General features: G+C 42.5%; 2 protein-coding genes across 5 annotated transcripts in view; both read right to left on the bottom strand.

Annotated features, from left to right (window-relative positions):
- Positions 1 to 26,658: 26,658 nt before the first annotated feature.
- On the bottom strand, positions 26,659 to 42,763 carry OGFRL1 (opioid growth factor receptor like 1). Of its 2 annotated transcripts, none has more exons than XM_083832463.1 (7): positions 42,069 to 42,763; positions 40,325 to 40,411; positions 39,642 to 39,720; positions 36,395 to 36,473; positions 36,234 to 36,300; positions 35,946 to 36,091; positions 26,659 to 34,302 (listed from the first exon to the last, which is right to left on the bottom strand). In XM_083832463.1, the coding sequence occupies exons 1-7, from the start codon at positions 42,606 to 42,608 to the stop codon at positions 33,543 to 33,545; spliced, it is 1,758 nt and encodes a 585-aa protein (XP_083688589.1). In that variant the 5' UTR covers positions 42,609 to 42,763; the 3' UTR covers positions 26,659 to 33,542. The 2 variants fall into 2 exon arrangements, with proteins under 2 accessions (XP_083688589.1, XP_083688588.1); XM_083832462.1 differs by having other exon boundaries at positions 39,642 to 39,723.
- A 27,618-nt stretch (positions 42,764 to 70,381) lies between these two features.
- The window catches only part of LOC310897580 (uncharacterized protein), a 10,636-nt gene continuing 8,928 nt past the window's right edge, over positions 70,382 to 72,089 (bottom strand). For all 3 annotated transcript variants that reach the window (XR_014582397.1, XR_014582398.1, XM_083831363.1), the window contains exon 5: positions 70,382 to 72,089. This exon is cut by the window's right edge and continues 316 nt beyond it. The gene's annotated coding sequence lies outside the window, so the exon portion shown is untranslated.

The following is a 72,089-nucleotide window of genomic DNA, read 5'->3' on the forward strand; positions in this document are numbered from 1 at the left end:
CATCTTAATAGCCAAATGTCCACAGAACACAATTATTTAGGGTAGCTAAAATTATGTTTTGAAGGTGGTTCAGAGTATAGTCTTAGTGGGATCTTCTTTATGAAAAAATTTTTGTCTTGGTGTGTTCTGTTCAGAAATGTGAGAGTTGTTCAACCATGTCCTGTCACTTGTTATCAAGTGAGATATTTCATAGAAGTGACAATTGTAAAAAGACAGGGAAATTATCAGCTTACCATAACTTTCTAGGGACAATAATATTTCCTTTTTCCCAAAGACACCCCATTGCTCCTTGTGCCAGGGGCTGTTTCACCGGGGCCGTGGGAGGATGACAGGCCCAGCTGGGCACAGAAGCCTCTCCCACACCCCCAGGCCCCTAGGAGAGCCTTGCAGCACCAGCAGCAGGCTGTGAGGGCACCACAGGAGCTGCCCACAGGTCTCCTTCCAGACAGGAAGATGTCTCTTCAGAGATACCTTTGTCCCAGCATTAATTATTTAGCTGTGTGCTGTCAATCCGGCTAGTGATGCCTCAGCCAAACCCCCACTGAACGAGAAAGAAAGATGACACTTTCTCTTCTGTGTCCCTGGTGGACAATACCATGTTGTGATGTATCAGCCCAGCATTTGCCTCTGCTATGTTTTCTTGTAGCCAAATGGTGCAGATAAACTCTGCAACTTGTGATGTGTGGAGTTACCCTGAGAGGAATAAGGAGGGTGCCAGTCTTGGTCGAGACTTTTTGCTTTCCCCCACACAATCCCTCCTTGGGGAAATTAGCTGAAGCTGATGAAGAGACACGTGTGGTTTTGGATCTCTCTGCATCACCTGTGTATAGAGGGAAGAGGAGTACAACCCTGCCTGAACACATCCTGCCCGTGGCAGTGGGTACATCTCTCAGCCACGTCCCTCCCAGTTCCTGCTTTATCACCTCTTTGGGACTGGGCGTGTTTCTGGCCCTGTGCTTGTTTTACTCCGGTCATTGATGTACCTATGCTGTTAAAGCAGCTAAAAAGTGCTTAAAGGCTTGGCAACATAATGGTGAGCAAGGTTCAGTTGTTAATGGGACCCAAATCCATTAACAGGCCCAGACCTAAATGCAGGACTATGTTTATTTGTAAAAAGGGTGTTTGGCCTTGCCCTCCTAGTGAAATCACATTTTATGTTTACCATGCAGATCTAAGTAATGACACAGATCTCAAGGCAGGGGTGAAATAGTGCATGTTTGATTTTCAGAAAGAAGTGCTCTACCTTCTGATGCTATTTGTTGCCATACTGGACAATGTTTTGGGGCTTCCATTAGCCATTACAGATCAGGGCAAAAACCACAGGGACACATTCAAGGAAGCTGCAGGAATGAAAGAGGAGTCACAGCATCAACATTTTAGTCCAAATTTCGTCTTTATTCTCCTCCTCTGCAAAATCTGTGTGTCAAATGCAGCGGATTGGTGTTCAGTCATCTTTGCTCAAAAGTGCCCAAACACTTTCAGATTTGAAAAATTACTTGCTTTTAATTTCTGAAAATATTTGGATAAGCTGTGATAGATCTGAAGTGATTTCAAATTATAAAGATGATTCAAACTTTGAAAGTATTCTAAAGCACACTTTAATAAATCTTTCCATTTCCTCTCCCGACTCCCTAAGCCCCCGGGGCCAGTGCGATAACCATTCCTTTCTCCAGCCTCCTTCACCCTTCAATGAAGCAGATTAATTTAATAACCTCGACATAGGGAATCTCGTATCTCTGTAATCCCTGAAAGTTGGAGCCCTCCACACATGCACCCAGGACACTGGCAGATTGCACGTTCCTTCAGAAGTGGAGCAAGAGAAAGGCCACGGGAGGTCGCCACACACCCCGCTCGCTCCTGTGGGGTCTCTGCTGCTGCTGGCACTCAGCCGTGTGGATGGGGACTCAGATCCAAAGGTGCAGCACTCCCAGATGGACTGAAATGTGCAGGGGAGCTGAAGACGTTCAAGCACTGTGAGCATGTCCTTTGGACTTCATACTGCAATGGGAAAATAATTGAATTAGTCTGAGGCTTGGCTGATGCTGACATTTTCAGTGAGAGGACTCAGCTTGTAAGCCTCTGCAACCTTCAGTCCTCACTGACATGAAGTAATAGTTTGTTGCCTGCAATATCTTATTCACTTAAAATTTCAGATACACTGTCTGAAGTATCTTGGGATCAAAAACACTCCCTAGATAAGCATAAGCTGCTAATATAGAAGGATGCTATTTGCTTTTTTGTGATGCCCTTTTCTCCACTCTCACTTTAAAATGAGTTTTGTGCTGGTGAAAAGCACCAGACTGACAGCTTTATAGGCTGCAGCTCTTATCCACATAACAAGTGGATTGCAAACAACGGGACTCTTGCCGTGCTTCTTCCCAAGCTAACCAAGCAAGGGCTTACCAGGCAGGGGCTGCTTTGCTGGACCAAAGTGAGTTTAATGCAACGCTCATTCAATTTATGATCAGTTTGCAGAGGGTGTTAATTGGTATTGTAAAGTAAGCAGTAAGTTACCTGGAGACTGGAGTTAGAGCATATTAATGCTGAGGAGGGAAGCACCAGCGCAATATTAGTCTCACCCAATTGTAAATATCCTCAGTATACAGATGAACTACTTATCCAGAATTCCTGCATAGATCACAGGAAAACAAACAAACAAACAAACAAACTGACAAAACAACAACAACAACAACAAGAGCAAAACAAGAACATTCAGAATGCCTTTTCTCAGGTAAATTGGATAATACAGGCCTCATTTCCTCATTTCTATGTAGATACCTACTTTGCAAGCACCTGAATTTGGATGGATGAATTCCATCCCAAATGATTTTCAGAAGGCCAGAAAACTAGCTGTGCCAGTCTAGACCAAATTCAAAGCTATGATTTAAATGGAAAAAAGAAAAAAAGAAAAAAAGAAAAAAAGAAAAAAAGAAAAAAAGAAAAAAAGAAAAAAAGAAAAAAAGAAAAAAGAAAAAAAGAAAAAAAGAAAAAAGAAAAAAAGAAAAAAGAAAAAAAGAAAAAAGAAAAAAAGAAAAAAGAAAAAAAGAAAAAAAGAAAAAAGAAAAAAAGAAAAAAAAATGCACGCTCTGATTAAACTCTAATTTTGAAAGTTGTTCATAGTCCACTTGACATGCTAAACTGCCACTTCAGAATGGTTAATAATAATAATAATAAGCAAAAAGAAATATATTTTTCAGATGGAGTGCCATGTTTTGCGAATCTTAAAATGTCCCAAAACAGTTGCTATTAGTATTATTTCTTATTTTAGTAATAAAACACTGCAGAGTGCCAGAAACATTCATGCAACTTCACTGAGAGATAAAATTGACAGGCCCTGACTCAAGAGCTTAAAATATTAATGAGACTGAACATAGGAATCAATTGCAATAAATGAGTGGATAAAGTAGGGCATGGAATAAAGTTCACAGCAGAATAATGGCACGAGAGAAGCATTTTGTGGTGGTTATACTTCTTTTGTTCCTCTTTGGCTCCTCCAGCTACTATTTCCAGCACAACTACTCCAGCACAAAGGGAGAAGGTAATAGAAAAAAGTCAAAGGACTTGCCCAGGAAGAAGTACCAGAATTGGGACTAGAAACCACAGTTCACCAGACCTACCTCAAATCACTGTACTGAATTACTCTCTGTGGAGTTCACAATAGTGGAACAAATAGAAGTCTGAAAGCACAGTAAGGTAAACTGTTCATCGCTCCTCTCTCTGTTCAAAGAGGTTAAAGCAACTTCAATAGAATTTCACTTAAATATTTGCATCCTGGTGGACAAATTTCAGTCCAGTGTAATTGGAAATGGCAGTTGAAAAACCTTGACAAAAAGGTTTCAGATGAGAAGGCTAACAGAAATCAGTAAAAACTGGCAAGGCTAATGCAAGACTGTTTTACCTCCCGTCCCCACAGTAATTTTCCAACCCAACTATTGAATTTCTCAACATATTCATTAGGTATCTCCTGAGGGATGCTGTGAAAGCTGGCATTCAGCTGCTCCAAAGGAGTTCTTATTGTTTGAACCAAGGAGAAACATGCAGCTCATGAACCCAAACCAAGCTTTTTTATTATTTTTTTTTCCTTCTGAAATCTTTTTGAGATCTTTTGGACAATGTTTTTCTCATTTCAGAATTATGGATCAAATTCGCCTCAGGCTGCAATAGACAGTGGTTTCAATAGGTTCTGTGAGAAGATGATTGATGAGGTGTCTGGGAGACCACACACTGAATTATGCAAGATCATCCAACCCTTCCCCAGTTAATTAAGACATCTTCTGGGCTGACCGGTCAATAAAACCCTTCACACACCGTGACAACCCTCTCCTCAGGTCTTTAAGAAAAACATCAGCGTTTGTGACCCTTTTATACTGGTAGCCTTTGAAGTGACCTAAAGTCATTATTAAAGAAATAACCACATGCCCTTCAGTCAGGGGTGACATGTAGGGTTATGTGTATGGCTTCAATCAAAAGGTGCACAAGAGACTGTGTGATAAGCCAGAGCAATTTTTTATAACTTTATTAGCAAGACATGCACAGCAAGTGGCAAAGAGGGTAGTAGTTGTGGCTGAAGAGACAATATGCAAACTGGGGATATTAAATGAACGAAACCATATACCTTAAACGGATGGTGCAACCACCAAAATTCTTACAGGTAGGTCTACAACTTAAGGTTTGTCCTGACAGACTTATCTAGGGCAATTGCTCCTTTATTAAGGGCATGGAGGGAAGGACCTTGTGACACTTTATTTTGTGCTTTAGATTGATGTTTCTGAGTGTCATCAAGTGCTGCAGGAGAACCAGAGTATATCTAGCAGAACATTCAGGAGGAAAAGACACTCTGTGCTAGTGAGAAATTGTGTTTTGGGGGAGTCTAACTAAGGCCACAGTGCAATGAATGTGGAGGGAATTGATGTGTGAAGACGAGTGACAGGATGAACAGAGATGATGTGACTAAGGTATAGAGCACATATATATACTTTGCTTCTATATATCACATAGAAAACTGATTGTTTCTATGAAGCAGCAGAAATAGTTGTGCCTACATCTCTCAAAGAGCAAGTGAACTGGAATAATACATTGCTCTGCAGAATGAATTCTTCCAGCATGTTACAGAGAAGTTGTGAATAATGTTTTACCATCTGGAATCATATTTCTCCATATCTTAAATGTTAAAATGAAATTAATCAGTGAAATCTGAAATCAAAGCAGTCCACATTGTACAGCGTTTCCTGTTGCTAGGCATCACTTGGTCATACTGCAACGGGAGGTGTTGTTTTGTTTCCAGCATCAGAAAAACGTGGTGAGATTTTCCCACCTTGTAAACATTTAATAAGGCAGTAGAACAAGCAAGCAGATGATGAAAAGAAGGCTGGCTGGATCCATCATCCTTTTAAACCCCCAAAGAAAGCAATAACCCAAGCTGGGGAAACAGACTGTTTTCCATGATCATGTTTGTGCCTTTGTGCTACTGGTTTTGTTCTCAGGCTGGCAGGTTGGCTCCTATCTGCTTAAACTGGGCTTGAGCCCAGTAGCCTGGATTTCACTGTAGTATGTACTGCAGGAAATCATCGAGTTCCAACCTCAAAGCTACAGGAAATGTGGAAGCCACCTTTTTCTTGAAAACTCAAAAATCATTCACCCTGACGGCTTTCAAACTGAAAATGGCTGGCTCTAGGTGCCAGCTACCAATTCCTTCTCTCTTATTCTCATCAGTAAAGGATGTTTTAGTACCATCTTTTCTCTTAGCTAATAACACTGTAATTGAGTCTTCTGTCAAGTGTCTGTTGGATAAACCAAATTCTTTCAGCTCTGTATGACTATCACTAAAAGTCTTTTTCTGTGGCTTCAAAATAGTCAAAATATCATCTCCAGCATTTTAACGTCCTTGAAAAAAAAAAAAGGGCATTGAAAGTAGGACTCAGATAATCTAAATGCAATTGACTAAAACCAAGGTGTCGAGTCTAAAATGATAGTTGGGGCTCTACCTCCAGTCAATGAAGAGAGACAGACAGTGCCAGGAGGCAGCTTATCCCAGCTCACTTAGGCACCTAGGATGGGGTGGTTGCCCCACGAAGGTGTCTAACTGAATACATAGGACATCTGAACAGCTATACGCCTGTCTTTTAAATGGTGAGTGCTAGGTGAGATGGGTGACACCACAAATTCACGTAGCAGTCAGAGAAGATGTCACCTCCCACTCATTCTTTACTTCCACTAATAATACACCCATCAGCTGAAGTAGCTTTTTCCACTTGGAATTTATATTCAGTTTCTCCTCTGCTGTGAGCCCTAAATCCATTTTTAGAGGCACATTTACAGCGTGAGTTCTCACATTTTGTAAATAGGCCCATGCACTCCCAGTTTATGGATTTTTTTTTATTTTTTTTTCATTCAGTTGCTACAGATATGCACGCTGTGTGAAGACCAGTTTGTCAGACAGGTCTGTCCTTACAGCTCTCACCAGCATGCCCCTGTGATGTTACATATGTATGTGTAGCAACACTTGATGCTGGGGTGAGCTCTGGAAATGCATCGTATAGTAGGACTTAGGGTGTTGTTAACAAAATTCACGGTGATGTATCCTGCTTTGGAGCGATCACAGAGTAAAACAAATTGGCTGTTGATCACTCCTTACAAATATTACAGCTTCCCATGTTGCTTCAGTTCTGAGGAGAAGGAGGCAAAGGAGCACACCTCAGGGAATGAGTTTGAAACTTGTGTTACACCAGTGCAGTGCTTTGAAAACAGACCACTGTCACAGGCATGTGGGAGAGGATTTGAAGGAGAAAGGAACAGAGTACTCTCAGATCTGTTTGAACAATGACTACAGTAGGATGGCTTTTCTTAATCCTAGGCTTTGTACAGCAAGATTGCAGATGTTACAGTCTTGTCCGGACAAAGCAGCTGGAGAAATGACTCCAGCTGCTTTCACATAATCCTAGCAGTTTAAGCAGAAAATACCAAACGTTTCTGATGTTAAAAATACACTCTGTGTACAAATAAGTCGGCTTGCAGAACTGTGGCTCTTTCTAAATGCTAGCAAGGACTAATGTTAATCAGACCGCAGCTCTTCACAGACAATGCTGAAAAATCTCCTGCATTACCACACCAAAGTGAAGCTCATTTTGGTGGAAGAAATTTAACTAAAAATGTGTAAAAATGCTGCTTCTTAAATCCACATTCTCAGATCTCTTTATCAGACATCATCACACTCGACAGTGATAATGTCAAAGCTAGAAAGAACACTGCTGAAAAATTTTCATGATTTGCAAGAGCAGTTCCCTCCTCCCTGGAAGGACTAAAGCTAGTCAGATGAACCTGAATCTACTGGAGCAACAGAAAGGTCAATTTGTACCTGACTTTTATCTTCCAGGAAGAGCATAGTTTTGTAGTGGGACTTCATGACAGTAGCTCTTTTGAGCATGTTACACTTTCAAAAAAACTGCCTGTGTTTTGAAATCAGATTTGCCACTGGGGAAGTGTTTTGCTGTTAATTGGAAAGATGTTGTTGTAGAATTGAAGCAAAACTGAATTTAACTGAAAAGAAATCAATTTTGAATCATTAATTCCTGTGTGTTCTTCAATGGGATCGGAAACACTGTTGTTTACATAAATGGCCAAATTGAGAAGCTAGAAATCTGAGCTATAATAATTTAATCCACCGTTTAATATTGCATTTAGCTCTAGATTGTTGCTAGTCTTCATGGCTCTGTTGGTGCTTAATAATATTAGTGATAATAATAATAATAATAACAACAATGATAATATGGACAAAGGACTGTTCTCTAAAAAAAAGGTTCTTTCTGCCCAAAAGAGGGTGAACTTGCCCAGGGGGCCCATTGGGAACCTGTCTGGGAACCTGCTGCCTGACATGGGCCAAAACAGTTCATAGAATCATAGAATCACAAAACGGTTTGGTTTGGAAGGGACCTTAAAGATCATCTAATTCCACCCCCCCTGCCATGGGCAGGGATGCCACCCACTAGATCAGGTTGCCCAAAGCCCCATCCAGCCTGGCCTTGAACACCTCCAGGGTTGGGGCATCCACAGCTTCTCTGGGCAGCCTGTGCCAGGGCCTCACCTCCCTCTGAGTAAAAATTTCTTCCTTATATCTAATCTAAATCTACCCTCCTTAAGTTTAAAACCGTTACTCCATGTCCTATCACTACACTTCCTGACAAAGAGCCCCTCTCCAGCTTTCTTGTAGGCCCCCTTTAGGTGCTGGGAAGATGCTATAAGGTCTTCCTGGAGCCTTCTCTTCTCCAGTCTGAACAGCCCCCGGTCTCTCAGCATGTCCTCATAGGAGAGGTGCTCCAGCCCTTTGGTCATTCTCATGGCCCTCGTCTGGACTTGTTCTAATACTTCCATGTCCTTCTTGTGCTGGGGGCCCCAGAGCTGAACACAGCACTCCAGCTGGGGTCTCACGAGAGCAGAGCAGAGGGGGACAATCACCTCCCCCAACCTACTGGACAGGCTTCTTCTGATGCTTCTCTCCACCCAGCCTGTATTTGTGCTTGGGATTGCCCTGACCCAGATGCAGAACTTTGCAATTGGCCTTGTTGAACCTCATGAGGTTCATATGGGCCCACCTCTCAAGCCTGCCTAGGTCCCTCTGGATGGCATCCCTTCCCTCCAGCGTGTTGACCACATCTCACAGCTTGGTGTCATCGTCAAACTTGCTGAGGGGACACTCAATCCCACTGTCCATGTCACTGACAAAGATGTTAACTTGTGCCAGTCCCAGTACAGACACCTGAGGAACACCACTCGTCACTAACCTATGCTTGGACATCGAGTCATTGACCACAACTCTTTGAGTGTGGCCATCCAGCCAATTCTTTACCCACTGAGTGGTCCATCCATCAAATTCACTTCTATCCAATTTAGAGACAGGAATGTTGTGAGGGACAGTGTCAAAAGCTTTGCACAAATCCAGGTAGATAGCATCAGTTGTTTTTCCCCTATCCACTGTGGCTGTAATTCAGTTATAGAAGGCCACCAAATTTTGTTGTGTGAAGTGTGCTAATAAGTATGCAACAGAGATGGTCCCCTGGAGGGTGTCAAAGTCCCTTGTGTGCCTGGTCTGGTTTGATCTGGTAATGTATGTGCAGTCTGGAGGAGCTGAGAAGAAAGATTGTTCCCTTCTGAGCAAAACTGGATGAAAGACCAGATACAAAACTTGCTCACTGAGGAAATTTGGGTTCTACTTCTACTTCTATTGGCATCTGTTCAGACTTGCAGGATACAAATCTTCAATTAAGCCTGTCATTAATGAGCTAGTGATATGGAAATTCTTAGTTATTTGTAACAGAGAACTATACACAGAAACTTTGTAGTTAGAATATAGAGATGTTAAGGTTTATGTAAGTGGAGCTTTGGGGATGCTGAATAATGTTATCAGACAGTATCCTATCCCTCTTGTTCTATATTCTAGTTGTGGAGCACAGGAGAGTTATATTTAGTTTTGATAAGGTGCTATTTAAAAGACTGTTTTAGTGGCTCCATCGTTTGTTTCTTAAAAATTAAGTTCTGTTTCTATTTTAACAAAAAAAATAGCAAAATAGCAGGGACAAAGCAAATATCCCTAGGGAAGCATCTGATTGAAATTCCAGATGGAACCGAGATAGGAAAAATGCAGCTGTCCAAGTCTTAGACAAAGGGCCCTGATATGCAGAGATATTCTCATCTTTGCAAATATTTTCAGATTTCACATTTTTCACATATTCTCTGTTCACCTATACAGTTTAATTTGTGCCAGAAAGCCCAGGCACAGAGCAGAGCAGCTATTGTACCAGCACATAACAAAAAGATGATGCTTGTCCCAAGAGGCTGAGGATAAGAACTAAAATGTATGCATCTCAGCAGAACTTAATGAGATAAACCACAGATGCATACTTTCCCTTGCAAACACTTCCTTAGGGATGTAAAGTTGGCCAACACAAACACCTAACTGTAAGGTTCTCCTGTAAAGGTTCACAAACCGGCTGTCTTCTTACCTAAAGGGAATAGTTTGCAAGACATACTTCTGGCTCCAACAATGCTTCCACAAACATCACAGAGTTTGGCCCCTTTCCACTTCAAAACCCTTGCTGTGACAGAAATATGGTCCTCGTGATCTACATCAACTGGCTATTAAGCATATGCCAATACCTCATATGAAGAGCCCAAAGATACTATGAAAGAAATACTCATCAGGATTGAGGAAGTACTCTTAGTACACTTGCCAGTTAACAACTGCTGGTTTATTTCTCCTTCTTCCCAGGAAACGGAGCTCTAGGGTGGCATTTGGCGTTACTCATCCTCTGATAAGTGAGTGCTTGCAGCAGCAGCAAGCCCATCCGGGCTGGGCAACCCTCCTGCTGTTAATTCAGGGGACAGGGTGTTGCCTTGCTGAAAAGCCTAAAAAATTTCCTTCACCAACTGCTTTTCCTTGAAAAACTCCCATCCAACTCATCAGCTCATGGCTTTGGAGCAGCCCACAGTCCAGAGGGTTGTTGTGTTCAAGGGCTCATGAAACTGGTGGAAAACAATTGTATTTTGCAATACTTTTCTGCTTGCCTTTGGAAGAGTTGCACATGATGAATGCCTTTTGTGTAAAACAAAGGAGTGGCACCACTAAATTGCTGAAGGAAAAGGGTTTTGGGTACTGACACAGAATTATACCCCTGCCAGAAACAAGTGATATGCCATTTCAAACAGTTTGATAGACATCATCTATAAACACTTCAGCACCTATAGAATCAGAGAATCACTTCTTGCTAGAGCTCCACACCAGGATCAGCCTTTTTCTGCTGGTAGCCAGCAAATATATACTTATGTATTTCTTTTCTCTAAATTTGTTTTTACCCAATTAGTTACTTCTTATATGATAGGCTAAGGATTATATATATTTTTTTCTTATTAAATCTATGCATTCACTTGTCAGGTGGATCAACAACAAAAAAGGTTATGTGTGTACAGTAATTGGTCTACACATGTGGGTCATGCCCCTGATTTGCTTCTGAATCTAGATTTTACTTCAAATATTTTGCTCAAGTTCTTTTGTGCTTTTTTCTGCTACCTGCTGTAAGAGTTAAACACTCAAATATCCTGCGATTTAGTCTGTGAACAGACGGGTTAGAATAAAGGAAAGCATTGAGAGAGACCAAATGAGCCAGCTTTCTGTCACTCTTTTCAGGCTGATTACAAGTCTCACACTGTGCTGTGCCCCCTCGGAGTATTTTACAAAAGATTTAAAATCTGTTGAAAAGGTAAATGAAATTCATCTAGGAAAAAAAAATAAAAAAGATTTTTCCGACAGTCTTTGTTCTATTCAGATAAGGGGCTGCTGCTGTATCATTTACAGTCCTGGCGCACAGCAAAGCTTGTTGACATTCAGGATGGCATTAATATGGTGTCACTGCACTTGGGAGACATCCCAACCCACTCTACGCTCTTGTCATGTCCGAGTTGCCCTCCTATCCAAATGCCTGCTACTGTTTTATGGGAAAAAAAAAAAAAAAAAAGAGTTTTTCCAGCCCTTCCACAAACTAGGTAGGTTATTCTCTGGGAAGTCTCGTTAAGAATAAGAATTTAACCATCCTTCACTTGCTAGAGTTTATGACTAGGAAATAGGAGTGATAAAAACTGTGTTAATATTATTTCAATCACTCATTTCTTTTAATCTTCTGCACATCAGAGATAGAATAGCTTTTCTTAAAGAACAAAGCATTCAAATATGTATTTTCTATTTCCCCCCACTGTGTTAATGAAACCGGGCAGGTTTTAGGGAAATCAAATTAGTCTCCTCTTTAAATATTCATTAATTTAAACAGGATGAGTGGAAAATTGGTCACTATCTATTCAGTAAATAACACTCTCAAATTGGCTATATCCTTATGATTGCTATGACCTTTTTAAAATAACATCAATTTCGTTATGTAGTGAAACATCGCATTGATACAATCACACTCGGGGCCATTAGTACAATTATTCTTCAGCTGTTTTCAGTAGGGCTCCTGCTCGAAAACTGATACCTTGATATGACCTTGTGCATACTTTGCAAAAGCATTGAGTGATATTTCCCTGACTGTCAAACCAATAGCAGTTCTCAGGGAGCCTGCAACCATAAATACTGCAAAACTCAAAACAAAAAAAAAATGTAAATGTTTTGAGAAAATGTACTCTAAATCCTGTTTTTGATGAAACAGACACCTGGATGTGCAAGTGAGGGTCTTTGCTGTTATGTGGTTGCTTTTGAAAATGCCACTTACATGGCGTATACCTATGTTACGGACCTGCCATATTTCTATTCCAGATTTCCTAGACAGAAGTTCATGAGGAAGCCCATGGAGTTGGCCGTGGCCAGGGTGTACCTGCCCTGACGCACATCTGCTCGAGTGACAAGTAAAGTAAGCTTGAGGTCTCCTCCATAATGTGGGCTTGCTTAGGAGGTACCAATCATCTGTCCAACACATGAGCTGTACGTCTGATGTCTTTCAAGTGCATCCACCAAAGAGTTGAGCTTTGTATGTATAAGGGACATTGATCAGGACTTTACGTAGGTTCTGAGAGGCTCCTGTCCTTAACTGACCACTGGAAATCTAGAAATCCAGGTGTCTTGAGTCTTCTTTTCCCACCCACATGAAATTTTCTGGTTGGAAAAAGGAAATATCATGGAGAACCTTGAGAACAGCACTCTTACATACTATATGTAAAGTCAAGGAGACATTTGTGATAAGAATGAAAGATAAGCACACACGAACACCAAAATGTCCTACAGCTGTCGTGCAGGATAATATCTTTGGAGTAATTTATAAACTAGTTCTCTGCAGTGACGCATATACTGCATGGCGTAGCTTACTGTGGTCTCCTCAGAAGTAAGAGTGAATGGGAGTCAAGGGGCAAGGCAGGAACAAGAATCAGGGGAGGCAGGAACTGCCAAAAAAAATAAACAAAACAAACAAAAAAAAACACCCAACAACTTCCCCACAAACAAACAAACAAAAAAACCTGTATTGAGTAATCAGGAAAGGTTTCCCAGAGCATGATGTGATCATGTAGGGCTTCTCTAAATATGATCATGTAGGGCTTCTCTGAATGTTTGACAGTTGACTGTTCATCAACAGTCCTTTAAAAAGAGTTGCCATGAGGTTTGACACTGATCTAGGAGTTTCAGTGTGGCTGTGGGTTCCCCCATCACCTATAAATTCCAATGCTATCTGTACTGGCAATGCTGCTCCCTCCTGCCACCTCATTTCTCAGAATCACAGAATCACAATCAGAACGGTTGAGGTGGAAAGAGACCTCTGGTGGTCAGCTGGTCCAACCCTTCTGATCAAGCAGGGACACCTAGAGGACATTGCTCAGGACCATGTTTTCCCTTAACATGTGTATAGAGATTTCATGAATTATCTTATTCACCACTTTGTCCCAGAAATGAGTTTAAATTAGCTTTTATTTGATCCTAATGTACCTTTCAAATTTGCAGCTGTCCCAAATACAGCTCCCTCTCCCTTTCACTGCTGCAGAAATAATCTGTTTTCATCTTCACATCACATAGTGCCTGGTCAGGGAAGTTTCCGAACAATAGCATGAATCCCACTCTCAATTTGCAATTATTCTGTGGAATTTATCTTAGCCGTTTATTTATTGGTCACTGGCTGCTTTTGTGTGATGATGAAGGCAACTGCCCAGTATGTTAAAATGAAAGTTCAGAAGACAAGTGAGAAACACATATATAAATCACAAAAATAATCCTACTTCCTAATCTTTACAGGAATACACTTCTTCAGTTGTAAAAAGAAAGAAGACAGGAATGCATCAGCTGAATTATTACAAAGTTTCCTATTCTATTTGTTGTACATATGATGGCCAACTACATGCATACATTATAGCAAATTGTACATAGCCAATGTACAATTACATATATGTACATCTGCTTCTTTGAGCTACTGTGTATGAATGTGAACCTTCTTCAACAACTTTGAACAACTCCCACGTTCCTAAAAGTAAAAAATATCAATAAAATAATAAAACTAAGCTTCCATAAGTTGAGTCTGTTTTGCTCATGACTGTAATTGGTGAGCAATTTCCCCATCCTTATCTCAGCCCACAAGGTTTTTTTTTCATTTTCTCCCCCCTGTCCTGTTGAGAAAGGAGAGTGAGAGAGCATCTGACAGTCAGCCAAGGTCAACCCACCACAGCGGAATATAGAAAAAATACATCATCTTTCACTCCCCTAGGTATTCACCCCAGAGAAAAAATTAAAAATACACTTTTTTTTTTTTTTTTTGCACATAACATTACTAATCCTTTGCTTCATTTTCCCTACCTGCTTTCCTAGAGAGGCAGTGGATCTACGCATATTTGGTTCCTCCCTCATTAATGTTATCTGTGCTTACTGTTTTGTTGATGAAGATCAGGAGCCTGGCAAACCTCTAAGCCTTGACCTTCTGTCCCAAGGAGGGAGCGCTGTGGCGAAATGATGGGGAACTTGAAAGCAAATGAAGGTTTCCCAGGGATTGTTGGTAAACCAGGGGGACACTTCCTTGCCACAAGCAAAAAGCAATTGTCCAGTCTGGAACTCAGGTGAATGTAGCAGCATTTTTGTTTGTTTTGCTTTACTGGGTCAAAACACATAACAAAAACTCTTTTCTTGTCACTAGAGGTTTTCCATGTAATAGGCTGTCCACATAATTGTAGATAATATGTTGATGCTTTAGGAGTTTGTGGCAATTTAGGATACTGTATTGCTGCCATACGCAGCACAAACATGATCTAGGTGACTTTTCTCTGTTCAATATTTCTTCGCAGGTCATATTTTTAGCCATCTCAGCATTCTTGTTGCTCCACACATTCCTCAAAGTGTGAGTGAGGTACATTGATCGTATGTCATCATCTCTTTCTCCCATCACTCCTAGTTCCAAACGTCTCCTCACTGGGTTGGCCAGCATGTTGGGAAAGATGTTTTTGCCCCACTTGATGAGGGGGATGCTATTTCTTCCAAAGAGTCCTTGACCTTCAGAAAGACTCCCAAGGTCTTGAAGTTGAGTCCTTGCTGTTGACACCAGTTGTGTAATCCATCGTCAACCTGCAGGATCCAGCCACTCTGCCTCAAGCCTTTCCCCTCACTGACAGGGCTGAGCAGATAGGCCCCTGAGCCCTTGGCAACGACTTCTGGAGCCACGAAGTCACACTTTGTATGTTCCATGTTTCCCCTGGCATCACTGGTGCCCCCAGGGATGAGCAGCAGGGTGTAACAGCCCCAGAGCCAACAGGCCCTGACAGCCTCTCCACAGCACCCCATATCCAGGCCCCTAGCAAGCAGCCAGCCTCCCAGCAAGCCTCCCCAGCAAACCTCCTCAAATGAACTTGTCTGCAACTTTACCTCCAAATAGCTCCCAGGAGCCCCCAAAGACCCCAGAAGTTCTCAGATCTTGAAGCTGAGCCCAGGCCCTGCTGTTGGCGGCCTCTGTTAGCTGTGTACAGCTCCTGCTTTGGCTCCCTGGCAATACTGTACACAGGCATGAGGGCAAGGGATTTGCACCTCTGTGGTCCATGGAGCAGTAGGAGCTCTCTCCAACCCCCGTCCATCCCACCAGATGGCATGGGCAGTGCTGTGAGGACCTGCAACCTCACGGAGTGACCCAGGCTTGGCTGGCCAGCCCAGCTCTGGCCTACAACAGAGGAAGAGCCAGGTTGCATATGAAAAGAGAAGAGATATTTTTTTATTACCCTTTTCTTTCTTTTTTTTTTTTTTTCTTTTCATGACTTTTCTTTGAATATAACACCCACACACCCCAGTAACGTTTTATTTTGAAAGGTTGGCAGGCTTTGCTGGTACTTGGCTAAAGGGAAAAGATACACAGGGGGTGGGGAAGTTGGGGGAGAGAAGATGAAGGGCTTCAGCAACAAGCTCAAGTGCCATCATGTCCATCATGGCTCTTCATCTTGTCCAAACGTAGGTGAGAAGCTGCCGCCTTTGAGGCCTGATTGAAATCAGACAAGAAAACCAAAAAACTGTGAAGACCGTGACCTTTCTGCTTGACAGAATTGAAAGGACAGTAGAATAAAAATAAAATAAATAAATAAATAAAATCCACACAACATAGTTCAGAGTTCTGAAAAGAAGAAACAAACTGGAAAAAGGTGGAGGGGAAAGTTTTGGACTCACAGCACTTAAGTACAGGCTCAATTTTGGGTATGTCAGTATCCCGCTGGTCTCAGATGGTCTTATTTGTGAACTGAAACACATGCGCTCAAGTGCTCAGCATAGCCTGTGTGCTTCTCATAACACCTGGAGACATCTCAAGCAAACAAAAATGCAATCAGTGGCATTCTTACAGCCCACACCAAGGCTTTTAAAAGGTAATGATTTTGAAAAGCTGGATGCAGAAGGCCCCAGGCTGGCTGGGGAGAGTGAGCTGCTGTTTTGTGAATGAGGTACAGTAGTGGCTCATGATTCAGACACAAGCAGCTGAAGAGATGACCTTATTTTTACGTTGAAAAAAACTTTATCAGATGTGACTAATTGGAGGCTGGTGGCAGGGGAGAGCTTCGAGGCACAATAATTGTTTTTGTCTGATCAGAAGGATCAAAAGAGAATTCCTTAGAGAGCTAAATTCAAAAATGAGATTCCTGCGGTATGTAGATCATAAGATTGATTTTTTCTGGACATGCCTGGACAAGGAGAAAAGAGCTGAATATGATTAAATGCAATCTTGCTGCCAAGGAGCTGAAGAATTTGTTCTTTTTATTACATGCTTTGTTCTATATAATGGTCACATTTCCATTTGCCTGCTCAACAGTTACACTTTAAAAAAAGATACATCTCTTTTGTTCCTTCAGGAACACAGACCATGCTATCTGGCTGTGAAGTGTCTCTGAGTATAGGAAGTTCAGGGTTTCAAGACCATGTTGACCCTTTGCCTTACGGCTGAGGACACATAAAGACCTAGACACGGAGCCTCTCCAGTGGCGCTGTGGCATGCATGCAGTAGGCCCGCAGTACTGAAGCTGAGGAGCAGGAGACCTTCGGGAAGCTCAGCACAGCCAGCTGCCACCACCAGCCTACACGGCTTGTCCTCTGAAGCCTGTCACCTCAGGACTTGGGCCAGGGCATGGCTGAGCAGTCAGTGCCCTGGCTGAGCACTTCTGACTGGGGAAAAAGAGAAGATGCTGCTCTTGCCTTTATGTCCACCCCTGACTGCACATGCTGGCATTTCCAAAATAGGTCTTCTCTCTTTTCTTTTTTTTTCTTTTTCCTGAATATTTCAAATCGTAATGCCACCAAATGCAATATGAAGGGAATGAATTTGCAGTGATGCAGCATTGTACAAAACGCCCTTGAGAAACACATCCTAAGGAAACTTTTTGAGTATTATCTAGCCTCACAGGGGAAAAGCCCCAAGAAGGGGCAGATCCTGGTGCACACACCTGGGGCCTTCAGAGCAGGATGTGTCCCCTGCCCAGCAAGCACAGCTGGGATTCACTTCTTTAGGTTGTGCTTCAAAGTCTCCTGTGTTTGTCAGCTATGATGAGGTCCCACCAGGCAGGGACATAAAAACTGGTAAAGAGGGTGAAGCCAGTGATGCACCAAGAAATTCCTGGTCCTTTCTCTTGAAGACCAATACGACTTGATGCAGGAAGAAGAGAGATTTGAAAGGGCATTACTTCTACAAGGTTTCCTTCCCAGCACTCCTACTCTAGTAGCGCTCTTCCACCACCTTGAGAAAGGGGTTCAGAATATGTACCTGCATGAAGCACGTACTTCAACAGTGTTTCTTTCTGAAAACTGTTCTCAAATCTTCTAGCATGAAGGCAGTTGCTTTGAGTGGCTGAACCTGCAAACCTCACTCAGGATCCACTTTTCACAGGTGCCCAGATCCCGTGCAGCCCTTCTCACCTGCTTTGCTCTGGGGCTATTCAGAGAAACAAGCATACTTCTCATAGGCTGTTTCTTTCATCCCTCTGTTGTTTCTGTCTCCGAACTCCTCCTTCTCAATGGATGAACAGCCTGCTCACACTGTATGGCTGAAAGGAACTGCTGAGATTCCTTCCTTACGTCTTACTTATCTCCCCCACAAAACATGATACAGATCTACGAAAGCTGGTCTCCTTCTCAGTGTCCTCTTGGCATGCTAGTTACAAAGTAGTCTTCAGTGCTGAAGATATTTCCATTGTCATTGCAGGCTTTTCTAGAGGAATATCATATTAATGCCAGTGCTGGATTTTTGCATTCTTCTCTACTGCTGGTCTTATTACCTATTTCTGCCAGCTAAGAGCAGAAGAGCCAGCACCACTCTCTGTGGCTGCCCTTCCTCTTTTGAGACATTGCGCTCTGCGCGAGCCTTACATAAGGTGCATTTTTGTGTGCTGCTTAGCCAGGCACTCTATCTTCTTTGGCATTCAGTACCTTGGTACATTTTTCTTCAGCTGAACTAACAGGTTTTGTAAATTGATGAACTACAAATACCAGTGTTTTCAGCTGTGGAGTGAATCCCAGAATAGAGAACCAGTATTTTTCCATTAAAAAAAAAATAAATAAAATCTGATTTTCAAAGATGAAGAAAAGATTTGGAAAATATAGTAATTTATTAGAATAAAATGCTCTTTTTTTTGTTCCACATGTTATGGCATGCAATTCTCTGTTGTTTTATTACTGCAATCAATGACCAAAAATAGGTCAGTTCCCAAACTACATAAGACTGAAATGTTAAAAAATCAGAATAAAAGGGAGAAGAGGGAGGGAGGGAGGGAGGAAGGAAGATACCACTATTTGCCTTCCTTTCTAGCTCTGGTTTCACTAAATTCAGACTAAAAGATTTAAGTTTTCCTAATGCCCCACAAGAAGTAAAAGTATTCTAAAATAAGAGTTGTACAGGTTGGGCTTTCACATAGTTACTAGGTCACAGGAGTCACGGTGTCAGAAAACAAGGAATTTATCCTTTGGCTGATCTGCAGGAAGGAGAAAAACGTTATCCCATTTCACAGATGAAGAACAGAAACATAACAGCCTAAACTCTGTGTTGCCTCACTGCAAGCTTCTAATGCAGATAGCTGTGTTAGGAGCAGTACTGTTCCCTTTAGCATCATAGAAAGAAACCGGCACCTCCAGAGAACAGTTTCGTGAGGCAGTAGTCACGCTACCTACAGGAATATGCTCAGCATTGACAACTCCAGTTCTCCCACAGTCACACATGAGAATCCCAAAACCACAAACTGGCTTAAATCAGAAGATTTAAGAAAATGCTCTCTGGGGCTGTTCTATTTTCTGTGGCTGTTAGGTAGAGGTGCTTCACAGCTTTTTCTTAACCATAAGGTCCAAAAAGTCTGCTTTTAGTATAATTTTAAGACTCTTCAGTAATCTCACATCTCTTGATGTTTTTTTAAGGAAGAAATGATGCAGCTCTCACAAGATTCATACTAAAGATGGTGAGCTGGCAACCGTAGATGGAGATCTGGCAACTTTATATCTCCGCTCTCCACATGATAGATTTGAAATACCACTTTCTTCAGCAGGGCTTTCCTTGCCTGACTGGAAAATTTTCTGTTGTTGTTTCGTGTACACAGCCTGACCAACAAAGTGGTAATTCATGGCTGGCCGGCTGGTATCAGATGCTCGCCCCGCTACATGTCCCTGCCAAGGCTCCTCGCACAATTCAGTCTATTGAAAAGCCAGCTCATTTCCACTTGCAGCCAGCTCTATTCATATTCCTCTCAGAGTTGGTGACAATAAATATTATAAAATCACACAAATCCAGATGGTGTGGGTTGGAGTTGCCAGCTGTTCTGCCACTTGTGAATTGCCTCTCTTGTCCTGTAGCTTGGCTTTCACAGAAAGCATATCATCAGTTTCCTGTGGTCTCATTGCATTTCTTTACAAGCCATCCATCACCCACTCTTCCTGAGATATTTTCAACTTTCACTGTAGATATATGAGACGGAGATGAAAAGCAAATTGGGGCAAAAAATCAGCCACAGAAACTAAGGATTATTTTAATAGAGATCTTAACCTCCCATTAGCCAAGAGCATCCCAGTTTTCACCTGTGAAAAGAGACCACCTGAGGGGTTCAACTGATTTTTAATAATTCTGTATTGCAGAAGACACACCTAAAAGAGAAACAAAGCTTCTCTAATCTTTCTGGTACTTATCACTGCAAAATCAAGAAGAAACTAGTGTTGAATGCAAACAGAAACTGAAATACTGCCATGACCTGTGTGAAGAGAGTTGCGTAAATGCTAGCCATTCAGATAATTATATTGTTTTAGCGTTGAGATTTCGCTCTGTTATTATGCTTTGAGCCTGGGGTGGTGCCTTTAGGCTGGAGGCAGTCTCCAGCCCAGTGAGGTTACCCTCCAAATGGCCTCCAGATTTAGGAGAAAGGCTACAGCATAGCCATGGCTGGCAGTGCTGTCATTAGCATAGATGTGAACACAGATATGTGACTGCCATTGGTCTTGGTCCTCATATTGGCTGTCTTCTGAGTTTTCTTATAAAGCGATGTGTGGATGCTCAGAGCTGCTGCTGTGGCTGGTGCCATGGTTTGGGGCCATGGTGGTGGGACAAAGGTGTTTGAGGAGGGAAGCAGACCCTTCGGAGTCCTCCAGAAGGGTGTCTGAGGCCTGAAGTGTCTTACCAGCAGTCTGTCTCATTACATTTGCACATTACATATTTTAAGCTACTGTTTCCCTTGTCGAGCCACAAAATCAAAAAATAACGACATTTTTTGTTATTGCAGGTCCAGTCAAGCGATGAGCCCGATCACCCATCTCAGCGAAGAGCAAGGCCAGGTGCAGGCACGGCTGCAGCGTAGCTCAGGCAACGAGCAGGGCCTGAGTTAACCACAGCTCCTGAGCGAAGCTGGGGAGGCCCCAGGCAGGCACCTCACAGCTTTTCTCTCCCACTGCTCACAACAGTCTGATCCCTGACTACAGGGCTGTGGCAGATCGGAGCTGCCCTTAGCACAGGCACCCAGACCCCTGGTGGGATACTGCAGAGCCTGTTGGGGCACCCAGGACCCTGAACTCAAGTTGGACCCAAAAAAAATCAAGAGTTGCAAGTAGAGGTGGTTGCTCCACTAGGGCCTACATGAGTGATAGCTGGCCCTTGAGGAAATCCTGCTCGAGATGGGCTCAGGACTTTTTAATAAAGCTTTTAGTTCACATTACAGGAAGGTGAAATTAGATTCACAGAACCATAAATGCATCAGGCCTCTGAATGCAACATAAGCCTTTTCAGAAACATTCATCATTTCTACTTATCTCCAAGTCAGTGACATTTAGTCAGTTCTGGCTGAGTAAAACGAGTAGGAGAGGAGGGGAGCGCCCCCCTCCAGTCTGTACATAGCCCATCTCACAATGGCATGAAAGCTCCTCTTCTCATCCCTAAGTCATTATTTGAACAGCATCCTCAGGTCAGAAAACCTCCAATACAACAGGCTCCTTTCTGTGCCTTTTCTCTCAGCATCCCTCCGCACAGATCACTGTAACATTTCACTAATTCCCATCTGCCTCCTGACACTGGAATTTTACCACTGGAGCCTGCACAGAATTGGGACATCAGGCTTGCAGAAAATGTTTGACTTAACAGGTAAGACAATTTAGAGTTGGACAGACACGGAACTGGAGCTGGCATGACATTTTTTAATTTCGTGTTTTTATTTCATACCGAAGCAGTCAGGTAGCATTCATTCACTAAAATCCTACTTTCCCCTTTGCTCTTAGGCTACTCATGTTGAACGACTGCGGTTTATATAATCTCCCGAATTATTTCTGACAAGGTGGATTTACTCAGTGCAAATGGAAAAGTCGCTGGCACAACATTCACTCCTCCTCTGATTTTAGTAGACAATTTCCACTGCAATCACAGAATGGTTTGGGTTGGAAGGGACCTTAAAGACCATCTAGTTCCAACCCCCCTGCCATGGGCAGGGACACCTCCCACCAGACCAGGTTGCCCAAAGCCCCATCCAGCCTGGCCTTGGACACTTCCAGGGACGGGGCATCCACAGCTTCTCTGGGCAACCTGATCCAGGGCCTCACCACCCTCTGAGTGAAGAATTTCTTCCCAACATCCAATCTAAATCTCCCCTCTTTTAGTTTAAAACCATTCCCCCTTGTCCTGTCATTATCTGATTGAACAAAAAGTCACTCTCCATCTTTTTTATAAGTCCCCTTTAAGGGGGACTTTAAGGCTGCAATAAGGTCACCCCACAGCCTTCTCTCCTCCAGGCTGAACATCCCCAGCTCTCTCAGCCTTTCTTCATAGGAAGTGCTCCAGCCCTCTGATAGTCTTTGTGGCCCTCCTCTGGACCAGCTCTAACAGCCCCACGTCCTTCTTGTGCTGGGGGCCCCAGGCCTGCACGCAGCTCTCCATGTGGGGCCTCACAAGGGCAGAGCAGAGGGGCACAATCCCCTCCCTCCCCTGCTGGCCACCCCTCTGTTAGTGCAGCCCAGGACGCAGTTGGCCTTCTGGGCTGCAAGCACACACGGCTGGCTCATGTCAGGCTTTTTGTCCACCAGAACCCCCAAGTCCTTCTCTACAGGGCTGCTCTCAATGAGTTCTTCTCCCATCCAGTCCTCATGTCTGGGATTGCCCTGTTCCAGGTGCAGCACCTCGCACTTGGACTTGCTGAACCTCATGCGGTTCACATGGGCCCACTTCTCAAGCTCATCCAGGTCCCACTGGATGGCATCGCTTCCTTCCATTGTATCAAACAGAGGACTCAGCCTCTCTCCAGCAAAAATCCTTGAACTACAATGTGACTTTTGTTATATAAATTTATCATCATTCTGAGTCTATATAAAAAGCTCTTCGTAAAGTCCTGGCCAAACTCTGCCTTGAATTTTCTTGGTAGGACGCTTGTTATCTCAGTAGCAGTGCAGCAAATGAGTCAGCAGACAATGTGCCACTGGGCATGTTACTTAATCACTCGCATCTGCTGCCTTTGGGGACACATCCGAAAGAGGCATCGGTGTTCTCAGTCATGCCCCAGGGAGGCACTTACCCTCTGTGAGTGTGACTCAGCAACATTTCTTAATTATCTGCGAGTTGCAGGAGATTTCAAGATTGAATTTTTATCAGCAGCATTTTATCCAAAGTGGCGAAAAGCTTCTAAAAAAACACTACTGGGATGTATTCTTACTAGCTTTATGGCACTTTGCCTTCATTATCATAAACAAACTCTGATACCTGTGTAGTCTTTCGGAGAATTTCATGTAAAGCCACAGCAAGGCTCACTGCCATCACCTACACACACATCCTTAAAAGCAATGGCACTCCCCACCTAGGTTTGACCTGAGCTGGGCTCTTTATTTCCCGAGGGATGGTGGCCTTCCCTCACTGCTCCTCACTGTCAGCAAGGCTGAGCTGCATTGGCACAGGGGTCGCAGGTTTGTTGTCAGCTCGCTGGGGGAACACAGCTTGGTGCCAGGTGTCTGCACATTTAGGGTTGGGATAATAGCAATGGACTTGTAAATATTGGCACCTGTTGAGGATGGAGGCCCCAGAAACAGCTGGCAATGCATCTATGGGCCATTACCCGTCATTGGAAAAGTGCAACCTGGAGAACTGGGAAGAGACTGCTTTTGCTTTAGGAAATGCAGTAGCATCTGAACAAGGAAAGAAACAATGAAAAACAGGGAGAGGCTCCTGATGCGACCTGGAAAATTAGTGTCCCTGTTTGCCTCTCTCCACCTCTAGGCCAAGGTGGAGGGCTGAAAAATGCCTCAAAAGTCAATCACCTCATAAAAACCTTGAGGGTGGGGAAAAGAAAGGAGATGACCACCTCAGATTCAGCTGAGCCCATGAAGGACCATGGCCATCAGTGCCATTACATGTGCCAGCACCACGGTGTTGGGCACCCACATGGGGCACGATCGCTGAGCGGTGACAGCTGTGAGCACCTGGTGACAGTGTCAGGACGAGCAAGAACCAACCACCAGCATGGGGGATGCTCTTGATGCATGTCAGCACAACAAAGGTTTGTTTTCCAGTTTAAATTGTTAAGAACTCCATTATCACTGTGTCCTTACAATAAAAGTAAAAAACTTCACAGCATCTTACCTTTAAAATTAAGTGGTGAAAAGCAGGGTTCGTGATAACGTTTTCAAAACTGACTGGAGAACGAGGCTGCTCCTGAGTGAGGTTCCTCTAGATGCAGACAAACCCTTCATAGGCTTCCTGGGGGCACTCGTTAACTTAGTACCAGCATTAGGTGGCTTGCAGCTTTGGAAAGATCCTGCTATATTTCTGCATTTTCAGTTAACTAAATAATACAGGTTTGCCTCAGAGTAACTGAGGGCCACATGCAGGGCTGAAGGTCCCCAGTCCTAGTTCTAAGGAGCAATCTAAGGCCCTAATTTCAGCTGCCAGTTTTGGAGTTGAAAATTTGAAGCTTCCTTGTTTAAGCTTTCAAAGGAAATTGGAAAAGTAAGAATGTGAGGTTTTTTTTTTCCCTATTTCTATTCTGAAATTTGAAACAGCTGCCACAAAATGTTTATAACCATACATAGTGTTCAATAAATGTCTAAACCTGGAAGGAACTACGCATGAATTATGTCTGATTTATACATTAAATAAAAATAGAAAGAACCAGTTGAATTTTAAATGTTCTTCCTACACTCGGTAAGTCTTGAAATTATGATGTCTATAGAATATTGCCTGCAAAAATGTCTAGTGGTGTGCATATACTATATGAAAACATTTTAAAAGCATTCCAAGAGTTGATCGGATAGGGCAAATGCTTGGGCATAATTAAACCTTCATAAATCAGCTTTTTATGGGGAGAATTCTTGGAAAATAATTTTATTTTTAAGCTCACCCCATAATATGCAGACCAACATTAACCACAAAGAAAGGTCTGAGCTGCAAGTAATTGCTGTTGGGCAGGTACCCGCGCTCCGTAAAGGCTCAGAGAGCATAGCCGAGCCCGCAGGAGTTGAGCCCCAGCGGTGAGGCTCAACAGCCCCTGCCCAGCCCCTGACCCCGGCCACGGCTCACAGATCCCAGCTCATCTCCTTATGAGGAAATGAAGGGACTTTGATCACAGCTACTTTGGAGCGGTGGGAGCAGAGACCACGACCCCAGGCTGCGGTTGAGTGGCTCTCTGTGCCAGCCGGGTGCGACAGCACAGGAACAAAACTGGGGACTATGACAGCTGTAAACCCCCCTTACTGGAGCTGAAGTACAACTTCCACACAGGGTACAAATGAGCCAACAAAGTCATGCTGGAGCTCTGACTACTACCACTGATCCACCACAGAAGATAATGCAAAGCTGGTGTTTAAAAAGCTGCATCATTATAGATCATTATAGTCCGAAAATACTTTCCTAAATACTTCTGCTGCTTCTCTGGAGGATTAGTTTTAAACTGCAGCTACCCTCCAATCACACTTACTGGTTCCACTTTGAAGCAGTAATACTTGGCCTCTTTGACCTCAGGGAGTGAAGACATTTAATATCTTGTCTTCCAGTTTACTGCTCAGCCCAGACAAACGTAGCAGAATAAATTCATTAAAATGCAATTTTAAAAAGATAATTCCCTGGTTTTGTTAGCTAAATCACATTTTTGCAATTAACGTGATCATTATAAGCATTTTAGGCCTTGCTCAAGATCATCTGCATATACCAAAATAAAATATCCTCATTTTCCGTTTATGCCACAGCTCCATTAGAAAAATATTCCAACAAAACAACAAAATGAAAAGTTTTGTAACACAAGAAAGGGAGACAGTTGGTCCAAAGGCACGGACAGACGTGGCTTTGGTGCATGCCCCTTTGGCTCAGGGAGGCACTGGGGAAGGTGTGGGGTGTAGGCCCATACCCCCCTTGTGTCACTCGCTCCAGAGCTGGTTTGTATTAATTTACCTAAAGGCAGCTAGCTTTGGGACATCACTTTATGCTCTTACCTTTGTACTGCCCCCCAGGGAAACTTTTCAGAAGTAGCTCTGATGTCCATGAGGGCCAGTGGTCAGTCACACGGGACTGATCTTTTTATTGCAGACATGCTCAAAAGCCCAAGTTGCTGGTAAAACAAGCAGCAGCATAACAACCTGGTGTCTATACACAGGCCATAAGCCTTCGGTTGTAAAGTTTATGTTTCAAGGGTACAGAGGGTAACTGCCTGCCCGTCTTTACAAACGAGCAGATCAACCATCCCAGCTGCCTCGGCGTTTCAGTCCGCTTTCAGGGAGCTGTGACTGAATTCCGGGGGGAAATCAAGAGGTAAACAACACACTGGCAGCGGGTAGCATTGGTTACCTACCCCTTTGGTGGGTGATACGTCAACATGGGAGTTAATATACCCGTGTTAACTCCAGGCCTCATTAGAGTCGGACCTTGCATGAAGCTCTCCTTCCACAGATGGAGCACCTGCCTTCTCTTTGTGTTAGCGTGTTCCTGGCATGAAAAGCTTATAGTCTCTGACACGCGGAGGTTCAGAGCATCCACCGATCCCCCTTCTAGGAGGAAACAGATACAGGGCTGTGGAAGCGTGATGCAGGCTGTGAGCTGGCCCCCACACGCGCCCTTCGTCCCACACAGGGGTTTACAGTGCCTAAAGGAAGCTGCCACACAGGAAGACAGCAACGTGGAGAATAAGGTGGAAAGCTCCCTGCTCTGGAGGGCTGCTGGATGTTTTACCTTTTAATCTTGCAAAAATGCTCTCAGAACAATGTTGCCTTATTATGTCTGTTTCTTTAATTAGAAAGAAAAAAAAAAAATCCCCCAATTTTTAGTAAAGCACACTCGGGGCCTTTCCTTGTTCCTCTGTGGTTCCATGGTGGTTTTGCCACTGACAACAAAAAAGGAGGATCAGAGCCTTTAATGCCCTACTTTTAAGTGCTAGTACATTTACAGAAGACTATACAAACAAGCGCTGCACAGCAATTACACATATTAGATGTACACAGTATTTGTACATGTTGCTAAAACAATGCTGCTAAGTGAAGAAGCTTTATTAGTTTAGAGATTTTTGGCTGCTGTTATTAAAAATATATTTACCTGAAAGGAAATCCAAGTATTTCATCTTACAAACAAATGACCAAAAATATAGCAGTAAGCAACATAAACTATTGCTTTTTATGTTTATACAATTTTTTTTTTGGCATAACACTGCCATACAGTTACAGAATTATAAAATATATCTTTATAGTGCATTACAAACCCAGAAACTGGTTACCACTCCTACCACATACATATGGTATTGGTACTACCAAACATGCACGGCATTCTGTGATCAAACACTGCAAAGGAATACAGAGGAGAGAGCAGGACCATTCATAAAAACTGACATGTAGCTGTTTCAGTTCTCAAGTAAAAAATGGTGGGTTTTGTTTCTTTTTTTTTTTTTTTTTATCAATTACCACACTTTTTTTCTTAGAATACCTTTTAACAATGAAGCACACAATAGTTCCAAATTGTATCAGTGCAAACCTATACCCAATCTTCGGTCTCTGAACTCAAACTGCTGAAAGTACAAACAACCGAGGGATAGGTTAAGACACAGAAAGAGGAACAACTAATGATCAGCAAACATGCTTCGGCAGGTCCCCAAAATAAAAATGCCATAACCTGTTTTACTGCAAAACAATAAATTTCACAGTTAGCCACAGCAGTAAATACATTCAGTATATTTCACAATAAACTTTAGTTGATGAATACACCACCAGACTTGTAAGCGTGGTAGAATTAAAAAGTGCCAAGTTCCTAAGAAGTAAGAGACTTCTTTCAGAACAATTTGCCAATTCTCACATTTGTTATTTTACAGCAAACAGCTTTATGCTTCTGAAAATAAATATAAAAGTGATTATAAGCGTAAAGCCACGGGAGGCCTCCCTTTAATTGATCTCTATAGCTTCTGAGCTGTAGTTTAAGAGTCCACTACATGTGGCATGTATTAAATATATTCTTTAAAATAAACTCTTGCTTTCCCTGATGGTCTTAAGTAGGTATACTTAAGAATGTGGCATGTAAAAGGAACACAGATCCCAGGAAAATAAATAATTTACAGGCAATACAGAGCGCAGAGATATTACAGAGACACAATTTACATTCCTCTTGGAGGACTGCATTTAAATACCTGTGAGCAGCGTATCTACTATTACAGCCCTGACTGTGATGTGAAGAGAGAGCAGGGAGTCCGTGCCTGGACCTTTTAGTCCCATCCTTCATTTTCAAGCTCCCTTCTCCAGCAGGAATGCCATTTGAGCAGTTACTTGTATTCAACTGGAATTGGAACTAGGGACATGCATTAAAATAAGTTACTGAAATACGGAATGAGGAGCATGGTTCCCAGCACACCTCAGAGAGGATTTTTGTCTTCTACATAATCACAATGTTACACCGATTTATGCTGGCCCAGATAGATGCTCTTACTACTTGTCTCCAAATCCAGTGTTACCTCACTCAGATGTGGGCTAGAACAAGGTTTTGCCTTTGATCTTGCTTTCACACTGACAGAGATAAAAAGCAATCATTTTTGCATTTGGAATCTGACTTCTAGTACTTTATATAGAACAATTTATGTGTAAAAACTTTATTCAGAAGGGACACGTAAGATAATACTGTCATCAGCATAGAACAAGTGACTAAATTTTCTGCCTAAGCAGGTATCTTAGTATTACAATATCCCAAGGCTTTTAAGAACAGGAAATGGATTAGTGTTCATCTTCCAGTAATTGTGTTCAAACGCACTAGCAATTCCTGAATAAACAAATTTGAGACAAAAAAGAGATTACTTTTTGCAAACAAAACTAAACTGAAATGTGGAGCTCATAGCCAACAGGGATTGCTGATGCTGAAAGAATGCGTGAGCTTAAAAATGGAAAAACACATGGAGAAAAAAACCTTTAACTGTTCTTTCACACAACCTGTTGGTGGCCACTGTTGGTGACAAGATACAAGGCTAGATATATCTTTGGTTCCGATCCATAATGGTAATTCTTAAGCTAACATACACCATTGACATGATTTTGTCACAGTTTTATTGATGGAGAAGCTTCATACATTTATTTGCATCTTATTCATAAATACTGCTTCTGTCAAGGAAATTTAGTAATTGACCTATAAAAGTATAATAAGGGATAAAAAAATAAGGGATACATTTTCACTCAAACATATGTATCTTACCATTATTTGTGATCAGTTTTGCATTACTGTATTTATTATCACTTGCTTTTTACTAAGAAGAGGCAATATTGTATCTTCTAAGAGGAAAGTGCTTTCCATTTCTATAAACATTTTGACTAAGATTATTTTTTCTAAATACTGTGGTATCATCTTGGGTGATACCTTGTCTAAGAGGACTTGCCTTTCCTCCATAAACATGGTTAGAAATTGTCTACAGGAATTAGGTTTGTATCACAAATATGATCACAAAAGCCTGTTACCAAGTGGTCTGTAACAGTACTTCTACCTTTTGGTTCTCTACATGGTCTTTACTACTCCCCCCTGTTTCTCAGCCACTGAACAAATCACTACCATCACAAATTTCAGGAAAAGAAAGGTACACAAAATAATACAATTAAACAGATATAAATAAGTTTTATTTTAAAAAACAAACGAGAGCTGATTTCCATTTAAATATATTAAATCTCCCTTGACTTACCTTATTGGATCATCCATCAAAATTATACAAAGCTTATAGGGTCTGTAAACTTTCTGGCTCTAGTACAGGTACAGTACAACTGTAGATTGTTAGAATCATCCTGGAATAATTAAAGGAGGCTTACACTAGGTTACGTGAAATATTAACCATGATTATACAAATACCTAATGCATCAGACTGCTGTAAACTTAGGAGTAGGAAACTGAGGAGCTGACCAAGCCCCAGAACAGCTCCCAAAGGCTTACTGAAAATATTTTTAGCATCCTTCAGGTTCACACCTTTAAATACGAGCAATAGACACCAGAAGCTTGGTTCTGCTCCTAGACACGTGCACATGCTAACTGCTCTTCTTATCTGAACAGCCTGCAGTGCATACCTCACGTACCCAAGCTTTTAGCCTCTATGCCAACCCATCCACAGGCACCGAGGCACAGTTACGTCCTGGCTAGTAGGGTACAGAGCTGTAACTAATCTTAAAGTGCTGCATTTTTGCATGATTTTTACAATTGCCCTCATTTGCACGTGTGCACTCGGTAGCAGTTTGTCAAGTTGCACATTCATACACCCTCACTGTGGGATAGGTAAAATCAAATTCACAGGTGTATGAATGTGCACACTTCTCCCTCAGCATCAGGGGCTGTTCAGATGTACTTGTTGGGAAAGAACCCCTGTATGGGAGGTCTCATTCAATTAATACATGACTAGCTCAGATTCTCGTAAAACACTGGGCCAAAATGCATTGTTACAGAGGTACGCAGAAATCCCTGAATACTTAAGTGCACAGCAAGACAAAAAAAAACAACGAATTTAATAATGAGCAATTGTCCTGACTTTCTTTGCACACACTAATTTTCTGAAGTAATGGTTAAATAATTAAGCACTGGTATTTATGGGAACACTTGAAAACCTGAAAGCCTTAAAAACTAAAGAAACTAAAGAAACCTTAAAAACTACAGAAAACAGGGTGCTTCTAGCTGCTAAGGACATCATCCTGTACTAAAACACATATAGTGCACTCACTTGATCCCCACAAATCTCCATGTCACTCTACACTTTGTGACTGCTCTGCAATGAATCCTTCTTTCAAGCACTTGCAAAATCAGGAAAGACAACTCCTCCATGAAAATAATGGTAAACCCGCACATTTTACACAGAATTTCTTAGTTAAAGTTGAAGTGTCCCATGGGAGTAATTCTGTTGATATAGCTATAAGACAAAGGTTACAGAAAGCAGGAGGCCATCAGAAATAAAAAACTTCTCTTATCCCAAAGTTCTTCACGGCTAATTGACATGTCACTGCTATTCTCACTTCTATAAAAAGCAACAGAATTATCCTAAATTGGGGATATTTAAAAAATTTTTTTTAAGTTAATAAGGATACAGGTTTCAAAGTTCTCAACTGTATTTTAAGACACACTGGGCTCTTAATGCAAACAGCCCTGCCAGGTGAAAACAAACAAACAAACAAAAATAAATAAATAAATAGACAAGCAAACAAAAAAAAGAAGTAATTTCTTAGATTAACTACGCAATTACGAGTGGACAACCAGCAAGCATATATAGGTGAAAGCTGTGTCACAATAACATACTGCAGAGAAATATTTTGGATGTGCATCCCAAGAGCTTTCTGGTTTAAGAGCTATAGATTTCTCTTTCTGTTGTTGTTCAGTAGTCAAAAGACGGAAAATCTCCTGAGATCATCTATGTTCAATCAAATTAGAATATAAATATAACACCCCTAGTGTCCCCTATTCCTGCTGAACACTATGTATTTATTAAAAAAAAATGCTTAACCTCGGTATTAAAGTTTAGAAATTGAAGGTTCTGTATAACTAGCTACCTTACAGTTATGTTCTTCATACACACTGTAAATATTCCCTATGCCATTCAAGAAATAACTACGTTAAACAATGCTATTAAGTTGGCAAGGTTAGGCACTCAAGATTTAAAAAGTCAGCGGCAGAACGTAAAGCTGTCCTCCCTGCGTGTATGCATGGGGTTAGAGTCTTGAACTACACGGACCAATTTTATCTAAGCATTTCCTGTCCCCTTCTACTCAGAAGGTCAGGGCCAAACATGAAAGTGGTTCAAGCCCAGGGGAATTGGAAGATAATTCTCAGCACCAGCCTTTGTCGAAACAGTGGCTGTGGGGAAATTCTCTGGGACATTTCCATTCAGACAGACTTAACGTCTGTTTGAGCAACCTGGGCTACCCTTAATAAACAACTCACAAACATATGTGTACATACGTCTCTTTCCTTATAAGACAGCACAGAAAAGGAGGAATGTGACTTTCCTCTTCTCTGCCTTCTTTGGATGGAAAGAGTTTATAGTTTTTGTCCATAGGTACCCCAATCTCTAACTGCAACTCTGTGTGACCCCAAGAAACAATACTACCCGGGGAAAGCAAGGAGTGATGTACTGCCGTAATGGGAACTGGCGACACAGAAAAATATAAGACATTTTGTCTATGCTTTGAAACCCCTGAAGACTTTGTCATTTTGAGTTACAAGACTTGAATCAAGTCTTGCAGCACTCTGACACTCAAACTGTAGTCAGGTACTTGCTTTAAAATATTTCATCAAAAATACATTAAAGGCAGTGGATTATATATATATTTTAAAATAGAAAATACATATAGACGTTTTAGACTACTTTAGGACTGTAGAAAGCATGAGTTCTACCTGCATTATTTTTTAATTCATACAATTAACTTGCTGGGTAGTGTCTTGCTAGATTGAATGGCATGAAGTCAGAAGAGGATGCTCAGGGAAAGCAGATGGTCCTTAAGTAAACAACATTGGGAAAGATCTTAATTGGGAAATTCCTATCTGTTGGGCTCTAGTCATGCTAGCAGGCTGGCTTTTCTCAGGTTTCAGCCTATTCTGAAAATAACATTAAGCAGTGTGAAAGACCTCTGATAGAGCAAAGGGAGGAACGAGACAGCTGGAATTCCCTTCTCTCACAGACCAGCATCTGTGGGTTCAGCATTGTACAGACCTCAACCAAAACCGGCCAAGAAATGTCCAAATTTAGTTAAGATCCAGCCAGACAGGCCTGGTGATGGTCTATCTGGTGGCTTTGATGCTTAAGCAGTGCTTTGCTGTGAAGATGCTGCTTTTGAGCTGTTGGTGGTTGATTTCCAGGGAAAGAGGCTTCACAGGTGCCGAAGCCAGCTGGGCGAGCTGATCAACAGAGTGCTTTCACACTGAGACCACAGCTAAAAACGATTCCACCTCATACCTCAAATTAGCAGAAGTGGCAAATGAGTCATGAGAAAACTTCAAAGGGACTAAAAGAAGTTTAAAGTGCATCTTCCCTTGTACCCAAAAGCTGTGGATACAGTTTCACTGTAAGTTAAACTTCTATTTGATGTAAAGGATACCCAGCTGCATAGGATATTTTGCTATCTATTACCTAGTGTCTCAGACAAGGGTGCTAATCTACGGTAAAATGCTGTGCAAATACTGCCATTAACATAAATATAGTTCCCCCCCAAAATTTTAAAGTCTGCTAGGGAAAAGCTTTGCTCTTCAAAGAATTTCTAGCCATTTCATAAAAAGAAATAAAAATTTAAAGCAACGTAAAAGGAATATCAGGATTTTTAAGTTTCAAGACTTTCTAGTACATTTTAGGTAGACAAAAAAATAGAAGGATGAATGTAATGGAGTATCTATTTTTTTTCCTATGCAATCTGTCTGGAAAAGATAATGAATTCCTAGGCTTTGAACTTACACAATTATTTTAAATAACCATACTTGATTTTCATCTGATAAACTGAGATTGAAAAAGGTAAAATTCATTAACCTAACAAAAGTCTAATCTGATGCATTCACAACAAGCAAAGTCTCATGAACACTTTATACTAGATTTGATGTAAATGTTATGCAAAATGAAAAAGTGATGAATAATTTACTTCACTCATTACGAAACAACGATTTTTAACCTCAGACTCATGAGTTGAGGTCATCCTTAGTTTTTATGGTGGTCTCCACTGAAAGCGTATCCTTATCAAGGTTATCTTGTACATCTGCTGACATGCTATTTGAACAATTCTCAGTGTCACATGAATCTTTCTCTACAACGCTTGGATGATTTCCGGAGTCATTGTCCATACTTTCATCATCTTTTTTTGAATGAGAAGCATCCTCCTTTTTGTCTGAAGTATCATGAATTTCTTCTGGTTTTGAAAGCTGACTAGTATCAGTATCACTGTTCTTTTCACTGCTGTTTTGCTTAAGAGCATCACAGTTCATTTCTTGTTCATCCTGCTCATTTTCTTCTCCACTTTTCGTGAGTTCTACCTTTCTTTCTTCAGTTACTTTACTAGTTGAGCTTCCAGTTGTAGATGTACTCTTAGGCTCCTTCAGTTTCTTATGCTTAGAAATGTAACTACTGTGAACAGAAACAGGAGATGCTGGTTTTTTATTTGTTTTGCTTCCCTCTGACTTCTGCTTTTTTGGGGGTCCCCAGATAAAATGCTCTGATGGTGTATAATGTTGCTGGGCAAATCTCAGGAGTTTTCTCCTTTCTCTTCGGTCTCTAATAGTATACACAAAATATTCTAGAGCACTTTGCTTAATATTAGGAATGGTATCTTCGACAAGAGCTTCATGGAGAATAAATTTTACCAGGGGAGATTTGAAACTCTCATATCCAAGTTCACCGAGACTTTTCAGAATTCGAGTGATTCTCAAGTAGTTGTGTTGAGACCTTTGGAAGAAAAGGTTGAAACAATTCCATTGAACCAGAAAAGAAAATCCTTACAGATACAGAACTGGAATGCAATTCCTCACCCATTTTTAATCATTCAAGACGTGTACTTCAAGCTTTCTGTACTTTAATTTCTCACAGCTGATGAAGCTTGCTAGTACCTTCTTTGTGAGGATGTTTCAAGTGAAAATTAGTGTCTGCAAAAGGCATTGAGGCAGTAGATGAAAGAAAAGGACTGTGTACCAATTTTGATTCCTTCTAATGTATATATTTTTCCAATGAGAAAGCACAGTCATTCTTATAAAACATGTTTCTTGTAGTGTATTATAGTCATACAGCTACAGAACATGATTCACTAGACTTCACTTATGCCATCTAAAAGCTGTGTCTCCAGTCTAAGCTAGCTACCTACATTACTTAGACAGTCAGTCCTGAGAGGAAAAACGGGCACCCCTGGAGAGCAAGTCCTTCTATCATAACATATATCTAAGATAAATGGAATGAGTTATCTTCTGGAAGTTTTTCTGAAGTACTATTTCTTCATAAAGCATGCCTAGGTGAATAGTGAAACTTAAATGTCTAAATTTCAGATGGCCAAAATTAAGTAAAGAGAGTCTCAGTTCCTGATTTAAAGTAGCATAGCTGCTCACTGGTATTATAGTGAGCAGCTACACATCAGTGTGTATATATTTATATATATGCACATATATATACACAGGCACACATATATACTCACACATCATTACTGTATATTATAACAACATAGCAATTACAATGTAAGAATGTGCAGTGAGTGACATTTGGGCCTCCTGAAACTTTCTTTTATCTATGGCCTGACTCTGAGCACGTACCTGTCAATTAGCTCATAATATTTGAGTGAAATCAGTGCTTACATTATTTTCATTATTCATTCACATTTAGCCATTGGCAATTCTACCTTAAGAAACAAGTTTTTGTTTGGACTAAACAAAATATTGCAAGAAAACAATCTTTAGCTCTGCAGTCAGAGGTATTACAAAAGTGATTACAAGATTTGAAAAGAAATTTTGATACATCTGCACTGGACAAAAATCCAGTGCAAACTTACACTCCCCACAATGCCAAAGGAAGATGACAGATGGCGTTTTGCTGAAAGCTGGGGGTAAAGTTTGACTTAATAAATGTCTAAACCTCTCCAGTTAGGCACTGCTGTTAAAAAATATTAAATCCAACACATATCATGTTTTGAGAAGGGAGGGAAATCTTTATTACTTAGCTTCCATACAGCTGTGGAGAATTTGAATTTTCTCAAGAAGAAACACGATTACAAAATAAGCATCTCATTCCTCATAATTGAGGAGCAGTGCTTTGGGATCAAGTGACAATGCACTCAGTAGCAAGACAGACAAACTAGTTTGGAATTGTGATCTCCTTCAGCACCATTTGAAGTTGTAAGTGTGGGGAATTCACTGATGTCATTTAGACTGCTAACGGGTGAGAAGCACAATCAAAAAAAGGGGAAGGAGGAACATACAGATACAGACACAAACCAGTTACAGACTATTTCTCTTCTTTGCAATATACATCTTCCCTTTCTCTAGGAAACAAAAAGCTAAAGAGATTCTATGGCAATTCTAGAGCGTTGAGTGGATGTCATTACTTACTCATTCAAATGCTGAAATCTTTCTTGCCAGTTAGCAGCTCGGGCTACGTTTCCAGTTTTATCAATTAGCTTTATTCCAAAAAACTCCAACATCATTTTGTAAGCCAAAAGGAATCTTCTAATTGCTTCTTTTGTTTTCTTGAACTCCTAATAAACAAAGAATACATCCAAAATTCTTAGTGGCACTGAATCAAGTACTTCTGCATTGAATAGAACATCTCTACATAACAAAAAGTAGTTATGTATCAATATTAATGGGATGGTTTGTTTTAAGCTCAACTTGTACTACCTCAATTTCATATGTAGTTAATTCTTTAGCATAGAAGTTCAGACCTTGTTCCCTCAGTGGGAAAAGCCTGTTAAAAGAGAAAAAAAGCATTACAATTTACAGCATATAAACACTTAATCAATGCGATGCTTTGAAACAGAAATAGGTAGTAAGTGACCAACCACTGTATGTAAGTGTGGTTATGCTCCAGTTTTTCATAGTCTCCTTTCCATTTATTTAGGACTTCTTCAATGTAAACCCCTGCATAAAAATAATTTGAAAACTGTTAGGTAGCCATCAACACCAGTTTTCAGCTACATAAAGAAAGTACATGCCATATTAACATAATGACAGAATACAAACATTTTTCTTTCACATCCTATGTAAAAGTAAGGTCTATTGCAAACATTAATTTTAAATTAAAAATAAATTAGTTACTGAAACTTAATTAAAGACAAGAGTTTTATCAAATTTTAATACAAACAAGATCAACTGACTGATACCATGTTACTTACCAGTAGAGGGTATGCAACAGTAACCTCTGTAATACACACTTTTCTGAACATCCCATGTCCTAGATTCCTTTACCACACATTGACAAACCACTTATGCAAAATACCAGAACACAGTCACCTGCCATGTCTTTAACACGAGAAAGCTCTGCATATATATTGCCTTAGAATTATACAGCCACAACATTTTAATAGATCTTTCATTCCAGGAATCTTTCCAGCTGTAAGTAATATTAAGATCTGAAAATCTTTTGCAATTATCTGCAGCCAAGAGAATTGATGTATTATTTACTGCTACAAGTTCGACCTTGGGGCCTCAGGTAAAGCTCAACAAATGGGAATTTCAGCTTTTAGTAGTCTCAAAACAGTTGTGGAGTTTAGTCAGTTTCTCTCGGAAAGACAGTGGTAGAAAAAGGAGACAAAGCACACACAAAAGAAATCATTCTTTGCACTGAGACCATTCAGTCATGGGCCAGGGCATCCCTTTTCCAGGCACTGTACAAATACACAAGAGGAGGTTACTTGCTCCAACAGCTACACAGTCTCTTTCCAGGAACACTCAGCATTAGCCTATTTCTACTCAGAAACCAACAGTATTTTACCACTGCAGCACGGCCTCTCCCAAAGTCAAATAGCACAGTGGCAGCCTAAAAAGCCCAAAGCCCCAGGTAACTAGTCTCCTACTGCATACGAGATCTCTTTCCAGCCCAGTCAAAATTTCTACCTCAGTCCCAATGAGCTCAAAGAGTCCCAATGAGTCCCAATGAGTCCCAAAGAGCTCACTTGGTGCTTTTCTTCATGCAATGGAGAAAGAAGCCAGTCAAAGGGGTTGCTAAGAACATGGGGTTTACAGCGCATGCAAGGCTGGAAAAGGACCCGACTAAGAGGATCTCCTGCCATCACCATACTGTGCACAACTTTTACAGTAACTACATTTCAAGTATCAGATAACTAGCTGCTGAATTTCAGGGACAAGTCAGAAGTGCACAGGAAGTCCACAGGTCATGGAATTAAACTTCCGATCTAAGACTGCACTAAAATGTCTTCTTTTTTTTTTTTTTTTAATAACATTCCCCACTACTGCGGTCCATAACTTGGTAGCTTAGACACCTCTGAACACTCTCACAGACCCGAGTTAGGTCAAGGTGGTGGCTAATCTTTGCCATTCTCAGTAAAAAAACATCTGCACAGCCAGAGCTCACAGCCATCAACACTTCAGCTTCTGCAGCCTATCAGCTACTTTTGACACCACCAACCATGATTTTCTCCCAAAAGAGAAAATTTTAAGACCAGTTTTAGTTTTTACAAGCTTCAGTCATCAAAGCTGGTGGAGGGCTTGCCTCCTGTCTCTTCTCCTGGCCAACCCTCCGGAATACCTCCTTCCTTTTTTGCCTTTTAAAGGATCCCCCTTGCCCCAAACCTTTTCTGGCTTTCAGTTTCAGGTTCACATGGTCCTCAGTACTTTTATCTTTCTTTCAGTACCTGTTCTCTGTGTAATGGCTCATGAATTTGCTTTCTCTGTTACTAGGAACTCACAGATTCAATTCTTCTTGCCAAGCTGAAAACAGTCTTTAATATTTGCTTGTGGATATCTAGATAAAGCTCAAGATAATTAAAACAAAAGTCTTATCTTTCCTTCGCGTTACCTAATTTATCTTCTCGATTGCTGAGGTTATTATCACTATCCTGCCTATAAGCAGCTGTCATTTCCAACCTTCCAAGCTATATTGATGTCTTTACACCATCCTGTATAACATTCCAGCTTTCCATCAGAATTTTGACGTTTTGCATCTCAACATCCTTTTTCCCAGCCTTGAAAAGCACACTGTTGACACACTTATATCTACCCTGAATACTGCTGCTAAGATCATGTTTCTAGACTACACCTTTTTTTTTTTAAACATTGGCTTTTTTTGCTTTGCGTTCTTTCATTGTGAAGCCCTTTTCTGTAACACCAAAGAAAAACTATGTGCCTTCATTTTCAAAGTCTTTGTGACCCGCCCATCCTACCTTGTCACAACCCATGTGCTGCCATGAGATTGATGCCTGCCTCTGGCCAGCCCTCAACCGCAGCCTCCACTTCTCACTTCTTCTGTATTCAAATATGCACTTTTGTATTTCCTCCCAAGCTGTTCTCGCACTGAGAGGATCTGTCTGCAAACACCCTCAAAGTAACCTCCGCCTCATTCTTTCAAAACTCTCAAAAGAGTATTTTTGATTGCAATTTTTTTTTGTCAATGGCTAAGCTCTCATGTGCCGAGACTCTGGTCCATCATTCTAACCAGTACTGTTTTATTGTCCCCTTCTGCTTCTCCATCTGTCTGCAGTCAAAGCATGAGAGACAAGAGGATAGCAAACTCTCTAGAGCTGGGTTTGTCATCTTTCAGCTCTTTCTGTATTCATGCAGAACCTTGCATATGAGAGTCCTGCTTCATTACCAGGACCACCAGGGGCTTTGATTATTATAACAATGATAATAAAATAATTTCTCACACATGAGGAAGTGACAGTGCATTCATTTTCCCCTCACATAGTGCTAGGAATAACACCCTGATCCCTGCCACTCCTTTTCGAGCTGCAGGAGTTTGCAAAGCATGGTGGAACAACTTTATCTTTGTTTAATAAAAGGCAGTGCCACTACGCTAGATCAGTTGTGTAAAGAACACCTTATACTACATCACTCTGAAAAACACACAAGAAAAGCACCACCTCTCTACAGCAGAAGCTAACTTTGGCTTAAGCATAACTTGCTTATCAACATGTTAGTTGATAAGCAACAGAGGAGGTTTAAATCACACTAAATATAGCCATACACCTCTAATTTGTCAGCATAGTAATTATCACTACAGTTTCACTTTTGTTACTATTACTGTTGAACATTCCTCTGTTATCACTACTATTGTCCCAGATTACTCACCATCAGGTTTAAAAGGAATTTTATTTTTGTAAAAGCGGAGATTGCACAAGTCATTTTGGTATCGAAGATCCTTAAAGTTCTGCTGAAAGAAAGAAAACAGGACATTATCAACCTACAAAACAAAACACACAAACAAAAACAAGCAAAACAAAACAAACAAACAAAAAAACCCACACTACTGAGAATACCCACAAAGTCACATTCTGCTCTCTGAACAATTTGAGGACAAAAATATTTCAGCATTTTAGGAAAACTGGAAGTCACATGCATAAAGATTCAGCCCAGGTAAAACACTTTAAGGATGTGCCAGTTCCTTCTGACTGGTGCCTTCTACCAATACAGAGCAGCAAGCATAGCAGCACCCAGACTTTGGTCTCAAGGAACCTCCAAGAGACAAATAACATGAAGTCCAAACTTTATCCACCCTTATCAGCATTCAAGGCACAAATCTTTTCCTGGGCTCCTGCCATTATTCCCAGGCTTACACACCTCATGTGCTTGCATTTACATCTAGGATGAGAAGATGTTTCACCCCTCTCCTACTTAAATACATTGGACCTTGGCAACAGCTTTTTGATTACACTAATTCCTTGTATTTATTAGGCACCATAAAGTTTAGGAATTTTTAGGTTGTGTGCTGCTCTCTATTAAATAGGGAATTTTAAAGCATAAAATATTCTTACTGGATACTGGTGTCGGTACTTGTATAAATCTCTTGCTGCATAGAAGCTTCTCTTTGGCTTGGCTGTCAGCTCAGTTCCATCACCACTCTGAAACATTTAAAAAGTAGATAATAACCATAAACAAACGGACTAAATACTGAAACCTATGTAATATTAAAATAATTATTTTTCATAATGGATTTCAGCAATGTAAACATACACAAGTGCATGTATTTGCCTACTGCCTGGTCAAACACCAGGCATCTCCCTGCTGAATACTTAACACCACATACTTTAAACCTAAATCAAAAGAACCAACCAACCAACAACAACAAAACTCAACGAAACCCAAAATTATGGCTATGAGGTGTCCTTCCAATGAAGCTGAATTTTATTTAAACCGACAAGTTTACTGTCATTTCCAAATGTAAGACTTTTAAGTTAACCAGAACGTGCCAACAGACGATAAGTAATTGAACATGAAAGTACAGAGACACTACTAACTTTGGAAACCATACTATTTGCAAATAGTATGTCATGTGCATATTGTCTTAACTGCTATCACTAATGTCCTGTGGAAGAAAATGAACAGTCATTGACAAGCTAATTTGCAGTTTAAATACCTTCTTGAACCATTTTCTATTATTCATCTCCCAGAACTTAAGTTTAAATCCTAGCAAGAAGTACCACTAAACACCAAAAAAAAAAAAACCCACTCGCATAGAGAAAATATACTTGTAGGAGACCTTGTACCGAACCCCAGCCGTTTGGAAGCTATGACCTGAAACAACCAGAGCGTATCAAGGGCAATGGAAATAATCCCACTGACTCGACAGCACACTTGAAAAGCCTGCACTTATTGAGGAAAATGAAGTACCAGTCTACAGAGAATTCAGCTTGCTAGCGACCACTTCATGTTCTTCAAAATTTCTTTATCTCTGTACTATAACTATGAGTTTTGTATTTGGTAATTCACTAAAATAAGTCTCTACTCTAAAACCAACGAGCAAATTTGGGAACCCCTTGCAATACGCATGTAATAGGTTAAAGTGAAGTCTAAAAGGGGGAAGTTCCCTATGCACTGGACATTTCCCTTTATAGTTGCACATCCTGCTGCTTATTAACACGACGTTGTTGGCAAACAAGCATCTGTCCTGCATCCTTTCACAAGGCTAACTTTGACCACACCTACGGGCAAAGCAGGCTGACCTGAGCAAGCCGTACCTCCTGCGTGTGGCACCTGACACCATCGGGCATTAGCGATCTATCGCCACGCATCAAGCAGAAGAGGATAAAACACTCATACCTATTTAATTTTGCACAATGGCAGTGTCTGAACCAAATACAAATGCAGTATGTCCAGCAGACTAACACCTGGACCCAGCTGGTCCTCCCTGCCTTCAATCCTAACTCCAGTAAAATTATTGCCAAAGCAGCCCTTTAAACGCTTTAGGGCCAACATTTTTGGCAGAGCAACCCTTTATACGCTTTAGGGCCAGCGTTTTTGGCAAAGCAAGCTTTTATATGCTCTAGGGTCAGCAATTTCGGCAAAGCGACCCTAGAGGGCCAGCATCTTGAGAGCTCCCTAGAAGGCTGCCCGTGGCTAGGAGCCACCCCCGCTGCCCTGCCCGGCCTCAAGCTCTTTAACCCGCAAAATTCAGAGGCTGCCGAGGCCTGCCCTCCCTCCCGGAGCCGCCCGGCAGAAGGACGGGCAGGGCAGAGCCCTTCCCCGCGGCCCCGGGGGGCGAAGCGGGGCGGGCGGTACCTGCTCGGGGCCGGCGGCGTCGGCCTCGGCCCGCTCCCCTTCCTCCGGGGGCTCCTGGGGCCGGCCGTCAGCGGCGGGCGGCTCGGCCGGCTCCTCGGCGCCTCCCGCGGCCGCGCACACCCCTTCCAGGGGCCGCGGGTCCCCGGCGGGCTCCGCCGGCTCGGGCTCCGAGTCGGTCTCCCAGGTGGAGTCGCAGTCCTCCACCGTGGTGGGCTCCTTGAAGCTGACGCCGCTCAGCAGGCTGCCCATCGGGCAGGGCGAGGCGAAGGCAGGGCCCGCCGCCGCCTCCCGGGGGCCGAGGGCTGGGAGCGGCCGCCGGCTGCCTACGGCTGCGGCATGGCGGGGCGGGGAGGCGGCGGCACGGCGGCGGCCGCGGCTGCTCCGCTGCCGCCCGGCCACAGCCCACGGGCGGGCGCGGGGCGGAGCTGCGGGGCCCGGGCTTTCCACGGCGCCGAGGGCCCGGGCCCGCGGGGAGGTGCGGTGCTGCGGGGGGCTGGCCTCCCCCGGGAGGGGAGGGAAGCCGGGGGAGACGGTGCTCATCCAGAAGATGGCAGCCCCCCCACCTCCCCCCCGCTGGTCCCCCGCTCCTCACGGAGGAGACGCTGCGAGCACACGGGAGGGTGGTGGGGAGGAAGGAGAGGTGCCGGAGCTGGTGAGGGGTCTGGAGCACAAGTCCTGCGAGGAGCTGGGGTGGTTCAGTCTGGGGAACAGGAGGCTCAGGGGAGACCTTATTGCTCTCTACGGCTACCTGAAAGGAAGCTGTGGGGAGCTGGGGGTCGGCCTCTTCTCACAGGTAACTAGTGATAGGACCAGAGGGAATGGCCTCAAGTTGTGCCAGGGGAGGTTCAGGTTGGAAATGAGGAGACATTTCTTCTCAGAAAGAGCAGTCAGGCATTGGAAGGGGTTGCCCAGGGAGGTGGTGGAGTCACCGTCCCTGGGGGTGTTTAAGGAAAGGTTGGACGTGGTGCTTAGGGACATGGTTTGATACTGGTGGTAGGGAGATGGTTGGACTGATGATCTCGGAGGTCTTTTCCAACCTTTATGATTCTATACCTGGAGAGATGGGACTGGAGGGGGCAACAGCGGGGTGCCCAGCCAGTTTTAGCTGCTTCTAAAATCCCCCCAAGTTTGGGGGAGAAGCTGGCATGCCAGTCAAAGGCGGATTTGGCAGGAACAATGGCAGTGTATTCTGTATTTGGCTAGAGCGTGTCTTTGGAATAGAAGCATTGCCTGGAATAAAGACCTGATGAAGGCTTAGCACATTGTTTCCAGTGGCTGCTCGCACCCTCAGGATTAACGATGTGCTCTTCATTTCCAACCAGAATTGTCTGGCTTCGGTTCACACTCATGGAACTCTGCCTTCCCTGAAGACAGCTCTCTGGTGTCCAGTATAGTGACTGCTCCTATAGAGATGCACAACAATCAAGCCATCTCAAGTCTTCTTGATAAACCTCACCAGTTTCAGCTTCTCACTGTAAATTACTTCCCCTGTTCCCTCACTCATTTTTGTGCCTTTTCTTCTGCTACCGCCTCAGTGTTTTATCATCCTCATAAAAGTGCAGGTACCAACATTTCAATTGCATTTCAGGATCAGCAGTGTAGAGGTGAAATCATCTATGTAGTCTTGTTTGCTAGTATGCTCTTTATTAACTTAACGATTGCTTTAACTTAGGATGTCAGAGCATTGTGTTTATGTGCTCTCACACACAAAACCTTCTTCAGGTCCATTCCAAGTGTATGATCTGTACACATAGACACAAAGCAAAGCAAACTACTGGAAATACCCTAGTTGTCAGGCCTTGTTTTGGGCAAGCATATTTGTAGTTGCAGTTCACTCAGATGCAGATAAAGCTGTAAGGCCGACCTACAAGCCTGTCCTACAGCTCAGTCTGCCTCAGAAGCCCAGGCTTCTGCCTCCTTCCCACCACTGCCTGCCCACTTCTCCTCCTCTCCTAACCTTCGTGAAGCACCTTGAGTCCTTCCAACACTCCTTAGTCACTGTCATGCCAGCTGCTGCTTTCTGCTGCAAGATGTCTGGAACCAATTTGTCTTGACCGCATGCTGATTTGCCACTTCCACTGACCAACATCATCTGGTTCCAGTATAGCCCAGCTCTGCTTCCCTTCCTGTTACAGCTTTTATCAATACTCCCCTACATTGACTGAGTTTATATTAGGGACAACAGAGCATCAAAAGCCTGCCTTGCATATTCATCAAAAACAAAGTGAAGATTTTGATCATCTTTAGCTTGCATGGCAATTCTACCAAAAAAAAAAAAGGTAAGAAAGCTCTCTCTTGTGCAAATAATTGCACCTTATTATAGAAAGCTCAGTTATACCCAAAGAGCAAAGCTGTCAGGCAAATCTCATCACAGAGTTTTAGGAGGATTTTTTAAGGATCTTGAACTCAGGCCACCAATAAGGATCGGGAGTCAAATTAATTGACTTGGGAGAGTCAAATTAATTGCTATGGAAGAGCATGCAGCAAACAGAAGACTGCTTTGACTTGCTTACAGTAACCATGCCATTGAGGTGATGTCTTGGAGTTTCATGAAGTACTGGGGTGTATTTTTGGAGTTTCTTAAGGGTTATTAGCTGGGTATACCATATTGTTTGCAGCTGACACAAGAGGTGCCAGAAATGAGGCTGGCTGAAGCCTGATCACCTGGTGGTGGAGCACCAGGGTTGAACATATTTTCCGAGCCAACCAGAGATGTCGTAAGGCATTAGTCACTGCTATAAATGCGTTATTATCAGCAGGTAGGCTAAAAGAGCTCTCAGATTAGAAACTGAATTGAGTGATTGTTGGTATGGCACTCAAAAAAAAAAAAAAAAAGGCAGTGGCATGATTTTGAAGTGGCATCTTCCAAATGTTTCAAATACCTATCCAAATTATTTCTGTTTTAGCTGGAGTCAACTCTCACTCAATTAATTCTCATCCTTTAGCTTATCATTGGACAGTGGCTGGTTTCTAAGTGAGCTTGTTCAGGAAAGGAGGATTGAACAGCTCTTATGTACTTTAACATCCAACAAGAACCACTAGCTGGACAAAGATGGCATCTGGTTTGGGACCTGGCTGTACTGTCACGCAGCTGAATGAGAAATAAAGGTTTTCTTCCCTGAATGAGTCATTTCCTATTTTTGTCATCAGTTACTCGCAACTGTCTCTCAGCTGCCCAGAGAGATGTGGTTTGAAGTCTTTGAGATAACAATACTCTAAGCTTTGGATGTGTTGGGGCAGATCTGTTCTTTGCCAGGTTTGTACATTTTTCCCCTGATTAATGTTTTTCATTTCATTTTCAGCTGAAACTTTCACTGTTTCAGCTTGTTGCTGGTTCCAGTTGTGAACTACAGGCAGACAGGATTCATGAAAAAAATTCAGCACCTTACATAGCTTCTTAGGGCAGTATGTGAGAGCTTAAACAGATCCTCACAGAACATATCTTTATAAAAAAAATAATAATTTCAGTTATCTCACAGTCATAATTGGCAGTCATTTTAAGAAGGTGGTGAATTTTTGGCACTTGAGTTCACCAAAGTATTCCAGTACAAGAGTAGATTGCTAAGTGCTAAAGCCAGGGAGACCTGTTTCAATCAAGCAGTCTGAGTTCAGCATAACACAGGCCAGAGAAGTGCTTATCCTAGCTATTTTTGAAGAAAGACAGGAGACCTGGAGAACTGCAGGCTGCTATTACATCAAATACTGACTTTCATAAACTGATAGAGACATGCATATCCTGGTTATACACCTTTGTATACATTTTTGAACAGCATGGATTAGTCTTCTTTGCTTCTGTGAGGACACAGTTTGTAAGGAAGTCAAAATGGAGATACCACATCGTTTTCTGTAAGCTAATGCTGTATGTATATCATCGTGATAACTGTACAATTTTATTAAAAAATAAATATTAGATAATTCTAACACTTCTTGGGCGTATGTTTTAAACAGGATACCAGAATAGTCAATTAACAACTGCGGAGAGTCTTACCGATCTAATAATCAAGGTGATATAAAGATGGGAGGGATTATATATCCTTAAAAGATATGGGAAGAATCCACTTTGATAAATGGAAGATGTGGGCAAAATAAATAACACGGGTAAAATGAAACTTACTTGAGATAATATAAGACAACTCATAGTGTACTTAAACATACAGAGGTAGATTTTAGAAATGCAGGAAGGCAGCAGTGCAGCAGAAATATTTGGGAGTTACAGTATTATTAACATAAGTTTGGACAGGGGTCTGGATATATTTGGACTCCAACACGTATTTGGCAAGAGTCCGAAGCCAGACAGGTATGACAATGGCTCGTATGCAACAGATGGAGTTGAATGGTATTTTAATGGGGTTTGTTAACTTTTTGGCTTGTCTTTGAAAGGAACTGGGCATTTTCATAGAATATCTGACCATGGTGAATTTTTATTCTCTTCTTTAGTTCAGTAGAGCCCCAGATTGCTAAATGCAAGCCTAATGTAGTATCTAATTTATGAAGTTCGTGATTTTTATTTAGTGAATGCCATTGGAAATGAGTATCTATATGGAAACTCAAAAGTCAGACTGTGTATTTGCGTAAATCTGTTTATTGAAATGTGAAATTAAGTCACAGAGAATTAAGATTTCACATAGATCATGCTAGACATTACAGATCAGCATAATTAGTAAGTTCACTAAAGCCGATGAAGTATCTTCCATTTTTTGTTGGGTTATGATTACAACCTTGATGACCTTAACTATAGCCCTGTTTATTACTACGTCTTGTACTAGGGCTCTATAAAAGTTCACAGCCAAGGTAAGCCAAGAACAAATTAATAAAAGAGTATCTTACCATTAGACAGCCTAGGAGGTCAGAGAAGCAGTGCCAGTCTAGTCCTTGCTCCTGTAAGGTTGTGCTCAGTTTCTTCCCAGACTGGCCTTTTAAACATGACATGAGAATGCAGCCAGTTTCTTGAGAGGAAATGAACCTAGCTGTGGGATGCAACGTGGCTAAACAAGCAGCTCTGCAACAACCTCTGATTTATAGCCAGGGTCCTGCATAACCCTCGTGGCGGGCTGAAACCAGCTGCCCGAGCACACTCAGCTTTCCTACAGCAGGGCGGGAATGCAGTGCTTCGGCAAGTCAGCTGCCTGACACCCGTCAAGAAATGGCGTTTCCTTGCCAGAAATTCACGCTGGGGTAGGTGATGCCATTCAGGTTTGCGGAAGGGCTTCTGGACTGCAGTTTAGAAAGCCAGTTGTTTTGGCTGTGGAGCCTAGAGAGGGACTCTGCTCTCTGGAAGAACCACCAGGAGTCTGATTCAGGTGCCCAAACAGGGGTGTCCAATGGGATGGAGATCCCCTGGTGTATCCAGCTGCTGCTGCAGAAATGCAGGGGAGCTTCACGTGTCCTTTGGCAGAGCTGCCAGCCCCATGCAGACGTCCTGGTTACTCTAGACACCTCAGAGGGCATGATACGCCTACAGGGGGTGAACTGTGCCTATAGGTGACTGGCTGCTTGTTTGAAACGCTTTTAAAGCTGCATTGGCTATCGACTGGAGCTCCACTGGTTCTAATGAAGAGTCTAATAAGAAAGTTGCCTTCTCCTGGGTCTTTGAAGGACTAGCCAGCCTTTGGCTCTATAAGCAATAGAGTTATGAAAGGGCAGAAGGAGACCATGGCGTCACACATTGCTGATGTTGTTACTCTGTGCTTTATTTCCTCACCTAAACACAGCAGAGGTTGTGCGGAGCCTCTTCCTCCACCCATCACGAGGAGACAATAACAACTCCTGTTCTGCTTTGCTTGAGTTAAAGGTCCGGACTTCCATTCAACATCAAGCAAGGGCAGCTACTGTGAGTGCAGCCCAGCAGTCCCGATGTACAGATGCGGCAAATTTGGCCCACCTCTGGCATCAGGAAGAGGGGCGTGCAGTGCACAAACAGTGGCACTTATTGTCACTAAACCATTATTTCAAGATAACCAACTCTGCTTCTTAACCGAGTTTTTGGATGTGACTTTGTGAATGTATGCAGTCAGGATGGTGCAGCGTAGCTATTTCAAAGCGCTAATTGACGTCAAGCCTGATGTGACTCATGGACCGCATCGGATCCCTACAAGATTAAAAAAAAATGTCCGTGTTAAATGATAGACATTTGTGCAGTTCTGTACTTTGCTTCCGGGAGGACAATTGTGGATCTCACGCGGTTCACCAAGGACGATCTGAAGACACCTACCACCACTGATCTCCGGCAATCTCCGCAGCAGCTAGTCCCAGCCGGAGGCTGGCACGAGGCCACGTAACGTAGGTGGGACATGACTGCAGGCAACGGCTCTGCCACCACCTGCCTTTCATCCTTTCCTATATCATGCTTCACGTGTCATCTGTAGGAAACCTATGCAAATAAATAAGCCAGTGAAGAATTTCATCAGGGATGCAATTTTTAATTAGGTCACTGATGCTCTACGGGGCTTTTAGCTTGCTATTAAGGCAAATATGCATGGGGTGAGATATAGAGGCAAACAAACAAAACCAGAATCAGAAACCAACAACAATGCTGTCTTTCATTTTCTTATCACAAGCCCAGTGATTTTTACACTTGTCTGGGCTAATTCACTCGGTTAAACTATTCTGCACAGCATTAAAGTACAGGCCCAGCTCCCCAGCTGCGTGGGGCAGAGTAGTTTTCAGTGTTGGCCCTGCCTGGCACTCTGTGGTGGCACCTCAGTGATGCGACCCTTCCCCATCCCCGCCGACCTCTGGGTTATTTGTGGCAGGGAGGCAGGAGGGAGCAGACTGCACAGCTGACGAATTCAACCGCTTCGGAGTGAAGAGGAGCAGCAAACAGCCCACAGTTTGTGACACGAAGCTGATTTAGGATGGGACTGAAGCATGCGACACCTCACAAATGTCAGCTTCACAGAAAACCCTGTAAGCAGTTGGTATACACAGATACAGTTTCTGGAATTAAAGGATTTTTTATTTATTTATTTTTTTTATTTTACTTATTGCCCTTGTTGCGTTCCCTATCACAGGCTTCTTTAAATCACCGCAGGACAGCCTTACCGTAGCACTGTTATGTACTTCTAGTGTGAAGAAACCATGTTAGTAGAGTCTGTAAAAGCCCCCCACCCTTTTATCTCCTTGGTGCCACCAATGAAATATGTTCTTGTCACCCGAATAGAGCATGCAAGCTGGCAAGTTTAAAGAACTGTGATAGTACAGCAGGTGACACTGAAGAGCTAGCAAGGCATAGGGAAAATCTTACCCTGAAAGGGAGGAGCTGAGTTATGCTTTGGCAAGTACTCCTAACTAATGTTCACTTTAGGAATCTGGTACAGTGATCAAAATCTTCTGAACGTAGTGAACATGTGCAGTATTCCAAAATTAGCTTGCTTTCCTTTGTAACAGCTTGAACCCACCTTGCAGCTTACAGCCTTTGATGTGCTTGGGAAAAACATCGCTAATTCTTTCACATCAGGGTTTGACCAGGCTGAATGAACCAGTGGCATCCAAATGGGTTCCCTTCTGTCCAGAATAGAGAGACGAGTAAGTAAGCACATCATTGTCCTTTTGCATGTGGCAAAGTGAGCCAGCAAAGTATTGGCGGTAATGTGCTTAAAACACTTTGAGTGCTTTGTCCTAGTTTGGTACATCATATCCAGGAGTTTGCTTGCAGCAGAATTTGGGAAAAACAAAAACAACAACAACAGAAACACAGCTAAAACAAACAAACAAACAAACCATAGTATTTCCATAATTACCAATAAAAACTGAACTAGCAATGGATAAAGCTTTCAAATACATTGTCACCAAAAGGTCATTACAAAGCAAAACACAAATCAGGAAAACAGGCAAGAGAGCATGGTGAAGTTCAGAGCCAGCAGGCAGAGCTGAGGACAGACAGAGAAGGACTGATTCAGGCCAGGGACGGGAAGCAAGGAACAGCTTCCTTGCTGGGTAAATGCAGCTTATTTAGAAGACAGAAGGATCCTCACCAGGCAACTAAGAGCAGCTAAAACAACATACCTGCTTGTTGTCCCAACCTAAAAATATCCCCATACTCATCCTGCAACAAAAATGTATGGCTAACAAACCAGAGGAAATTTTTACTGTATTAAATTGATGTAAAAAGGGATATATATATATATATATATGTATATAAATACTTTTTTTTCTCCTCCAAGAGCATTAAAATGATGGCATTTTCTGGCTTGTGATGCTTCGTGGCAATGTTGCTTTGTAATGGAAGGCTACAGGCTAAGATCAGGAGATAACGTTAACATTGCAAGGAACACAATAGAAAATGTGATACATGTTTGCATGTATTAATGGCTTCTTCAAAAGAACCAGCATGAAAACAAAATAAAGATTGCCAGACATGCTTGAGCAGTAATTTTGAGTTTGTTGTATGTAAAAAAACATTCATTGTTCTGGATGTTTTTTTAGGGAAGCTGGCTGCAACTTTGACACTAGCAGTTCAATCCCATGCAGGTGTTTGCAGTTGCTAGGAATGTAAGAGGTGTCCTGCTTCTGCTCCAGACAAAAATGTTTAAGTTTTGCATTACATTTCCATTAAATTTGTCACCTTCTAACACCACTCATAGCTGGCCATAATCTGTGAAAAAAATCTGTAGGTCTGAGAGCGTGCCAGAAAAAAAACACAACATCCCATTAGGACTAAAGAGAGAGAGTAGGAACAACCCTTCTCAGCACCGTTGTTCGAACAGACACAGCGGTGGGACATGTATCTGACAGCTTTGGTGTGTTCTTTCATTTACATTACAAAGGAGTGTTTGTGACAGAAAGTAGGTGTGAGGAGCATTCATTATTCCTTTAAGGAGCCTGAGAGTTCAGTAAGTTAATATACCACAGGCTATCAGTGCCATCAACCATCCGCCAAGACAGAAATTAAACCTTGTTCCAGCATCAGTATTTCTTGATGCAGTCACAAGTTTTGATGGGATTGGAGCTCAGATCATGTGACGAAATTTAGTGATGGTTGATGTGTTTGTGAGACGTTTTGAGACAGGAAGAAGATGTCAGGAAATGAATAAAACTTGTGAGAGAAATCATGATTAGCATACTGGGTATGAAGATGATGGAAAGTGAGAAGTGATTCAATCTGACAAAAACGAACAAAACCAAAAAACAACTTGAAAGGAGTCCTCAAGTACATCTCTGTCATTTGTCTCAGATACAGAAAGAAAGACGTAGGCTTCTCATGCAGCACTGGACACCTACAGCAGGTGTGCTTCTCACTGGTTGCTCAGAGGTCCTTTACAGTCAGTGGAGAAAAATTGGGACTTTTAGGTCACGATTCACTTAATCCTAACAAAGACATTTAAATAAGGCCTGAGAAAGTGCCTTTTTCTTTGTCTTCTTTACTTGCTCACATGTGGACATCTACACTGAGGCTGTCTGAAGTTGCCCAAGAAGATATCTGTCTCGAGATTTCTACACTGGATCAGAAGAGTGCTTTTAAAGCTAACCTCCTAGCCCTTCCACCTGCTGGGCTGTGGTTCACATTATGGTTCACACAGTCTCAAATCACACGAGCATATTTTTTTTAGATAAAACAAACTGGAAGATGAAGGCCAGGAGTGCACCTAATATACTCCAGATGCAACAGGCACTCAGCCCGTGGGAGCAGACAAGACTAGCCTAAAAAAAAATCTCTAGCCTAGAAAAAAATCTCTAAAATGTTTATGGTGTGCATGCCAGGTCCTCAGCACTGATGATTTTGCTCTACAGGGCTGCTATCACTTTTCTCTACCTGCTAATGTAGCATAAAGTGAAGAAGTACCTAGAAGAGCCCCTTGCTCCATTATCCATTGGAGAAGTTTAGGAAGACAAAATAGCTAGCAGTCTTCAAAGTGAACGAAAAGAATAGCCAACAAATGGACTTTACATTACTTTTACAAAATACAGTGCTTGAACAAAGGAAACATCCATTAAACAAGGGTGGAAACAAGTCCTGCGGTAGTGAATTTACTGAGAATGCAAAATGCCTGCTGATTACTCTTCCAGGTCTCCAGAGTTAGTGTATCTGTCTGAGATGGTTAGTAAATTCAAAATGCAGCTACCTGTGGGATTTTATTTATAGCAGTACTGCTTCAGGACTTCATCCGAACATAAATTGTTGCAAGCTAACCATGATATTATTACCCACAGATTAATATGGCTGCGAAAGAACAACACAAGCTACAAAGCAAAACACAAAGACCATTTCCAGCACTATTGACCGGAGTGCACCAATTACTTCAGTAAGGAGTAATATTGCATACCTAACAATAAAGTATTACCACCACTACCAGAATCCCAACACTTTAGGTTAAATCTGTGAATTACAAGATGGCACCAGAAGCTGATGAGAAGCACCACCAAACAGGGTTCTACCAAAATGGCCGGAACCACACTGAAGTACGCTTAAAGACAGTCCTGAATTTCTGTTGGTTTTGCGTCAGACCTTTGGAAAAAGCAGACCCAGTGTGGTACTTTGATGGCAGACTGCCTGAGAATACCAGGTGCTGTATGGTTTGGGTGTGTTACCAACACCTTTTGCACCACAGCTCCAAAACACAGCACCATATAGACTGCTATAAAGAAAGCTAACTCCTTGCCAGCTAGACCCACGACTTTGTCCGAATCGTCCCACTGACCTTGCCACACAGGAACTGACTGCCTGGGGGCAGATTCCCGTGTCATATCTCCTACTAGTTGATTACCCTTAAGAGAAGACAAAATCATGCTCACAGCCTGCACCAATAGGACAGCCCTAGTTGTGTAGGGATGCCCCAGAACCTGAGCGAGCAGTCCTTGCAACAAGGCTGGCAACATCTGTCCTAGAGGAGGAGGGGAAAGAGGAGGTACCCCTCCTTCACTCTCCTCACAAAGTGGCTCTGGGAGGAGAAGAGAGAGGTGTGGTTGCTAATTGTCTCAACGAGATGGTTCTTCAGAGACGGGGAGGATGTCAATTCAGGGGCCAAATACCAGACTGGGCTCGAGGCCAGTGCTTTTATCATAGGTTTCCCAGGGAAGGCAAAACAAAGTGATAACACAGAAAACAGCAAAAGCTGAAAGGAACATTAGCAAACCCTGAAACTTAAGGTGCAACAAGAAAGCGAGCAAGTAGTGGAGCAGGTAAGGGAGCAAGTATGTCAATATTGGGACCAGCAGCAGCAAGTACCAGCCTGCCAAGCACCAGCTAAACAGCTCTATCGGCTATAAATGCTAGCACACGCCAATCGAATCTGTCTTTATCTTGAACCTCTTGAAGCATGCTGGGCACCAAAGGGGACCAATTGTGGGTTGGCTCCTGCCAAGCACCCCCAAAGCTGTTTGCTCATTCCCCTCCCCCAGTAGGGCAGAGGGAGAAAATAGGAAGAAGAAAAGTGACACAGCTTGTGGGTTGAGATAAAGACAGCTTAATAGGTAAAGGAAGAGAAAAACTGAAGTGAAACTAGAGAAATTGCTCACCACCTCCCACAGGCAGACTGATGTCCAACCAGTCTCTGAACAAGGGCCACCTTTGAAGTCCCACCACCCCTTCTTCTCTCTCTATCCCAGTTTTTCTCCCTGAGCATGGTGCTGTGGAGTATGGGACATCTCTCTGATCAGTTCATGTCGGCTGTCCCAGCTGTGTCCCTTCACAGCTTCTTGCCCACCTGCAGCCTATTTGCTGCAGGGGCTGAGTGGGAAGTAGAGAAACCCTGACACTGCGCAAATAACTGCTCAGCAGTAGCCCACTGCTGTGCTACCAACACTGCTTTAGTCACAAATCCAAACAGGGCACCACATGGAGCCCTAGTGAGGAAACTCCACTCCATCCCAGCCAGACCACCACACCTTGGAGCAACAGCTCCGAGTGATCATAACAAGAACTGCTTCGTATGACTTCTAAGAGTGCCTTCTCTGCTTCACAAGCTTTAAGGTTTTCCTCATGCAATGTATTTGCATACTTCTGAAGAAGTTACAAAACCCTTTACCCTTCCTGTATACAAGTGGACACTCTGATTCTCAGGAAGAAAAAATATGTGTATATATACTGTGCATACCTTGCTCTTTAATAATTCCATTTAAAATGGAATGGTTAAAATGGAGTTTTCCTGAGAATGCTACTCTCACTAAAATTTTAGCAAAGCTGTTACATAAAAAGTAGCAAAATACCTTTTACTTAAAAAAATAATTAAGTATATTGGAACCAGGATATCAGCTGGGTTTTTTTGTTTGTTTTGTTTTCCTGTAAAATTGGTGTATTATGGAAAAAAAACGCATGTAGAATAAGTTCAGTGCTACACTTAAAAATTCGTGTTTTTTTGCACTGATATCTGAGATATCAGGAAACCACCACAATGACTAAATGCAGTGTGCTACTAGGAACCACAGCCTTTTGTTTTTGCGTGTGGGACATAAGATTAAAGAGACACAATTCAATACATCCCTTAATAGCTAATGTTCTTTAAAACATGAAATTTAAAAGTTGTGATCTTTGTTTAAAAGTATTCCTACTTCCACTCCAATAAAAAAAAAAAAGACGTTAATGCAATCGCAGCTTCTCTGCGTGGCAACAAACCAACACAGACAATTCTGGTCCTCTGTGGGTGTCTCTGCATATAACATGGTTTTGTGCACTGATGTAACGCTGCTTCTTCATTTGCTAACACTTCCCATTCATTTGCAAAGGAGGTGTATGCAAAAAAAAATAAATATATATATATATCTTCTATTGTAAGCATTTATTTTCTCCAAGAATGGAGAAGGCCAGCACAGCTAAGCAATATAACAGAATAGAGAAAATCGTACAGCTTAGATGTGAACAAAAACTTACATCCTTCCTCATGCCTACCTCTCACAGAGCAGCATCACTCTTATTCTCCTCGCAAATGAACCTTTTTGCTTGTATTAAAGCAACTTGCTCGTCCCAATCAAGGACTTATTGTACATGCCCATGTACAAAGCCATAGCAAGCCACTTCCCTGACCTTGAGTAACTCATGTGGGATCTCAGCCCATGTAAGAACTACTGCAAGCGTATGCAATTACAACACCCACAAAACTAGCTCTAAGACAAAACGCAACCAAGCGATGTGAAAACTGAACACGGAGAGTGTGGCAGAGTGGGTGGGATTGGTAACGCTGAGAAAATGGTGTGTCTTCACTGTGGCGAGCTGCACGGACAAGGTGCGGGACTCAGGGATGGATCACTTGGTTTCTTGGCCCCAGGGCTGACTTCAGGTGCCAGCAAAGGTCTGCGAGCTGCCATCGTCTGGCCTGTCCAATACTATAGCATGTGAAATGCACATCCACACCACAGCCCTGCCTTGTGAGCACAAACCAGAGTGTCTGGCAGCGGAGCTGGTCCCTGCCTCTCCAGCTGCTGGTGGGTTTGCTGTCAAGGCAAAAGCTTTCCACCTGGGCTGACACCAGCACACTGTACGGAAAGCACACTGTGTATGCGTGCTAGCAATGCCCACACCAGTGTCCCCTGATGGGCAGCTCCTGCTGTACCTGCTCCCTGCAAAGCTGAGTCTGTGGGTACAAAGCGCAGAGACAGCACTCAGTTTCTGTGACATGCATGACAAGACCTTAAAAATAAGGATACATCAGTGACAGTGTTTAGATGTTAAGCATTTAAGTGTTTACTTGCGCTGTGTCTCCAAGCTCCAAGAGAGTCAGCGGGAAATCTAACCAACAGGCTCTATTATAGTAGAGCTATAAATAGTGGAGTGTATATAACGACAACCTAACCAATGCAGCTCAGGAAGCCTAAAAATGGTCTGATTCACTGCAGAGTAGACACTTGATGGCCATCTAGCTGAGGCCCTCTGTGCTCACTGAAATGGGAGTGCACAGCACTAGCAAAATCTGTAGTCACCTGCACTAAGGCATCAGCCTCAAACTGGATCCTACTCACCCAGCCAGTGAATTTTTGACAACTATGCTTTATAAGACAAAAAAGGAACAAGCATCGTTGTCTAGGTTTTACTTTCATAGCAGTAAATTGGCTTGGTGGATTGTGGCAACTGAAGCAGTGAGTTATTCACATAGAAAAACACATTGTAAATAGGTATCGCACAAGAAAATAACGCTTTTCCTTACTTATTAGAAATGTTACAAAATGTTCCCCCTTTTCTTTTATGACAGCACAATGACAGTCTCGTGTTATGTCATATCTCTCCATTGACATGATCCAAAGTCATAAAACCTCAAAAATTCAAGTGCAGTTAGACAATTGCTAAGCTACGGCTAGCATCAGCCTGACCCAGGCTGACTGCATTCCCCTATGCATCTATATCCATCTGCTATTTTCTTTCTTCTACGCCAAGAGTATCCATCATCTCGGACAAGGGAATGCCTTTTATTTTGTGGCTGTTCGGGACTAAGGAATGGGTGCTACGAGAATACAAATCACCAGGAGCACGGTGTCTGCGATGATTTATGCGGCCCTGCTAGCTTGCCTCTTCTGCAGAAGACCTGAAATCCTTGCATACTTTTTATGAAGAGGCACGTTTCTTTTCTTTTCTTTTCTTTTCTTTTCTTTTCTTTTCTTTTCTTTTCTTTTCTTTTCTTTTCTTTTCTTTTCTTTTCTTTTCTTTTCTTTTCTTTTCTTTTCTTTTCTTTTCTTTTCTTTTCTTTTCTTTTCTTTTCTTTTCTCTTTTCTCTTCTCTTTTCTTTTCTTTTCTTAACACTTGCACCTCCAGTAGCTGGTGAAAATGATTCAGGATAATGAATCTTTTAAGCTTTACTGCCGAGCATCAGCATACCCAGCAGGAGCTGGGACCACTCATTATTTTCTTTAGATTAGACACAGGTGGTGTCAGGTGCTCTTGTCAACCAAACCCAATGAAAGTAAATTGGTGAGAAACCAGTCTGTTTGGTGGAGAGATGAGCATGGAGTAAACCAGGGGTAGGTTTTGTTCATGGGTGGAGCAGTTAGGCCAGGAGAAGGGGTGAGACCAGGAGAAGAGCTGGCACTTTCATTGCAGGAGCTTTCTGCTGGTATTTGTAAGTAATTACATCAGTAATTCTATGAGAGGGAATCTCAGAGACATAAGCTCGCAATAATGAAAGTGCAGTAGCTATGGTTACTGAGCAAATGGAGAGAAAGCAGAGCTGAACTGCAGCTCTGGGCACTGTATGCAATTTTAACACCAAAAGCATAGTTTTAGCTCTCCAAAATACAACTACAAGAACAGCCACCCACGTTCCCCTTTACAGTATGTGTCTGTATATATATATATATATATATGTATGTGTGTGTTTATGTGTACGTGTGTGTATATATATATATATCTGTCTGCACGTATATATATATCTACAGTAGGATGAGGGGAAGACAAAGAGAACAGAGAAAGGTGCCAGCTTGTAGACCATCGTACAGCTATGAAGTTCATCACGTACTCAGAGGAAACAATCCTGTGTGTTCAGTCAGACAGCCCAGGGCCAACACCCTGGGACTTTCCCCAGGAAATTTCTGCTGCCACGAAGAGGAAAGGCTGTCTTCATTATCCCCTGAGGATTTCTAAAGAGATACAAGTAGCTCACTGTAAGGCATTGCAGGCCTAGTGCAACCCTTCCAGGAATGCTCAGGTTAACCTGAAGGCTAATGAGTGTAAGTCCTGCTAAAGCACAGCAGCAACGTGGAAGTTGGCAAGTGCCACAAACCCCCCTGAGAAAATGGGTATTTAAGCAATTACTCCACGTAAGATTGCTTCACGTGGCCGTTGACCTAACCAGCTGGTGGTTTTGCAGCGTGGTGGGGACAGTGTGATGGGCTGTAGCCCTGCCCACGCGGTAAGTGTCGCAGTGGAGTTTACCTGCTGCACGCCTTCCCAGGCCCTTCACACCCACAGTCAACAACAGCCTGGCCACATCCACCCCCAGGCATGGATTTGGGCCTGGCTACACCTGCACAGCTGCGTTCACACCTTCACTGGCAGTCTTAAAGCTGTACCTATGCTGCCCAGAAAGCGTGCTGTCCTGAGCATCCACGAGCACATCCCGTTCCTCAGTTTGTACCTGCAAATCTATTCCTCAAAAGGAAAAAAAAAAAAAAAAGTCTGTGTGTTTTCATCCACCTGTTTCCAAGAAACGGCAGAGAATAGTCTTCTATTTATTTTTTTCCTTCTATAAACTCCTTCTAGACATTAGAGGTGCACCTCAGTGTAGCCCTACAGAGGACTATGTGGTGTGACACTGGAGCCATGAGACGTGGTGCTCCTTTGGACCAGAAGCAAGAAGCCAGACATGCCTAGAGCAGCAGATACCCGTGCTGTACAAGTGACTCGAGTCAAAACACATTTGCCTCATGGGCAAGATGGATACAGTTTTAATAGTTACTTTAAAGATATAACACTGAAATTGTTTGGATCATGAAGACAAAACATTATATATTTAGTTTTAGGGCAGTAGTTTTCCAGAGAAGACTTCTGTTTCTACCTTCGTTCAGCACAATACAGTCTGAACTCAATTTAATACAAACAAAATTATGGGAATTCAATCCCAATTTCTTTCCAACAATGAAAATAATACTTCTTTTATTCACACCAATATACAGACCCCCTGCACTCATACAGAAAGTAATTTTTCTTCTACGTTATAAGTAATATTAAATCAAACAAGATTTAAGAACAGAACCCAGAGTAAGTAAAAAAAAAAACACACTTTCTACAGCCACTGGTAAGGAGCTTCATCTTAACCACTAGAGCCCAGGAAAAATGAATCACAGAAACCCTCTCATCTTGAGAAATTTATGCATCCTATAATCCCCAAAGGGAACAATTGCATCTGATAAAAATCTTTAGACCAAAATTAGAAAGTAATAATAAAACTGACAGAACTGCCTGAAATACATATTTTAGCAGAATGTTATTAGAAAGTCAGCATAAAGTGCCTCTTAATCATACTCATCATGTATCTATTGGCCGTAAATCCAAGCGACTCTGGTTTTATATACCCCCATAGACTTTATTTTATTGCCTACTTGCTTAGTAAATTTAAACTAGGTATATGGGCATAGTGTCTAGAGTGTCACCTGGAAAAGGTAACTTTCTATCACTCATTACGAGCCTGCTTTAAAGCATCCAGTGCTTGGAGCCAAAGCCATGAGTTTGCAAAGCTCAAATTACTGGTCAAACCATTAAAAACATCCATCATCAGAGTATTTTTTAATCTCAGTGCAGTCATCCTAATAACTCTGCCTTGAAGTTCACCCGGAAGTTTTAACCAGTGGCAGTCAAGATCTTTAGAGAGGAATTGATAAACCTTCAATCCTCGTCACATCCACTTTTCATTTCAACAGAGTATCTATGAATATGAGCTAAACAGAAGGCCCAGGCAATACTTCCAGGCAATGACATTGCAATACAGTGTGTAAAAATCACAGTGAACAAATCAAATGGTGATTGATGTGCTATACAAGGGCTAATTACAGTCAAATTCTAGGAATTATATCTTTGTTAATTTCCACATCATTTTTCCAGGAGAGGCTGCCAACCAAAAAGCCTACTACAGGATACCAGTTGGCATACAAGTTATAAGTAAGAGGCTTTGCAAATATATTTAGTACATTAAACTTTTCAGTTACTAGCAATTCAAGCAAATGCTTTAGAAGTTAAGAATCTCTAAATCCCGTAATCTCCTGAACCTTCCAGTTCCCCCAGGAAAAGACTGATAAACCTGGACTTCTCCCAGTCCCACTGGCTAAGGCATGAATAGCATTAATATTGCCAGAGCAGGATGTGAGGAAACACGCAACACTTTCCGTCAGGCACCATGAAGTCCCACGTCAGATGTCACAAGAGTTTCCAAGCTATTGCACAGTGCTTTAACAGACAAAAGGAGAAATTAATTCAGTGTTTAAAAATTAAACATTCAAGCTCCCATTGTAATTAGTACTAAAACAGGATGGAGAATTTAAATAAAGTTCAACAATGGGCTTTTACACTGCACACAGTGCATTATTTTAAAAAGACAGTTATTATTTCAGATGTTCAAAAACTTCTGACAAGGGACTAATTCATAACACCGGATTACTGGCCTTAGCAAAATGGACACTATTGTCTCTTGAAGTCTAAATTATTGTGAAATCTCAGATGCATTTTGTTGTCTGCTTTCAACTATATTTAACACCACTTTATTTTTTTAAAATACAGCTTTGAAAGTGAGATGACAAGAACTAAATTTATTTGGTCTAAAGGGATAAGAATTAAAGGAAACAGCAAGATAACTGTATAAATATTCACACACAAAATAATGAAAGGAAGAGAAATATTTCCAATGGGAATAGTTGTAATAGTGTAAAGGGCTAAAGCAGAATCAGTTTAAGCTCTGTATTAGGAAAAAGTGGTTTTGAAGACACCAAGGATGGCTGGACAGAAAGGAAACTTTGTGACTGCTTTTTAAGTGAATCAATTGATTCTCCTCCTTCTCTCCCTCCTAGGCAGCTAAAGAGAGGGTGTTTTTTTTCCTATTTCTTTCAGGCCTAATTGGTTGGGTTTTTCCATCTGATTTTCAGAGTCGGAGAAAAAGAGAAATAGATGGCCTTTGTGTCTGTTCATGAGTCACGAAAATTATGGGAATGTTGAAAGACCACAGGATTACAAAGTCTCGGGAGCTTCTGTCCTCCAGTTTCACCCACTTCAAGGATACCAACAGAGGAGACGTCTTAGCTTCTAGCTAACTTGCAGAAGGGTGTGCAGCCAGATGAGGAAGATCATGAAAACACTGGGACTCACCAACGTACCTGGGCAGTGCAGGACACTGTTAACCTACCTGGGAGAAGGCACACTGCACTTCAGAGGTGTTGAGGTGCTACTGCAGAGGAGGTTTTGAGAAAACAGATAAACATGGGACGTGACTATCGATTCAGTCACCAGGTGATGGGTAGGTGTCCAAGAGGGGATGATATTCTAAGGAATTAAGTTCTTGCTTATATAGAAACATCTGCAGCTAGCCCTCACAGCATTTATTTGCATTTTGTGAGATGATCAGGATTTTGCCCACATATATGACTAAAAATTAATAACTGTGTCATTCTCTCGTAACAGCAATACAATCAAAATCAGTTACGTTATTAACCTCTGGAAAAGCAATGTCCTTCCCTTCCCCACTACATCCACTGCAAGAGTATAGTGCCCCCCCTTTGGCAGTTGTAGATAAGTAATGCTGAAAAAGACCCTGAGATGGACTGCAAGCACAAAGGACGGGTTTCTCTGTTTAGACAACGCTATAATGTCCATTCAGCTCCCTCCAAAATGCAAGAGAAGATCAATGCTGCCCTGTAAAAGACAGAGAGAGACCTTCCATGCACTTGCCACTGAAACATATAAAAAAATTCTCCAAGTCATGGAAAACAAAAAAAATCTCATGTTTGATGGAAAGAAATAAAAAGAAATAAAAACTATATAAACAAAAAGTAAAAGCACTTTAAGCTAGAGACTAGTCCTTGAGCTCTAAAGTATGTTTCTGACAGATAAAATTCACATACTTGTTTTGTCTGAATAACATATTACTGGAAGGTCCATGGAAAAAAATAAAATACTGTATACATTGATCGTCTGAGTTTTTCTGAGTCTCCTATCTCTCAGAAAGGTTGAGAAGATTTAAGTGTGAATTGAAGAAGGAAAAAAAAAAGAGGGAAGATCTAGGGAAAAGAAAAGAGAAAGGAAGGGGAAAATAAAAGAAAAAATGTAAAGGAAAAAGAAACAGACTGCAACTCCATGAAAATGTGTCTCCTAACTTGAGTCCTCTGCCATTGTTTTGTTATATTGGTGTTAGCTTTATTTATTTATTTTTTTATTAGTATGTATATCTGTTAAAAAAAAAAAAAGTTATGTTGACAGTTACGTTGTCCTCCTTGTAGCCCACCTTGGCTGGAGGTTTCTGCCTAGTGCCAGCGACCTGCGAGAACACTTCTGGGCACACCGTATCCTTGTACTCCTTTCCCAGGCAGCCAAACCCATTGAAAATACCACTGAAGGCTGCTCAAAGGAAGAGGGAGCCTGATAAACTCTGCCGTGCCGGCTGGGTGGCTGGCAGCAGGTAACCTCCAGCAGCAGATCGGTGACAACCACCAAGTAGACAAGGTGCCCCTAGCGTCACAGCAGTTTCTGTGCTGATTCGGATCACCGGCGTCCCAGCATCCAGAGATCTGTATTAGTTTCAGCAAACAGGCCGGGAGCCTCACGCAATTAAGCAGTCAAGTTCCTGTACAGAGACAGAGATCAAACCAACAGCGAGTGCCTGGGGATTTTATGCTCCTCTTCCCCTACTTCCTTAACTGCTTGAAGCGTGACTTTTTGCTAGCATTTTTTTTTTATTTATTTCCTAAAGAATTTCTGCTTCCCAGTAAGCAGAGATGAGGACTGCATGGCAAATTGTTGCCTATTCACAAGAGGGAAAAGGAGGAGTCATTCAATTAAAAATAAATAAATAAATAAAACCCGGTTCTGTTTCCTTACCTACATTATTTAATAAAATAATTCTGAACTAATTCTGAAGTTCTGAACTGCAACCTTTAAACAAGGGAGAAAAAAACATCTTGCTTTTCAGAGACAGCCAACACAGTTAAACGGTGGCTGAGATGGAGCAATAAACTTATATTAAAGCAGCAAATCAGTTTGTGTTCGGAATTCATCCCAACTCACTGTCCTGCCTTTTATAATGGTCATACCACAACTGCACATTGAAATCTGTGGACAAAGCTAACATTATGCATACTCTCTGAAGATTTTGGAGGCCAAAAATCTAAGCATCATGCAACTTCCTTCATATTGAATACGTTTTTTTTTTTGGCATGTTTGGACAGAATTACCAGGAATTGACTGATTTCCACAGGCCTTGGACCGGGCCGAGGCTCCCTTGGTCAGGCCATAACGCAGATGACTTGGCTTCCAACGCAAGCTTACAGTAAGCACAAGCAACGAGGCTTTGCATCCAAACCCACACAGCTTTCTACAGCGTGTAACGCGAATTGCTCCCACATGAAGATGCTACTTCCAAGTCTTGTTATCAAGAAATATTCTCCGCCTTTGGCGTAATTGTTCAGTAATATGCATTTTGTGTATGGAATAAAACAGAAATGCTGACAGGCTGGCTTTTATGGCTGCTGACACCATCTTTCTGAGCATAGCTGTGCAAGTTGTGCTGACACAAACCTTCTCCTCGAGAACAGCTGCTGTTGCCTGCTGCTTTGGAGAGGGGACGGGGGTGTTTCTTTTCTCTCTTTCTTTGCCTCCCGTGGAGGACTCCAAAGTGCCGGCTGTGCTGACAGGGCTGAAGTATCCACCAACGCCTAGTTATGCCACAGATGTGAACGTGTAAAAGAGAAAGTCAGTTCCCTTTCCGGTTTCATTCTCCATTTTTCTTTCAGATGATTAAATAATCCCACACTCAGCAATATTTGGATAAGATGGACAGCCATTAAAAGTGCTCCAGTAGAAGCTGATTAAAGCATTACGCCTATTCTTCTAAACTTGTAAGCGCTCGGGATGGGCACAATTCCCACAAAGACTCAGATATCAGGCACCATTTACTTGAATGTTAGTGAGCACATTCACAGAAGACAAGTGCAGCTAGAGGGTAAAGCGTCAGCTTCTTGGGCTCAGCATTTCGGGGCATAGCCACTGTGTAAGTGCTTCAAAAGATACTCAAGGAGCCTCTCAGCTCCTTATTCAGCACTGATAATTAAGAGCTCATGTTTCTCGTTCATCAACACAGCGCTTAAGGATATGCTTTAAAGTGTTTTGCTGATTTAGGGCCTCAGCAATGTCTCTGCAAGTGTCTGAATGCCCACAGCTCCTCCTTGAAAGCAAAAGTGCATTTGGGTCCTGGAGGAACTGATGTGCTTTGCAAAGTCTTTCCTAACAGTAAACGCAATAGAAAGTTCATTCCTTAATTTGGATACCCTACAGCAATTATTGCCAAGTCATGCCTGGGTCAATACAGTAGGCATACTTGAAATTCAAGATTTTCCTAAGTTGTGAATGCTCTTTTATTATTCCTACAGTTGCTTTAACACAGTGCAAGGTTGATCTTCTGACTTTCTATCCACCCTGTTACTTACAAAGTTGTTTCAAGCTCACAGATTTGTCAATGGAGCAAGCCTTCACAGGTGTGAAGGCTTGAATTGTGGCACTCACCAACAGTTTGGTTGTTTAGCCTGAGCAAGAGCTAAGAGCTCCTCAAAGACAAATAAAAAATAATAATAATAAAAAGTCATGGTAACACCGTTGCACAATCACAACTTACAATGAAAACAAACAAACAAACAATACCTGTACTGTAAGATACAGCAATACCAGGATGCTAAACCCAAGACAACCATGTCTTCCCACTGGTTGCAACAGAAGTTGTGTGTCAGCAGACATCAGACATACTCAGATTTTGTTTTCCCCCTGTTCATACCACAGAGATCATTAAATGTTGAATAACTTAATACCCGCCCTGTGCTGCAAACAGAAATCAACAAACCCATGTTGCTTAGCTCAGCTGCACACAGACAGAAAACCTGGGCAGAGGGATGAATGGACCTCGTTCTCACCAACAAGACGGGGACTGGAAGAATGATGAACTGCCCACAGTAGGAGAAGATCAGGTGTGTGGCCAGCTAAGGAACCTAAGGGTGCACATTTTATGAATCTGTAAAATGTTGCAGTGCCAGACCAGCCAGGATTTCCCTGTAATGCCAGCTACCAAGACTTGCCTCATCTTGACCCTTTGTTGCAAGAACCAATAAAAGTGAAATGATCCAAAGCTCCCCAGCATCCTGAATGTATTGCCTAAATAAATAAATTTGGATGGAAGAAATAATCTTAGATTTAAACAAAATGAAAATGAGAAATAAAGTATCCCCCAAATCTCCAGGGTTTAGAATTGCTTGCAACCTTCAAACAAAAGATTTCCCTTTCCTGCACAGAAGGAATGAGGTGGAGTCCCGTGCCATTCTTAAAAAGCCATCTAAGATGGTCTGATTTTATCACCTTGTCTTTAGCTGCCTTTTCTCAAACATTTCCTCCAGAACACAGTGGGGCAGAGACTCATAGGGCGACAAAAATAACTTGAAAAGGGCTAGCAAAATGAAAGATGCAAACACAGCCAGCCTCTGTCAGCTGTGCAACTTGGGGTCAGAGAAAAATGCAAACAGCTTTGTGCTTCTGTCAGGATTGAAGGCCTCACCTCTCCCAACCTCCAAAACCAGGGAACATGACAGGCAAAATAAAAAGTTTATGAAACCTACAGGCTGATCAGCAGCAAGACTGTGGTAACCAGTTGCAGGCACATTAGGAGGATTTTACAAAAGCAAGCCCTGTCCATTATGCAAGCTATTGTAAACATTTCTGCCTCAAAAGACCCTCCCAAAATAGGCCAAATCTGCTGAAATTCATGGACTAGCTAGCTGCAAAAACATTTCAGACTGCCTTAACTGTCTATCACCTCTATCCTAAATGAACAGGGAGATTAGGCAGAGTACAGCATTTGCCTTGAATTAAAGCAGAAAAATAACTTCCTTTTTCAGCAACATGGCCCTGAAGTAGGAAATGACAGTCAGAAAACTAGAATATCCTGAGGTGGAAGGGACCCACAAGGATCGTCAAATCCAACTCCTGGGTCCACACAGGACCACCCCAAAACCAAACCCTGTGTCTGAGAGTGTTCAAATGCTTCTTGAATCCCATCAGTATCAGTGCCATGCCCACTGCCCTGGGGAGCCTGTCCCAGTGCCCCACCACCCTCTGGGTGCAGAACCTTTCCCTAACCCCCAGCCTGACCCTCCCCTGTCCCAGCTCCATGCCGTTCCCTCGGGTCCTGTCGCTGTCCCCAGAGAGCAGAGCTCAGCGCCTGCCCCTCCGCTCCCCTCGTGAGGGAGCTGCAGGCCGCCATGAGGCCTCCCCTCAGCCTGCTCTGCTCTGGGCTGAGCAAACCAAGGGACCTCAGCTGCTCCTCATAGGTCTTGCTCTCTAGACCCTTCAACATCTTCGCAGCCCTCCTCTGGAACTCTGTAAGAGTTATATCCTCACTCATGAAGACCTAACCTTTACCACTACATCATTATCTCCAATTATTTTCAGTTTTCCCTCAAGGCAGCATTAGAAAGGTATTTCATGTATTGAAGCCAAAGGACATCCTGCACGGAAGCAGGGCTGCGCAGCTGGACAGCCACAGGGCAGGCAGGATGGGTGGTGCAGGGTGTCGTAACACAGATCCTCCTTCTGAATGACCCTGCAAAAGACTGAGGAAAACACGAGGAATACCCCATGGTTTGATAAATGCTATCAACGTTGCAGAGCTGTCCCAGAAACATTGCTCCGAAGAAGGATCACGTGCAAAGCAAGCCTTCCAAATTGTTTTTGTTAGAAGACAAGAATTCTGAGAATAGCTTGATTTGATGCAGGTGGTTTGAGCAACACATACGTGGAGCCCTGGCTGTTTTTTTGCTTGTTGTTCAGGATCCCCAAGGAGAGACGTTGTGACACATTAACTCTCAGGCTAATCAGGCTGTTATTCTTTGCTGTCCCCAGCATCTGCCTTTGATGGTGCAGGGTCCAGAACAACATGATACAACCATGTTCTTGGCAGATGACCTGGCACTCTCAAAAGCGATCAATAGCTGGTTGTCACTGGACCAGTGTGGGAGGATTAGTGCTTCATCAAGGGGGGAGTCCACACAAAAGGACTTAGAATAGGTGTAGATGGTACTTTCCAGACAATTACAAGTTTTCTCTGCGCTGGCTGGATCCAGACCTGTGTCAAGTGAAAGGTCTAGCAAGTCCTTTCTCCTAAAAAGGTCTTATATTTTGCTGCCTTTTGATTATATATATATGCACATTGTCCACCTTTTCCCTTTTGAGTCCTCTTGTGCAGGATTTCATGCTGTCTCCTCTCCTATGAAATCAGATGCTGGGACATTACAGTAACCAGTAAGCTCTGTCCTTACCCAGGTTTGGGCTTCTCTTCTTCTCCCAAGACTTCTCTCTAGTCAAGCCGTCCTCAGATTGCTTCTGCTAAGTCTTTCCATGAGCTCATTTCTAGTTGCTGGCAGCCATACCAACTTCAGCCCCTTCCTGGACAGACACCTTCTTCTTCACCTTATTTCTTTGAGCTGTTTAGTCCCTTGACAACAAAATCCAAGATGTGGAAGACAGATCAGCTGAGGGTTGGCACCAATTTCCCACTGTTGGGGTCAGACAAGCTCCTTGGAGCCGGAGCTGCAGAAAAAATGCAATACACAACCACAGAACGGAATAGCCCTGTCTCTTGAATGTTGATCTCCATAGGACCGACAGCATCAGCAGGCATTACATTGGTCCTTTTGGCTCTCTGAAAAGTTCTCGTCTACTTTCTTTTCTGCACAAGACCTACTCTTCTCTTTTTTTTCACCACTTCCTTTCCCACAAGAAAAGTGTATCCAAAGCATAACTGGATGCTTCTATACTTAAGAAATGAGAAACAGGTTTAATTAGGAAAATAGACTCTCAAGCAGGGTGCACGTTAAGGTCTTCAGATTATAAAGCTAACATCATTTCCATATACAAGCAATGGAATGAAATTGGTCAGAACACGGGAAGTTAGAGGGAGTGGGCAGCACACGCAGGTTGGGATTTTTCTGGTTTTGTAGAAGATGTCAAGATTTCAAGAATTGCTTTCATTCTGGAACCAGGTGGATCAAAGAGATTCATTTCAGTCTCCCATATTCCAGCTGAGTTCCAGCACCTGTGCTGCAGATTTGCCCCCCACTGTCCATGCACAAGTCACAGTCTGGATGCAAGCACAGTTATCAGAAGCCCATTCAAGTAGAGAATATTTCCACAAAAGGGTTTTATTTTCAACAAACTGTCAGGTACTTGTCTATGCCTAAGCCCTGTACGTTATTATTAAAACAGGTTGTGAATTTAAAATACAATAAAAAAAATCAAAATCAAATTACTTTTGGAAACTCCTGTTATATTTACACACATTTTCCAGAACCAGGTCATGTATAGGTAGGTCCTAGAAGCCAGCTAACAAAAAAGCCAGTGGTTCCTGCTTGAAGAAAAACGAAGCTTCCTTCCCCTGCATGTATCTTTTGGTGTCTCGGTCCAAATTCAGCCCTTAAATACCACGCTAGATAGCTAAGGCAGGTGAACCAGTCCTGCTGGTGATGTTCATACACATTCATTGTTCTTTCAAGGTAACTTGAAGTGAAATGGAACCAGACACTTAAATTGTTTCTTCAAAGTTCAGGAGGGGGAAACAGCAGGAGGGGAGTGCTTCAAGGACACGCAGGTCTAGCCTATAACACCTGCTCTACCAGGATTTTGCTCTTCATAAACCTCAGATCACACAACCCATGACTCAGTCTCACATCCCTGCAGAACTAGAAAACAATGTTAAAACAGCAATACTAAAAAGCCTGTGAAGGCCTCATGAGAAATCTTTGCATGCCATGGGACTCCTGACTCAAATGGACCAAAGCGAGATTCTTATTTCCTCCTTTTTTTCCCATAGGAGAGGCCTCCCTTTGCTAGACACAAATACAGATTAGAGAGGGAAGGAGGGGCATAAAACCAGCCTAATGCTGCCTGAGACAAGGCCAGCAATATCAAATAGATCAAAAAGATGTCATGATGAACCATAACAATGCTGCTGAGAAGTCCAAAGAAGCAAAAAAAAAAAAAAAAAAAAAAAAACACAAAACCAACCTAATAATAATAATAATAATAATAATAATAATAATAATAATAATAATAATAATAATAAACTCCCATGGCAACCAAGGAACCACTGTAAACTTTCATGCACCTAAAATCCAAATCTATTTTTCAAACTGCTCACACTGTATTACAGGTGATGATTACAGTACAGTTCCTCTCATTTTAGATTGAAATGAAAAACAGAAATTGCATTTTTGTTAAAATAATCAAAATAAACCTTGCTTTAAAATCGTTTGACAAAACCACGATGTGAAGTGGGAACTTGTACATTCCTCTGTAGGCCATTAGCTTACTTGCTGTAAGTAACGCATTTGAGGTATTTTCAGATATCATTCCAGCCTGAAAATGTACTCAAAGAAACCAAATATTGGTATACATATTTTCAAGCCCTAACCAATACATTTCATTTCCCACCTCAGCATTTCCACAAATTTGTTCTATTGTATGTATCCAAAACATCAGATTTGCTCCTCAAAGACCTAAAAACTACTTAGCCCAAGTCTCTGAGCCGGACCACTTCCTTTTTACTGCCAAGAATCTGGAGTTTCTTTTCCGGCTGCCAGTAATTACTCGGTTCCTGTACACAAAGATGTAAATCCTTGCTGTTCTCCATTCAGATTTGTCTTTGAAGATTCTTTGTGGGCTTCACCGGGGAACTTTCCATTCAGTTTGTCGCTGGAGTTTCCTGGACTGACAGTTCAAACATCAACTTCAATTTGTCTTTAAAACTCCTCACTTTTAATCCTTTTCCTCCCCCACTTGGAAGAGCTCAGCAGTTCATAGAAAAATCTTACCAGATATTTTCCATTCGCTTTCTTTTGTCCTCAGTTTTGGTCGTGCTCCCTCCCTACCCTGAGACACGCACAGTGTGCTCTGAACTCCCACAGCTCTAAGCAATTCTCTGAGCTAGAGGGCAACAAAGCCCCACTGAGGAGTGTTCAGGCTGACATACGTACAAAACAAACATCGGGTAAGGTATAGGTCAGCACACATTGGCAGAATAAGGTTTGCCGCTAGAAGAAACAGAAAAGAGATCTGCGTTAGCAACAGAGTTCCTCTCCCAGGGTTTAGTATCGCCAAGTCTCCCTCGGTTGGGATACTTGTTCAAACTTTCAGAGGGCTTGCAAACTTCAGCAAGAGAAGGGTGATGTTCCAAGTGCAAAGCAGGTGCTGAACACCCCCAGGACAGGCCTTTTCTGGAGCCAGAGGCACTATGATGGTCGTCAGAAGGGCCAGGCCCTGAGGAACCAGCCCGACAGACATCCAGACACGAACATGACTACTCAGCAAGGAGCAGATCTGTCTGGTCGCTCCTCACAAACCTGTACCCTCTGACTCACACCCGCTCTGAGTGGCACCAGAGACAACCAGTTTTGTCACGTCTAATTTCAAGGGCTGCATGCTATGCACAATTACCCCAAGGCAATAAAACATTATCTATTTCAATTTAGATTTGATCTGCTCTTCCATGCAATCTGCACATAAAGGACATTGTAGCATTTCATCAATTGCACATATTGAAGCTGCAAGATCTTAATTAGCGGCTCCATTAATGTCAATGCAGTGAGTGTGGTCACAGCTACAAAGAAAAAAAAAAGATAAGAAAAATCTATCACTCTCCGTGTTTCATCCGCACTCTGTGAACTAAGCATTAGATTATGGCATCTCAACATCCTCACCAAAACTGTTTGCAAGGTAGGCAAGTTGCAGGTTGGAAATGAGGAGACATTTCTTCTCAGAAAGAGCAGTCAGGCATTGGGACAGGCTGCCCAGGGAGGTGGTGGAGTCACCGTCCCTGGGGGTGTTTAATGATTCTGTGATTCTATAAAGCTAAACTTCTTACAGAATTCATAGTCATACAGAGCCATCTATTTCTAGCCAAGGAGAACAAGAATTTCACAGATTCTGAAATTATTCCATTTGTCAACATCAACCTATCCCTGTCCCATAAGCAGAGTTATCTTTACAGCATTTTTTCAGAACACCTGAGCCGGTGGGTGCTTTAGGATGTGCAGAAATAACCCGAGAAAGGCATCCTTCAAATGATGCAGAGCCCAGAAGTCAGTTGGTGACGGTGCTCATTTCACAGCAGCAGCATCATTAAGATTGGAAAAGACATCCAAGATCATCTGGTCCAACCATCCCCCTACCACCAAGGTCACCCACTGAACCATGTCCCTAAGCACCACGTCCAACCTTTCCTCAAACACCCCCAGGGACGGTGACACCACCACCTCCCTGGGCAACCCGTCCCAATGCCTGACTGCTCTTTCTGAGAAAAAATGTCTCCTCATTTCCAATATAAACCTCCCCAGCACAACTTGAGGCCATTCCCTCTAGCCCTATCACTAGTTACCTGTGAGAAGAGGCCAACCCCCAGCTCCCCACACCTTCCTTTCAGGTAGCTGTAGAAAGCAATAAGGTCTCCCCTGAGCCTCCTCTTCTCCAGGCTAAACAACCCCAGTTCCCTCAGCTGCTCCTCGCAGGACTTGTGTCCCAGGCCCTTCACCAGCTTCGTAGCCATTCTCTGGACACGCTCCAGGGCCTCCATGTCCTTCTTGTAGTGAGGGGCCCACAGCTGAACACAGCACTCGAGGTGCGGCCTCACCACAGATGAATACAAGGAACAACCACCTCCCTGGTACTGCTGGCTACGCTATTCCTGATACAAGCCAGGCATGCTGGTGGTCTTTCTGGTCACCTAGGCACACTGCCAGCTCACGTTCAGGTGAGCATCGACCCCCCACAGCCCCCCCGATACTTTTCCTCTGCACAGCTTTCGAGTCACTCTGCCCCAAGCCTGTAGCGCTGCATGGGGTTGTTGTGGCCAAAGCGCAGGACCGGGCCCTTGGCCATGTTGAACCTCATCCCCTTGGCCTCTGCCATTGATCCAAACTTTCCAGGTCCCTATGCAGAGCCTTCAAATGTAAGTGAAGCAGGAGTGGAGTTAGTCTGGAATTAGTCCCCCAGGGACATGACTCACAGGGTCCTGGGCACTCACCAGCCACTGCCACCTCCCAGGGCCATGGGCACCCCCAAGGAAACCTCAGTGGGACACGGGCACCCTGCCAGGATGTGGTCTCTCTTCCTGGGGCATAGGCGCCTGGGCGGCACCTCACAGCTCTCCTCTCCCAGCCCAGCTCCCTCATTCCTCTGCAGGTGTGTTCTCTAAAACCCACATGCAGCAGCCCTCACCTGCCCCACTGCCTCCCGTGTGGCTGCTGCCCCAAGCCCCTTGGTACCAAAAGGACACAAGTTCCTGTATGGATGATCTTTATTCAGCTGGGAGATGTGGTCTGCTACCAACAGAGATGTTCAGGAGTCCCCCAGCCAGCTCTGCTGCACACGCATGC

The sequence above is a fragment of the Anser anser genome (assembly GCF_964211835.1).
Source record: "Anser anser genome assembly, chromosome: 3".
Taxonomy (NCBI): Eukaryota; Metazoa; Chordata; class Aves; order Anseriformes; family Anatidae; genus Anser; species Anser anser.

Coding starts and splice junctions, on each gene's coding strand:
- OGFRL1 (XM_083832462.1), bottom strand. CDS start 42,608: ATGAGCACCGTCTCCCCCGGCTTCCCTCCCCTCCCGGGGGAGGCCAGC. Junction 40,412..42,068: donor ACGCCGCCGGCCCCGAGCAG/GTACCGCCCGCC, acceptor TAAATGTTTCAG/AGTGGTGATGGAACTGAGCT. Junction 39,724..40,324: donor AGTACCGACACCAGTATCCA/GTAAGAATATTT, acceptor TCTTTCTTTCAG/CAGAACTTTAAGGATCTTCG.